General features: G+C 47.0%; 2 protein-coding genes across 2 annotated transcripts; one reads left to right on the top strand and one right to left on the bottom strand.

Annotated features, from left to right (window-relative positions):
* Positions 1-10,106: 10,106 nt before the first annotated feature.
* On the top strand, positions 10,107-12,571 carry DLX5 (distal-less homeobox 5; the record flags this gene model as incomplete). Its single annotated transcript, XM_082278720.1, is given in 5 exon segments — positions 10,107-10,146; positions 10,149-10,196; positions 10,199-10,585; positions 11,822-12,006; positions 12,239-12,571. Coding segments are annotated over 5 exon segments (993 nt in total).
* An 8,723-nt stretch (positions 12,572-21,294) lies between these two features.
* Positions 21,295-24,807, bottom strand: DLX6 (distal-less homeobox 6; the record flags this gene model as incomplete). Its single annotated transcript, XM_082293489.1, has 3 exons — positions 21,295-21,546; positions 23,332-23,525; positions 24,447-24,807. The coding sequence occupies 3 exons, from the start codon at positions 24,805-24,807 to the stop codon at positions 21,295-21,297; spliced, it is 807 nt and encodes a 268-aa protein (XP_082149615.1).
* Positions 24,808-68,574: the final 43,767 nt, after the last annotated feature.

The raw sequence follows: 68,574 nt of genomic DNA, 5'->3' as shown, positions 1-68,574 counted from the left end.
TGTTTTTTAACAAAAGCTGTAAATTTGATTAGTCACAAATATTCCATCACTAGATTTCTGAGGTTTTTATCTTCAGCTGTCCATGCTGAGAGGAAAAAAAAAAAATGGTATGGAAGCCTGAAAACTCCATACTTAGGTTTTACAACACATTTTCATTCTGTGATTACAATATTTCTTGCATTTCCTTTATACAAAACAAAAGAACTGAAAGAAACACTCAAAGTTGAAATAAAATATTTCATTTTAGTCAGGAAAAATGTATGTTTTATGTGACCCAAAAATTTTGTCAGAATGTCTGATTCCTACAGCATTCAATGGAGTGATAATTCAAAGTAAGTTTTTAAAAGATCCATCAAACTTTCCAGTGAAATAAAATCCTACCTAAAAATGTCTGAACTTTTTGAAAATTGGTTACATCACATCAGCACCTAAAATTATCTGAACTTTTTGAAAAGTGGTTACATCATATTAGCAATGGCTGAAAATCAGAAAGCAATATTGATAATTTCAAGGGAAAGATACTTTTCTGCAGTGAGTTTGCAACTTATTTCTTCTACAGAAACGGTGGTAAGAAAAATTTCAATTTCATTTCTCAACAGATTAAAACTCTGTAGGAAATATCTGAAGGTGCTGCTGATTTCAACTAAAAACTGTTTTTCAGATATTTGCAATTTTGACAAAATATTTTCATTTTACTAGGAACAGCTCATTAGTCTTTCATTTAAAATATGCTCCCCAAAGTAGTAAAGAAAGTGGAAAATCATGATTTACATTGTGGTAAAATGGGGATATGTTTTAAAATTTTTCAATTAAAATTTGGATTTCTTCAAAAAAGTTTGAATATTCTTTTCTTTCCCTCCTGTATGAACAGAATTTTCACTCAAAGGAATTCTCCAAGATCTTATGTACATTCATATATTTTAAAAGTATGTCATTGCTATGTCAAATGTATCTCACTGGAAAAAGCTATTGACTTTTCCATTCTATTGCTTTAATTTTCCACTACTCGTGTGTTGGAATACTCCAGGAAGGTGCTGTGTGTGCTTCTGATTATGCTGTGTTACACAGCAGGGAAACCTCTTATCTCAGACTGGTTGCCTGGTTGAGGGAAAAAACCACATTTAAGGCAGTAAACACAGCTGTGGAAGAAGTATTTTCTATTTCCTTGCTGTTTGTTTTAATGTACTAAAAAGACATAATTACAGAAGTTTGCAAAAATGCCAAAGTGTAAAACACAATAGTAGTTTGGTCTCTTTGTTTCTATTACATGTCTATATGTCTTCAGATGTAGCTTTAAACAGTCCAAGAAAATCTTTAGAAATGTCTTCTCTACTTTACACTCTGATTTGCCCTCATAAATAAAGAACAGAATTTTCAGAAAAAAATAATTTAAAAGTAATTTCATAGTTACACTGGTATTAGGAAGTGTTCAAATCTTGTTCTTGCCATTTTTCATGCCATCTTGAAGATTTGTGTTTCTATTGTTTCCTTTTTGACTCTGTGCAAACACTTTAAAGATAGGAAATTTGCAGATCTGTGGAAAAAAAAAAAAAAAAGAATAGAAGTTTTGTAAATCTAACCACCACAACTTCATTTGAAGAAAATGAAATCTGAACTCTGAAAGAGGACAATGCTTTTTTTTTTTCAGCAAAGAAATAGAGTAATGCAATCCCTTTTATTTCCTATTTAAATGAGGCTGAAGCATTTTCATCTGTGGCGTGTAAAGTCTGCTTTGCAAAGAATAAATTCAGAGCACACACATTGTAAGTATTTGCCAAGAGCACTGGGTTTATATTGGTTGAGTAAACAGCACTATAATATTACAATTATAAAAACAAAATGTGCAGAAAAATGTGATTCTCGCTCTTTTGTTAACACTCTATTAGTTTCTGAAGTCCTAGTGAGAAAAGATTAAATGCAAAGCCCTCAGTAAGGAGCTCTGCTCCATTCAAGCTGCAACATCACCAGTTACTTCACCGAAAAAAGAACTAGGTTTGATAGAGATCCTTAGTCCAAATCCTGTGCACCAACACCTGAAGCCATCTCCCCTGAAATCCTGTGTAAAGTTACACTAATGACATCCTGGTCACTTCAGTCTATGGAAGATTTCACCTTTTATGTTACAGTGTGTAAGCAAACAAAGGGCTGCATAAAGTTCTTTTGACTGTGGCTGGAAAGACTCACACTGGCACCAGTGCGGCTTTGGATGACACTGTACCATCCTTTCATTCCACCCACAACTATTATTTCGTTGCCCAGAATTGTTGTAATATGACTGCTTCCCTTCATAATCTCTGCATTTTATCTAGCTTCTTTTCCAAAGCCAGAGAGGATAATTGTCATCTTTTGTATAACACAGCAGAAAGGCTGAGGACAGGCTTAAGGGCAATGGCTTTCTCTACTCACCAGTCTATCCATACCTCCTCTAGACTGCAAGTTCACTGAGGCAAAGAGCAACAGCAAGCATGATGAGGTTTTCTTAGCTGCCTAAGATCTGTAACAAGTGCCAGAGGAGGAAAAGATATTATGTCCAACCCATCACACAGAGTCCTCCAGCAAAGTGGGATGGAGAGAGAACAGCTGAGAGCCAAGCACGAGTACCACAATGAATAGGGTAAGGCAGAAGCTACAGCTCTGTGGCTCCAGGTATTGAACCAGGAGAGGGAACCTGGGCACACAAGACTTCCATCTACTCCCACTGGAGCCAGTGGAGACCCTTTCTATTGGTTTAGCTGGATGTGGATCATGGTGGTGGTTTGTGTCAGGTGGGTTCCCCCTGGACATCGGGGGAAAAGGAAGATGTGGCCATGCACACCTTGTTTTAAAGAGCTGTAGGGTTAACTGCTGTTCTTTCAAGTGAGAAAAAGTCCCAAAGCCAGGCATCATCACACATGCACCATTTCTAATACAGAATAATTCCCAAATCAGGGTGATGTGACATTATTTGGCAGCATGTGAGGAAAAAGTGGAACTTTTTATTAAACTGAGAAAAAAATTTGAAGACCAGAAGGGAACACAGCAATCATTTCCTCTGGTTTCCTGCACAGTATGAGCCATACAACCTCATTTGGTCATGTCTCCATCTTTCTTCCATCTTCTGCTTGATCCAAAGATCTCACTTGGAAAAGAAGGCATTTTCATGAAAAGGTATGATGAGTCATGCAGAAGCCACCCTAACCTTTTGGACCTTTTTTCAAAGATTAATTTATGCTTTTTGAAAGCATAAAAAGAAAATAAAGAAATAAAGAAATAAAAATTGTAAAACATGTCTTATTTTAAATCCAAATGTATTTTCACTTAAATATCCTTAATGAAAATCCTTTTCCTTCTGTAGGTATCCAGCCAGGTGCTACTTTTCCTCAAAATATGTGCCTTCATATTCAAAATCTGTCTCTGAAGAAAACCACCTTATTTCTCATTCCCAAACCAAGGCATTTTCTTAATAATAAAAGAACTTGGCTTGCAGAAACAAAAATAATACAGCCCCAAGTGCTATTTTTCAGTCACTGACTAGAGAACATTGTGATGAAGAAATCTTAGCTGAAGAAGAAAATAACCTCCATTTTTCCAATAAATTAAGATCTTCACAGGAACATAAAATGAATCTTAAAGTAGAGCATCTTGATGTTTCTTGCAGCAGGCCCTCTTTCAAGGACAAAGATGTAATTCAAACATGGATACCAGAAAAAGGAAAGTCTTTTCCTCTATGCTTATAAATATGGTGGTGACCTTACAGAGCCCCTTGAAGAGACAGCACTGACAACGCAGCCAGTGACATCCAACTTCCCTGCAGGGCTGCTCGCAGCTGCAGACTGGATTGTGAAAGATGAAAGAGAAGAAGGTTCCCCTGTACTGCATAGGGAACTTTTAGGAGACAAAGTTTGAATTATGGTAGTGTATGTTTCAGTGAAGGACATAAAACCTAAGGCAGCAGATGAGATGAAATAAATTAATATAGCCCTGGAATTACATGGGCAAAGCCAAGCATGTGTTTACTTCTAAAATATTACTAAAAAGGCTATAACTGAAGAACTGGACATAAAGCGGGTTTTATGACAGATGCAAGTTATTAAGTCATTTTGTAGATATATTCTACTGCTAGCTAGAGTATGTAGCATATATGGTGAGTGCATATTGATAAACTTAATAGATAAGACCAAGCAGACCGTGTAAGGAATAAGTAATAGGGACAGAACCATATGACAAGAGATGTGCATTTGCCACTTTGATCTTTAACCTGCAAGGTGTCCTTGTCCCTTGTTCAGTGTCCCTTCCCATAGTCACTGTTCCCACCATTTAATTTCTTCATGGATTTGTATGGTTTAACACTGCCTGATTTGAGCTGATTACACAGGCATTAGCTAAGCAGGAGTTTTCAAGAGTTTTTCCTAAGGCTGCCATCATCTGCAAATCCTTCAAGGTCTAAATTATAAAAGTTTGGCTGACCTCTATAGGAAAACAACATATTAGATCATTATTAAAAGAGCAAAAGGAAAATTGCAAGCTTAATTCCTGAGATTTGTAAGTTAAAATCCACAAGGGCCCGGAGGTGGGCTTCCCTGAGCCCCTCAGCCAGCAGCCCTGCCCTGCCCTGCCCCACTGAAATCACTCCTAAGTGCCTGAAGAGCTGTGCCTCAAATTCTTTGGCCAGTCATCTTTTAACAGGGATGTCAGAGATCTAGGAAAGCATTCCTGTGGCATTGGGATGCAAAGGGATTTATCTCACATCTGAAGTCCTGCAGAGAGGCAGCAACCCTGCTCCTATCTGAGAGGCCAACAAGTGAGTTACAGCTGAAGGAGATGTGACAGGTGAGAGAGAATAAGCAGGGTGAATGTCTGTGCTGGAGATGAATCAACCCTCTTCCTCGAGGAGCAACTGCCTTTGGCTACCCGGAGCTAAAAGCTGCAGTAATAAATTTTAAGGCCTGAAAAGATCATTACAGTCATCCAGCCCAGCTGCCCACTCATCCAGGATGCTGAATTTCCTGAAGTCATTCATGCCTGCCCCTCCTGCTACCACAGCTGAGGTCCTTTCCTCCTCTGCTCTTGGCTGGAGACCCTTCCCAGTATGTCACTGCCATCACCGTCTGCCGTGCCAGACGTCTGCAGTGCCCTGTGGCACTGCTGCTGGGCAGCAAGGGCAGATAGAGCAAATATTTTCCCTGTAGTGTTTCTGGCAAAGAGAGATTTTACATTCAGCTCTCCAGTGGTGCTGGCTCATGCTCTGCATCAGAGCAAGAGCTCCAGCAGCAGCTTTGCCCATGCGGCTCCAGATCCATGTTCAAACATCTGTTATGGAAACTTGAGGCAACTTCACAAGGAGCCATGCTTCTGCAGCTCTCACTGCTGACCCAAACTGCAGATCTGGAGAGGGCTCCATCTGCTTTGTGTCTTGGCTTTTTTGGAAAACACTGGGCCTCACATCAGTTGAAGAACCCACAGTTATTGGAACAACAACACCCAGCTACCTGAGGAGAAGGCGGGTAGAACAACTCCATTGGGAGAAGTTGGGTTTTCTGATGATGGTTCTCTGCTGGCCTCCATGACCTTAGAAAAAGGCCAGCGTTACACTGCAATGGAAGCACATGGGCTGGAAATGGGAAAAAAAAAGAGTAGGACAGGCTTTTCCTGAGAGATCCTGCCCAGCCCAGAGCAGATCTCCATATTTGTTGAGATGGGTCACAAGAATAATGTGAGTTCCCCGTCTGCCCCATGAGTTCATGTGGACGGAACTCCGAAAGGTAAAGGAATGGTCAAGTTCACTGAATATTTCCCTTTCTGGAGGAGCAGGCCATGACTCAGCTGGGACTGCAAGGCAATGCCTTGCCTTGGGAAGGTTGTGATGCATCAAGAAACAGCTAAGCAACGCTTCAGCAACCCTGGAAGGCATGCCCTGAGAAAGAAGGGAAAGGGGTATGCAGGCAGGAGTCTTGCATCTCCAGGAAATCTTTTAACATCATCTTGTCCCCCACCTTTGGCTCAGCCTGCTACAGCTGACCTTAACAAGGACCCCTAGCTCCTCTCTTCACCCATGTTGGTGCAATTTGGGGGAAATAGGTGCAAGTGTACACTTGTCATGTCAGCTCCTTGGCAAGTGAAAGAGACAGTCACTATTTGCCCTAAAAAGAAAATTCTAATTCCTAACATTGTATGTCACAGTTTTTATGCGCTGTGCAATTTACAGGCTGGACAAGCGAGGCCAGCAGAGCCTAGTCTGTGGCCAAGCCTGGCAGTGAGTCCATCAGCTATGGAAATGCCAAAGTGACAGGTTTGCTTCATTAACTGGAGGCCCAGAGTTTCTTGGGCATGCACAAGAAACTGGAAGAGAAAACAGTGTTCCAGGGGTGCGAAATTACCAGAACCTAGTGGACGCTTTGGGATGGAGGGCTAAATCAGTGCCTGCACCAGTGTTTTAGGGGCCAGACAGGCTTTGATCCCAAGTTCACATGTGCATCCTTCCATCAACACAAATGACCTTCACAGGAACACAAATATCCTTTCCTTTAGGAGTGACAAGTTCCCCAAGGCAGAGCATGTTGTGCCTAGGTGGAGACATGCCCATTTTCCTCTCTCTGAACCAGCTGCACCCAAAGCCAAGGGCTCTTCAGAAAGCTACTGAAATGTGAACAAAAAGTCTTAGATGCCTTCCCTGAGTTTTCTGTCACGTTTATTTCTCCTTTCCTGCTTCCAGTTGCTGCTTCCCAAAATCCTTTCCTGCATTTCTACCTTTACCACTGTCTTGTGAACATCCTTCTGGGCAGTTCACTAGCCCTCTCCACTGGATCCTCAATAGATTTTGCCCATAGTGAAAATTACAATACTTTTTACTTTGAAGCAGAATTTCTTTTTGGCCTTAGGTGAGAACACAAGGGCTTTCAGTCCCTTCGCCTCTTCATTCTGAAAATACTCCCCTAGGTAAACAAGTCCTAAGCCTAAGGTGAGGAAAGTCCTCAGTTGTTGAAGTTGTTGAATGGCAGTCATCATGTTCTGATGCTGTAAAACAAGAGTTAATCCATGTTTCCACTGCGGAGGGCTGTTTGGGGCTTTTTTTTTTTTAAGGAAGGGAAAAAATTTCCTTTCATTCTTTGCCAGCAATTTCCGTGCAAATAAAGTTTCCAGCAAAAAACTCGGTGCCCAAGAGAGAATATTTTATCCAGAAAGTGAAAGATTTTCTGTGAACAATTGCAAGATTTTATCCAAAAGTCTGAAAGGCTCATCCTAAATACTTCGCTCGTTGGCTGGAAACAAAGCGCTGCAGAGCGAGCGGGGACGGAGAGCGCTCTGTGAACCCGGGCGGAGGGTTCAGCCGGTGGGGATGCTCCCGAGCCAGGACCGGGGAAGGGCGGGGCGGCCGGCGGGCACCGGCCGGGACACAGCGCCCGGCCCGCCGTGGGGCTCGGTCGGGGCCCCAGCGCCCGGCCCCCGCGGCAGCTCCCAGGCGCAGGCGGGAACAATCGCCGCGTTGTCCTGCCGCGGCCGCCGGCCCGGCGGCTCCCGCGCCCCGGTCCCCGTGCCCTGCGGGGACAGCGCTGGCGGGGCCGCCCGGCTCCGCGCCCGCCGCCGCCGCTCAGTCTGGCCCCGGCGGGGGCGGCGGCGGCGGCGGGGCGGGAGGGGCGGCGCGCAGGTAGCGGGCGGCGCTGCGGGCCCGCGGCCGCGCCGGGGCGCTCTTGCCACGGGCACGGCCAGCGCGCGCCTCCGGGGCGGCCGCGGCGCCCCCGCGCCCCGAGCCGGCAGCGGCGGCGCTGCCCGGACACACGGACACGGCCGCCCGCCTCCCCCGAGCGGCAGCGGGGCTCGGGCCCGAACCGGCCGCGGGGGCCCCGGGCAGCCGCTCAGGCGACGCGGCGGGCATGTGCCGGTAAACAATGACCATATTGTGAAATGGAAAACAGACTCCGGCTCCCTCCGAACCGCCCGCTCCCACCGGATGTGTTAAATAAAAACCGCTGGGGGGAAACAGCAGAAAGGCAAGAAAATCGGGTTCGGGCTGGGAAGGACGGGGGGCAGGAAACCCGCAAACAGGCGGATTTGTGTGCCCTCAGCCCCGTAATCCTCGCACGGACTGCAACGGCGGCGGATGCCTTCAGAAAAAAATCAGCTTGGGGGGTTTGCGGTTGGATCTGGTGGGCTTCTGCTTTTTTTGTTTTCCTTTTAATATCGAAACTTTTTTTTGTCCCCTGCTCTGCTACTGAATAAAACAAGAACAAACTTTCTCTGCTGCAGGAAACCGATCCAGATTTCCCCGGGGAGCTGTACAAGCAGCCGTGTCGGGACGGCTTGGCCGGGACCCGCCGCGGCCCCAGAGCTGCCGGGGCTGGGTGCGAGGCAGGCGCCCCTCTCCTCTCCCGTTCTCTCCCTTAAAACGGCACCTTCCTGCCCGGACGTGTTGAAGTGCAGTGCCCTGGAATTTATGACACAAATGGGCTTTCCTCCCCCCTCTCCCCCTCTTCATCTGCTTAAAACCTCTACCGACCCTTCCAGCTGGATGCAAACTGGGAGCTTTAATAAATTTACTCTCCCCTTCCCCAGTCGTAAACATATGTATCTCTCTCCGGTTCCTCTCTTTACAAAAAAAAAAAAAAAAAAAAAAAAAAAAAGGTGTGAGGGGGAGATATTTCTAATGGATTTAAGTAAGTGATTCATAGAATGAAATGCTTAGGGATTTGTTTAATGTGATTTTATATGAGCTGTGGACATTTCCAAAGCAAACAATAAGTTCAAGTACAACATGCACGGTTGTGTTACAAGTGTTACTCAGCTGGCTGGGAGATCTTTGGTGAGCAAACAGGCTAAATCTGGAGAGTAAACAACTTCAGAAAAATCTACAACTCCAGGTCACTGAAAACAGCCTTTTATTTGTTTTCCTTAGTGTCTAGTAAAATTTGATCCTTTTTTTTTGCAGCACTGCTGTAAAATCACCAGGGACGGGCATCACCAGCCCGTGGCTCTCCCCGGCCCAGCCATAGAGTGCGTTGCCTGGGACCTGAGTGCGTAGATGGGCGCGAAAGAACGGGTGCAGGTGAAGGAGGGTGCTGCTGGCCAGAGTGCTGTGAGGAGGACACCCCCGCACAGCGCCGGTCACTTCTGGGGGGCTGTCACCCGGAAAGAGGGTTCTTGCGACAACCTCCAAGTGGAGAAACCCCACGACGGCCTCACAGTCGTCCTGCCCACGCGTGAGGGTGATTTGAGCTCCCTTCATGAGGGGCTCCTGACCCTGGGCCGCAGCCGGACCAGACGGTGAGCACCGCCCCGGGGAGGTGAGGAGCGCACACTCGTGGGGCCGAGCGGTCACAAGCGCACCCGGAGGGGCGCCGGAGCTGGCGAGAGTCGGGGGCTCTCCGCCCGCGGCCATCGTGCTACGGGCAGGTCGCCTTCCGCAACATCCGCGGCGCGGGTGCCCCTAGGCCGTATGGTGCCACTGGGAGCTCCCCCATAGCCCCACGGCCGGGCATCATGCCGGGAGTCTCCCGCCTGGCTCCGGGCCGTTCTAGGGTCTTGGAAATGCAGGAAATGATGTAACTAAAATTCAAGATACTTGGGGGTAATAGAGTTCGCTGTATTTAGCGCGGAGGTCCCAGACGGCGTTCCCCCGGGGAAGGAGGACGATGCGAAGGAAACAGCACGGTCAGACTGATGGTTATTGTCACCAGATCAGAAATCGAGTTGGGAACCAGGAGTGCCCGGTGCGGTGCTCCCAAGCCATCAGCGTAGCCAGGGGGGAGCAAACAGCAAATCCGAGCGGCCTGGCTGCAGCCCTCCCCCAGGGCCCTGCGAGAGGAGGTGCGGGGGCACCGGGCTGCAGGGCGGCGGGGCTCGCCGTGCCCCCTCGCCGGCTGCAGTGGTGGGGGGAGGCGGAAACCTCCCAATCGCGACGCTCCCACTCGGAGATTGCTGTTGGTATTCACTTAAAAAAGAGGTTGAATGGGACTTTTTTTCCTCTTTTTTTCCCCCCTCTTTTTTTTTTTTTTTTTTTTTTTTAAGCCGAAGCTTTGTTGTGCTAAACTAGTTGGACGAGTTAGGGTGTCGCTGCTCCCGATTGCTCTGGCCAATGGAACCCGATCCACCCTGCTGTGCGTAAGAGCGCAATTAAGGATTTAACCAAGCCTATGCTGCGCCCCAGCCAGCAGTCTGCCGGAGACAGACACCGCGCCGCAGCCTCCTCCCCCAGACATGTCTGCTTAGACCCGAGCAGCCCCGCCGCCAGCCCCAGCCCGCCGCCGGCTCCGAGCTATGACAGGAGTATTTGACAGAAGGGTCCCCAACATCAGATCCGGCGACTTCCAAGCTCCTTTTCAGACGGCTGCAGCCATGCACCACCCGTCCCAGGAATCTCCCACTTTACCCGAGTCCTCGGCTACGGATTCCGACTACTACAGCCCGGCGGGGGGAGCCCCGCACGGCTACTGCTCGCCTACCTCGGCTTCCTACGGCAAAGCACTCAACCCCTACCAGTATCAGTACCACGGCATGAACGGATCTGCCGGGAACTATCCTGCCAAAGCCTATGCAGACTACAGCTACGCCAGCCCCTACCACCAGTACAGCGGGGCTTACAACCGCGTCCAGAGCTCCGCCAGCCAGCCAGGTGAGGGCCGGGAGTGTGTGGGAAGCTCCCGTGGCTTTGGGGAGGCTGGGGGAGCGCGCCCCGGCAGATCCCTGACCCACGGACCACGGGGATGCGCCTTTCCCTGAACCAGAAGGGAAACTAAAAATAAATAAATAAATGGGGGGGGGGAGAAAATTTTGGGGTGGGAGGAAAAAGTGGAGAGCTGGTCTACTGGTCTATTCTTTTTGACCAGCCCGCATGATCTAAACTACAAATCGTAGGACTAGTGCTTTAGCGCTTCTGTCAGTTGCCCCCGGGCCCCCACGGCTACCTCCCTCCTCCTTCCCCCCGCAGGAAGAGGGAGAAAATAGCCGAGCCTTGTTGCGTGTCTCAAACTCAGGTTCGCGGTGTTGAAGAAAGTTTCCTTCTCCCTGTGCTGGAGGGGCGGGGGAGGAGACTGGGAGGGGGAGCCCAGCCGTGGCGGGGCTGCGAAGCCGGGAGGGTTTTTCACCAGAAAGCGTCGTGGTTGAAGTGCTTTACTTATTTGTAACTTGCTGTAGGGAAAAAAAAAAAAAAGAAAAAGAAAAAGAAAAAGAAAAAGAAAAAGAAAAAAAAAGAAAAAGAAAAAGAAAAAGAAAAAGAAAAAGAAAAAGAAAAAGAAAAAGAAAAAGAAAAAGAAAAAGAAAAAGAAAAAGAAAAAGAAAAAGAAAAAGAAAAAGGGGTCAGGAAGAAAAAAAAAAAAAACCCGTGGTGAAGCCAAGCGGCTGGGGCTTGGCTGGGACGAGTGCGGTCGCGGCGGCGCTTGGGGACACGCCGGCGGCGGCAGGGGGGAGGCGCGGGCGTGCGGAGGATGTGGTCAAAGCCTTGGGTCCGACTCCACTCCGGACCGAGCTCTTCCCAGCAGGCCCCCAACCATCCTCCCAACGCCCGCGGCGGCCGCGCATGCCCTGCGCTCCCGCCCGCGCAGCGCTGCGCGCCCGGCAGGATGCCCGGGACGGGCGTGGGAGGCGGAGGAGGGCCAGGGGTGGCCGACGTCGGTGTGGAGGGAGCGGGTTCCCCCCCGTCTCACTGCGGGGAGCCGGCGGAGGCTGCGCGGGGCCGCCGCCCGGCTGCGGGAGCCCCGGGGGAAGCCGCAGGGGCCCGTCGGGCCGGCGCCGCTGCCCGGCCCGGCCCGCGGGCGGGATGCCGCCCCGGCGGCGCAGGCTGCGCGGCGCGGAGAGGAGCCTGTCGCGAACTTAATGTCTGCGTCTCTCTCCCGCTCTTGCGCCCGTGCAGAGAAGGAGGTGGCGGAGCCCGAGGTGCGGATGGTGAACGGCAAACCAAAGAAAGTGCGCAAACCCCGGACTATTTATTCCAGCTTTCAGCTGGCAGCGTTGCAGAGGAGGTTTCAGAAGACCCAGTACCTCGCCCTGCCCGAGCGGGCCGAGCTGGCAGCCTCCCTGGGACTCACGCAGACACAGGTACCGCGAGTGGCTCTGCTCGGCCCGGCCCGGCCTGGCGGGTCCATAACCCCAGGTTCAGCCCGGTGCCGCGGGAAGGTCTGGATCGGCCCCCGCGGAGGGGCGGGAGGGCGGCGGGATGCGAGGCGCCGCAGCCGCGAAGCACCGGCTTGCCAGGCGGGCATTAATGGTGTCGCTTTCCCTCCCCACTCCCTCTTTCCTCCCTTCTCCTCTCCTCCCGCCCCGCTCCTAGGTGAAAATCTGGTTTCAGAATAAAAGATCCAAGATCAAGAAGATCATGAAAAACGGGGAGATGCCTCCGGAGCACAGCCCCAGCTCCAGCGACCCCATGGCCTGCAACTCTCCACAGTCACCTGCGGTTTGGGAACCTCAGGGCTCGTCCCGCTCCCTCAGCCATCATGCCCACGCACACGCTCACCCTCCAAACTCCAACCCGTCCCCTGCATCCAGCTACCTGGAGAGCTCCACTTCCTGGTACCCCGCTGCCAACTCCATCAACTCCCACCTCCAACCCCACGGCTCCCTACAGCACCCGTTAGCGCTGGCCTCTGGGACGATTTATTAGAGCCTGGCCCTTTTTTCTTTACTTTTTTTTTTTTTTTTTTGGTTGTTCCTTGGACTCCTGTGTTTTACTGTTAAGGAATAATAACGAAAGGAATGCATATGGGGAATTTTTAAAAGGGAAAAGAAACAAAAAGATTAAAATGTGTAAAGCTTGTGCATGTAACTTATTGCATTTCAAAGGAAAAACCCTTTTTTATACAATACGGACAATTTTTGGCTCAGCTGTGGACACTATCATTGGTGCCTTGAAATCTATGACCTCAACTTTTCCAGAGACTTTTTTCGATGTTATTTTAACCCTGTAAATAATTGTAGATAGAGGAATTAAACTGTATATTCTGAATAAAATAAAATTATTTCGACCACGAGAAACGTTTCCAAATTACCCCTTCTTCTGTTAATAAGAGGGAAAAAAATATAATACTAATTTGCTTGCAGAAAGAAAGTGAGGAAAGAGGATGGGAGCTGAGAGTTCACGTTCTGTTCCAGTGCCGTGCAGTGCCACCACAGTCCGGGCATGCTGGCAGGATCTGGCCCTTGCAGGTACCCGCAGGCGAGCCGAAGGGCGGCGGTGCTCTCTCCCCGCTGGGAAAGGGGCTCTGGCAAGACCGCGTACGTCTTACTGCATAGTGCTTTAAGCTGAAGGGAAAGCTGCCCATCCTGATGCGAGAAAGCAAATCTCTCGCCTTAAGCCGCCCCGAATCCCCGAGAGCAATTAGCGTCGAGAGCTGCACACTCCACAGCCCATCAGTCGCCCGTGTGCACTCGGCTAATTATACAAATTACGTTTCCGTCAAAGGGAGCCACTAAATATGAGAAAAGGATAAAATGAGGGTTCCGCTCCCCTCGCTCCTGCTAAAAGCCTGCGGCCGCTCCGACTGAAGGAGGGACGTTGCAGAGGTACTTTTATTGTTTTTGTTTTATCTCTACCTGATTTAGGGGAAAATACCCTTGCGTCAGAGCAGTCGCTAGCTCTGCCCGGTGCTGGAGGCACGGCTTGGGCGAGATGGCCGGAGCGCTGCCCACTGGAGCGGACCACTCGCTCGGAGCGTGGGCTCTCTTCCAGTAGAAATCCAGGCCCGCGGGGCCCCCGCGGCGGAGCACGTTCCCACGGGGACCCCTGTCCTGGGGGGCAGCGGTAATTCACGGCCGTGCGGGGTACGGCGACAGCAGCGAATGTGCCAAAGGCGTCGCTGGAAGGATCCCCGAGATGAAAGATGCCCCTCTGGCAGCCGAGGCTGGCGAGGAGAGTGCTGGAAGGGGGGGAGGCGAGGCCTGAAAAGGCACGCTCCTGCCCTGGAGCGCACTTACCTGTCTCCAGTCCTCCTCCCCGCTGCCCTCCCCCTCCTTTCTTCTCCCTCCTTTCCTGCCTGCCATGTTTTGTGCGTGTGCGTGAGTGTGGTGTGCGTAGTTTTCTCCCCAAAGAAAGAAGCCCGGGTTTGCTGTTTTGTAACAGGTTTGGGGGTTGGTAAATGTCTTGCAGTACAATAGACCAGTTTGTTCGGTTGTGCTCCCTGCACGCCGGGGAGGGTGCGGGGGTGCCGGCGGCAGGGCGGCGGGGGCCGCGGCCGGCTGCCCACCCCTGCCCGCTGCCGGAGAGCGGCCGCCCCGCCGCGGTGCCCCGCCGCTCCCCATCTCTTCTGCGGTTCTGGTGACCGTCTCCTGCTCATTTTACGCCCAAGGTTGCAGGGACTTTCCGCGACTCTGGGGCTGAGGAAAAGGTCGGCTTTGTCTCTTCTGCTCACTTCCATGCGGTGCAAAAAAATTTTTGAAAAACTTGACCTTTTCATTTTCTTCCGTTCTTTTCCTCATTTCCCTCTAGACAAGCATTCAACCTGCAGTAAGAGATTCTCCCCGAGGTCACTTCCCTTTGCAGAAAGGTTTGGACACAAGAGGTGGAAGTCAATTTCCCAGGTGGGTTCACCCACCCCTTTCTTTGAGGAGCTGCCGCGGGGCTGTTTGGTTACGGTAACCTGCCGGGGCCGTGAGGGCCCGGACGGACAGAGCAGGAACAGCTCCGGGAAGGCGGAATGCCGGCAGGCAGCATGCCGGACAGAGATGGGAATTTACACTGCGGCCGCTGGACTAGGCATCGCTCGCCTTTCCAAGCCAGCCGAGTCATCTCGGCTCGGTTTCCATGCCGGTCCCTCTCCCTCCTTAATTTCTCCTCCTCCCAGATCGGGTTGGTGTTGGGCAGGTCGGGAAAAGCCTGGCATCCCTCCCCCAGAGAGGGTAAGAAATGTCCTCGCCGGGGCTCCCCGTCGCGTGGCCCCGGCCTCGATGAACACTCGGAGTCTATGGCCGCCCCTCCTCCGGGGCCGAGGGGGATGCTCCTGTCCTCTCTGTCCCCGCACACACAGGCAGGCACACCCCGGCGCCTCTTCCCGCCTGGGTGCACCCCCTGGGCTCCGGCGGCGGCCGGAGGGAGCCTAGCTTGGCCAGGCCTCCCCCCTTGCCTCCCCGGGAAAAGGATGGCATGAACTGTCCTTTGTCTGATGCTGGGTTTGGGCTCCGCGAATTGCTGGCTCGGGGCTTTCCCCGCCCCTCCCCCTCTTCCCCTCCCTTCTGTTTTCCTGGCGGCCACTTCCATGTGGAGCCGGGGCAGTTCGGGGAGCCGAGGGGAGCCACATTCCTGTGGGTGCCGAGCGGCTCCAGGGCTAAGCCACAGGGCCTGACACACACACACATACACAGACGCGCAGACACACAGACACACATACACAGAGCAGCCTGCAGCCCCCGCTGCCCCAGATCGAGAGGTCCTGACACTGCCTGCACCCCTGGGGCTCTCACACCCACAGCACACCACCCCCGGCTGCGCTAGCCCCCGGTTGGGACGCACACCTACATCACCCACACCCAGACACACACGGTGCCCGCCAACCCCACCTACGGACGCGGGAGGAGCACCTTCCCGCTTCCGCCCGAGCCCCCCTGTCCGTGCCGGGCATCCCCGCACCGCCCGCGGGCACAGCCTGCAGCCGGGAAGCGCTGCCCCCTCGCCAAGCGCCTCCGTTTCCCTCCCGCTCCTTCCCGGGGAAAGAAAAGACACCCCCTCCAACCTGTCACCGCGGCAGGGCAGCCCGCCTGCCAGGCGTTCCTGTCGCCCTCTTACTGCCCTCGGTCTCCCCCGTGCTTTAGCTCCCCGGCGGCCGCGCTGCCTGCGCGGGCCTCCGCGCTCTGCCCGCTCAACCGCCGGCAGCGCTGTGTCCCCAGACTGCATCCCACATGTGGCATCGATTAAAGATTTCTGCCACGCAATTTTGCGACTGACAGCCTTTAGGTGTTTCGGTTGTGGATTACGGAAAGGAGATCTATTGCTTCAGGAAAATCGGGGCGGGGGGGGGGGGGTGTGGGAACCCCCTTTTCTTGCTTTCAGTCATTTAAGCGATTGCTTGCAGTAACTCAACCTGTTTTATAGCTCAGATAAGAACCGTGAAAATAGGAAACGCGAAGTTTACATTAAGCCTCCCTTTCTCTCTTTTTTTAGCGAGAATCCGTGTTGCATCAATTAAATAGTTCTTCTCTTTGTTCGGTGGCGGGTCTATTTACATGCGATTCGGGGAGGATAAACAATCGTTTATCTGCCTGGAATACAGACCTGATAAATCCCACCACACACCCACGCCCCTGCTGTCTGTGAGAACACCTTCCACTGGCACGACCTTCAAGGCCGCGGGTAAAACTCCCATCTCCCTCACCTCCTTAGTCCCCTTCAGGTGAGGGCCCAGTGCGCCGGCCCCGGCCAGAACCTTCAACGGATTGAGCATTTGGCGAAGACGAGCTTGGAGGTGGCTTCTCGCTCCTCTCCCTCTGCCGCCTGCCCCTCGGCATTCCCGGAGAGGCTGTCTAAAGCTCAGCCTGGGTTTTGCAGGGTGGCTCAGCCAGCCTCGCCGGGCCGGATCCTGAGCTGGCTTCGTGCTCTGCAGCGGCATCCTCTGCCTGGTTGTGGAGCTGGCCCTCCATTCCAGGAGATCTTTACGGTTTCCTCGACACGCACCATATAACGCGTTTTATAGGGCTTTCGCCTCTCTCTATCCACTGAGCTTTCTTTTATTCGCCTGGTTTTTACTAAATCGCATGGAGAAAAGGGCGCAGAGTAAAGGCTCCTGCGGGCTGCCAGGAGCGGCTGCGGCCGGGAGAGGCCAGCAAGAGCCGGGGCGGCAGCCCTGCTGCCCATGGGGCCAGCCCCGGGCGCTGCCTCTTCTCATCTGGACCCTGCGGAGACTAACCGGTCGGGCGGCAACCGCGCTTTGATGATTTAGGCCATTAAAAAATGAAGCGGGTTTGTGTATTTCGTGTCCAGGGTTAATAAAAGTTAATCAGGAGTCGAAAGCCAACTAGCCCAGTGAGTTCACTTCGCTAGCTGCAGGTAGTCCTGTTAGCCAGGCTCTTTCGGTTAATTAATTACAATTGAGTCGGTTCTGTGATAATTTCCCTAAGGACCCCTGAGGACCGGTCCAGCGGGTGCGCGGGAGCGCAAAAGGCCGCCAAGCTCCACAGCCCGCCGCGGAGAGTGCCCGGAGCCCCGGTCCCGCACCCCGCACTCTCCTCCTCCCGGTTCCGAAGCTCCCGAGGCTTCTTGCCCGAAAGTGACGTTCAGTCACCTGAGAGAAGGCACAAGACAATGGAGAGCCCTCTTTTGGGGATGGGTGGGGAGCTCGGGGATGCTTCGGGTGCCGGGGAGAGGCTGCCGGGAAGAGCCGAGCCGAGAGGCGGACTGATGCAAGGCGGGAGCCGAACCAGCAGTCCCTGACTTCACATCAGGCTCGCACTCGTTGAGATTTGGACACGTAACGCTGCAGACCACTGATTTGCTATTTTCTTAATTCCCGCTCTTCTCATTCCCTATGAATCAAACAGTCTTTTGTCCTTCAGAGTTTGATTTGATCGCTACTGTTCACATTTCACTTTTGTATTTTTCCCTCCCTATACCATTACTCATTGAGTGCCCCGTGAAATTACAATCGTACATTTTCAACTCAGCAACCCATTTGCAGTGCAAAAATAGGGTCTAAATAATGGCTGAATTAGCCCTACTGGACAGTTTCAGATGTAACACTCTGTAATAATTATATTGCAGGCTGGATTAGGATGCTATTATCATAATCTGGACGTTTACAATTATCTGTAATTTGCAAAGATGCGCCAGGTCTTGATTACAGCAGGTTTTTTTTATCAAGCTAACCATCACTAAACAGTGACAGTAATAACAGCTAATTTTGCTGGCAATATAAGAGGTGCTGGGGTGTGCAAACAATTTCACACCTGGATGTGCTCACTCAACCAAGAATATAGAGAAAGAGCTTCTGCCCTGAGACTCAGAAAAATATTCTCCACTGCTTCTGTTCAGTATAGATTTCTAGACCCCGATCCTTGCTTAGCAGATTTTCAGAGGGGTAAGTTTTGGGGCTCGCTTGGTTTTGGGGTTGGTTTGTGACTGCTCCGCGCCTTGCCCGTCGAGGCACGCTCCGTCTTTGCTCCCCCACATTCGCGGTCATTCTCGCGCCGGTGGTTTCCCTCCCCGGGCCGGACCCCGACAGATACGCGCCCCCTTTCCCCGATGCTGCCGGGGGCGGCGGGCGGCGCGGGCGGGGATGCGGCGGGAGCCCCGACGGGCTGCCGGAGGGGCAGCGCGGGACTCGGCGGCCGGCGGAGAAACCGTGCGAGCCGCGGGCCGGCCCCGTCTGCCCGTGCCCGCAGCCGGGCGGCGGCGGCGCGCCTTTCCGCAGCTCTCCGCGGCCCCGGGGCGGTGGAGCCCGGCGGCGGGCGGGCGGCGGCGGAGCCGGCGCTGGCAGCCCGGCGGCGGCAGGTTTGGCGCTGGTGTGGGGAGCTGCCGCTGCTCCATCCATAGATGACGCTGTTTCACGAGAGTCTCCCGGGGCGGTTGCCGCGCGAGTGGGAGCCGCTGCTGCCATTCGCTCCCACCCCGCTCCCGGGAAGGCCTACCTTTCCCACCTTCTCCCACGCTACTAAGCTAATGGGCCTAATTATTATTATTATTATTATTATTATTATTATTATTATTATTTATTTGTTCGCTTGCTTGCTTGTTGTCTGGGCTTTTTCTGAGCCTATTTGAGGAATCACTCGTAGGGGAGGAGGGCACGACGCATCGAGAGGCTTTCCGCACCGGCACCCACGCGCGGCGTGCAGGGGAGGACGGGCCCCCCGCAAGCCCCCTTGAGGCAGCGAACCCCCGTGTCCCCCGCCCCCCGGGCCCGCCAGCGCAGGGGCGGACCGCCCGCCGCCGTCCCTGCTGGGCGGGTGCAGCGAAAGGGTTAAGGTGCCTGCGGGGGCCGTGGGGGCCGGGACCCGCCGGGCTGGGCTCGGCTGGGCCGGGCTCCCCGGGCTGCGGGACTCGCTCACCAGGGCATCCGCCGCCCTTCTGCGAGGCGAGGGTGAGCCCGCACAGGGGCCGGCGGGGGGGTGTAAAGCGGGGTTTTCTGAAAGATGCACACAATGCTGTTGGTTTAAATGTATGGTAGCTTTCTCTCCAGTGTCATTTGAATAATTCAGTGAGCCCCACTACCAGCTGTACTTCTGAAGCCTCTTCCATTCTTTTCAGCATTATAATTTTGGTTAATTTTCAATTTTAGGCCCTACGTCTCTGCAATTTGTGTATGAATAACAGAATAATTTTCCTCTTTTGTTTCGCCTTTCCTGTTCCTGAATCTAAATAAAGATGGCTTTTTAGTATTAAAAGTGGAAGAAAATTACAGGTAATTATCTTTGACGGTAAAAACGCTGTAATCAGCGGGCTACATGAAAAATTACTCTAATTATGGCTGCATTTAAGAGAATGGAAAAAAACCTTCTTGTGGATAAAAACCTTAAATTGTCCCCAATGTCTGCTTCAAATTGGATGGCACTGCAGCTGGAGGCTTTGTTCAGAATTGATCCTGGGGAGCTCTGAACCCAAAGTTTCACAGTGGGAAGGGGAAAAAAAGAAAAGAAAACATTTTTCCTAATGTAACAATACGAATGGTAGAAAATGACAAGACTGATCGGTTTTAAAGCACTCTGAAGACTGACTGAGCGTGGAAGTTGCTCAAAAAAAAAAAAAAACAAACCAAAAAACACCCCCCAAAACACTGGTATATTGGTAAGTAGTCTTTGCTTTGTGTCTAATTATAGTGACTGTCCTTTTGCACGACTGTATGTAGCTGTCATTATATGGAGCACTCTGAGGATCTCTATTGACTTCTGATAAATGGCTCAGTGGTTTCAAGGTTCATAATTTGAAGGATGCCCAGGTCTCTAGACATTAATTCTCGCAGTATGGGGCATCCAGCTTGGATGAGGAAAAGGCTTTTCATTGTCAGTAGTTGCTGTGCTTTCCACAAGCTGGTGCGCCTGAAGCTGGCTGGACAGCGTGTTGTGTGCCTGGGCACCTCTCAGTGCTTTGCAAAACATTCCTCAGCTTGCATTGTCTGCTCTTTAAAACAAAGGAGGGCGCCTCCTTTCTTAATAATTTGGAGTCTCCAACCTTTGGGAAGGAAGACAGGGCTCTGAGCTTTGCCTCGGCGAGAAGGCTCAGCTCAGCTAAGCAGCGGAGCACTGAAATCGCAGAAATGGCCGGGTGATTAGGAACTTCGTCTAGGCGTATCTTTGTGGACTCGGTATCTCCTGTCTTTAAATCGTAGCCTTAAAACCAACCAAGCCACCAGCTACCCCATCCCACTTCATCTTTTCTTTCTTTGCTCGCAGATATATGCTTTGGTAGGGGTGTCTGTGCACTCAGCCAAGCTGGGCACAAGGATCCCTCTGCCCGGACTGATCTGGGGGGCAAGTCGGGGCAGGTGGGGATCCGCTAAGGTTAAGAGAAATAGGAGCCAGGCGGGCGTTTTGTGGCTTTTACTCTATATACGAAAGAAGACAAAAACATACAAAGTATATGTACAACTAAAATTCAACAATATATACAGAAAGGTTGCTCGGGGAAAGGTCCCTCTCGCTCAGTGGTTGAGGCTGCCGCCGGGCAGCGCTGAACCTTCCTTCCCCAGCCCGCAGCGGCGGGTCTGGCCGCGAATCCCTCGCTCTGTCTTTACTGCTCGTCTCCGGGAGTCTGTCCGGCTGTGTGCGGGTGCGGGTCTGTGCGGATGAGGGGGCTCTTCGCGTGAGAGACGGTGGTTTCTTCTGAGCCGCAGCCCATTACATTTTGAGAAAGCATGCAGATTTTGCTTCGTGGTAATGTTCTAATCTTACAGTATATTTGCAGTTTTCAACCAGTTCTCCTTTTTTTCCCCCCATCTTAATTTTTTTAAAATCACTTCTTCTGTCTTTTAATCCTTTCCCCAGTCCGGATTTGGTGAATAAAAATGAAGGAGCTTTGACTAGTCTCTCTTTCATCATGTAATGTCTTTAGCTCATTAAACAAGTAAAAACGGCTGCCATGGTAGATTCAGGTTCTTGTGGGCAAAGTCTGTAAAAAGTTTGTTTTGACGTATACTCCACAGAGAAAGAGGCTGGTGCCTTGGAGTCCAAAGGAAAATATCCTAAAGAGAAGTGTCTTCTGTGCGCCAGAATGAAAATTGTGTCTTTCTGTTAAAGATCAATCGCTGAGGTTACTTAAAAAAAAAAAAAAAAATAAAGCCACTCTGTCTCTTTGCCGCATCTACAAGTTCACACAGAGCCTGTTAGCTGGCACGGCTTGGCAAAGCAGGGGAACTTCTTGCCATGTCGAGACGAGGCGTTCTTGGGAGATTATTTCTCTTGGACAATTCACATCATTTGTGGTCGCTGCATTGTGTCTTGATGTGGAGAAGAATACCAGTGAGAATAGCCAGGCATGTAGCTGTTTGGAGGCATATTGACTCCCTTGGCAGAGGCTGAAACGTCCCAGACTGGAGGCAGAGCTGGAGAGCGAGGGGAGAGGGCAGCGGAGCCGGGCAGAGGGTCGCTCTCGTGGGGGTTACTGCCCTGTTTCAGCAGCTTCTTGAATTTGGAGCGCTTGTTCTGAAACCAGATCTTCACCTGTAAACCGAAACGCATTAGATATTAGGCTGCCGTCAGTGCCCAGGGCACAGCAGGAAAGACCCCGGGGGCCGGGGGTCTAATCTGGAGAAGGTCTTGAGGGCACACGCCAGTCGGGTGTGGAGCTGGGGATGGGGAGAGGGGAAGGAGGGGTAGCTACGGCTGCTCTCGGGCTTTGGATGCAGCTGGAGAGAACAGGGGAGGCAGAGCAGAGATGGAAATTGAGAGGGATGCAGGTTTTAACCTGGAACGTTGTTTTCCCTCGGCAGGCCAGATTGTTATGGCTGAAACAGACTACATACTCTGAGGTGTCCTGTTTTAGCGCCTCATTCAGAATTTTGGAGGTCATTTGATCATTCGGGCAAACTGTTGTCAAACATGGGCAATCATATGATTTTGTGCCAGGAGACAAGAGCCAATAGACAAAGGGCATCTTACAAAGAAATCGAGCATCCAAAATCCTCACGATCAGATCAAGCAGTCCACGCTGATGTGGCGGGGGAGGAGGCATAATGGGACCAGTTTTGCAGCTTTATATTAAAACGTATTATTAAAGAAAGAATAATTTTATTTTCTCTGTGAGTAATAGTATATCAGCATTGCTTTGGGTCTCATCCTGCACCTTACCCAGCAGAACTCCCAAAGAGGAAGCCTGCACTCGATAAGGTGAGCAAGGATCAGGCCCACTGGTAGATCAGAATTACTATAGAAATTATATATAGGTAAGACATGTATACACAATATATATTTTAAATCAATCAAACAAAGAAAACAAATCCCCCATGTGTATTTGACCTCTCAAACTTTGCAATCATAATGTTAGGGGATAAGCAAGGGTTCTCCTCTAGCTGCAAGCTCAGGATCGGGTCCCTAAAAAAAAAAAAATCTATGCGTGCAAGAGAGAAAGCAAGACAACAGTGAGACAGAGCGTGCATGCTAAGGATACTAAAATCCCATTTGCAAAACCATCAGGCCCATTCCCATCATTAATGTTTGCTGAGTATTTAAAAATCTCTGCCTGGAAGAGACTGTTACCAATGACAATGATAAAATCCTGAAGTTATTTGTTAAGCTCACAGATTCACATGATAACGTTTTACCCGAATTGATCCCATCTATCCATGCACCTCTCCACAAACCCCAGCTGGGTAAGCCTGTAATGCCTCATATGTCTTTCAAGCTTAAATTAGCAGAATGGCACAGCTACTCCAACCACACTTAACTATGGCTTAACCTGCCATAATTTTGTACACGGCTGTCTTTGATCTTCAGATCTATTATCACCTTCCGTACATTTTGCCCAAGGCTAACCACTGCATTTGCGTTAGTCATCCAAGGTGAATTAACTATTGATTTAACAGGTATTTCCTAACGCGTTCCTGCTTCCCCTCTACCTATACGTTGCTACGAGGCAGCTTTGCTTTTAGCTCTACCTCAGGCCCAGCGATTCCTTGCCTTTGCTTTGTTCTCCTTTTCACAGCTGGGAAATTGCATCTCGGTGCTGGAATTATCCGAAAATATAGGCAATTTTAAAACGTTATGTGTGGCATCAAAAAGGGAGCGATCGCTCGCAGACGGCTGAGGGAAGGGCACTTTCAGCTCCTTCTGCGGTCGCCCGATCTCTGTCGCGCATTAGGTAAGTCCTAGCACAGAGAGATGGCAACCGTGTGGCGTTACCTTTTCTACCGTTCCCGACAGAGGCCAAAATATTTGGGGAGCATCATACTTTGCTTGGCCTTTGTTGCTCGAGCAGGCTTTCAGTGATTTGGGATTCCCAGTAATTACCTGTGTCTGGGTAAGTCCTAATGAAGCTGCCAGTTCAGCTCTCTCTGGAAGTGCCAGGTACTGAGTCTGCTGAAAGCGATGATTTAAAGCCTGGAGTTGTAGACTAGAGTAAATGGTTCGAGGCTTCCGAATCTTTTTCCCTTTTCCATTAAATCTGATTTCACCGTTTTCAATCACTGTGGTTTTTTGCTGATCTGCAAGCAAAACAACACAGCTGAAACATCACCCTCCTTAGCTATTAAACGCGGGTATTTTGGCAGCCACGGCTCCTAAAAACGCCAAAACCTGTCCCGACGCCTGTTCAACCCCACGGCGTAGGCACAGGCTGCATCTCCTTACAGGCGTGCGTGGCACAGGCTGCTGCTTGGGAGCTACCGGGAGAAAAAACAGCTGTCCGGGCACAGTGGGCACGCTCTCCTTCTTCCCGGGAAGAAAAAAAACCCAAAAATATTTTTAAAAATTTAAAGTGCAGCTCTGGCTTTGCGAAGGTATGCCTTGTTCCAGGGCCATCCAGGTTTTACTCGGCTAATTGACTTCGCGTCGCCAGTTTGGTGGTCAGTGAATCACCAGTCCGAGACTTTTTAACAATGCTTTTTCCCCCCGCCCCCCTCCCGTGCCCCTCTGGATGGATATGTACGTCTCCCTGCAAAAAAATAAATACATAAATCAGACGGCCCCCGAGCGGAATGCGACCCGCTCGCCTGGAAACTTTCACTCCTCAGGTGTTAGCAGGAATTTTGCCTAAAGCCGGTCCCGCCGTAACAAAGGAGCGCCGAGTGCAGCCCCTTGCCGCCGGCCGCGGGGAGAGCGGGGAAGGCGCCGGTGCTCAGCGCCGCGGTACCGCCAGCAGCCGCCGCTGGCGCGGTGGGAGCGCGGCGGCCCCGCTTGCCGGTACCGCAGCAGTAGGCCCGCGGAGGGGCCGCGGAAACAGGCAACCCCCCGCGTTTTCTCCCCGCCGTCCCGCGCACCCAGGGACGACGCCTGCCTCGGCGGGAGCGGGGGGCACGGCGGGGGTCGTTATGCAGGTGCCCGGAGGGGGGGCCGGGAAGAGGCCCGGGGATGGAGGGAGCGGGGGGAGAAGCTGGCAGCGGGTTCGGGAAGCGGTGCCGGCTCACCTGCATCGTCCGCCCGCGTCTGGCTGGCCGCGCTGCTGTTGTGGTAGGACTGGAGGTAAGGGCTGTGCTGCGAGTGGCTCACGTAGGGGTAGGCGGCCAGCGAGCGGTGGTTGTAGGAGCCGGCGCTGCCGGAGTAGGGCGAGCTGTGGTGGTGATGCTGGTGGTGCGGGTGCGAGCCGGCGGCGGAGTGCAGGCAGTGCAGCGGGTAGTGGGCTCCGGCCATTGCCGGCGAGCTCTGCTGGGAGTGGGGCGGCGGCGGCGGCTGCGGCGGCGGCGGCTGCTGTTGCCCGAACTCCATGAAAGCGGATTTGGAAGAGTCTTGCGCGTCCAGCCCGTCAGCCATCGTAGTCATGGTCATCATCAAAGTTTGGGAGGGAGAGCGCGGTGCTCCCCGGCTCGCCCCCCGCGCTCTGCCTCCTCTCTGCCCAGCCACCGCCGCTCCCCTTACCCGCCGCGGCACCGCTGGAGAGGCGGCGGTGATTTAATTTAATTTCTTTTCTTTTTTTTTTTTTTTTTTCTTTTCCGCCTTTTTTTTTTTTTTCTTCCCCCCCTCCTCTCCAAGGAGCCGTTGTGCGAGGGGCCTCGTTCACTGAGGGAGGGGAGGAAGGGGAGGGCGGTGTGCGGGGTGTGTGAAGGGGGAGGGCGGGCTACTCCCGCCGCTTTTTTGCGCCGCTCTTTTCCTTCATCCCCCCGGCGCGTGGGGTGGGTGTTGTTTTTTTTTTTTTCTCTCTTTTTTTTTTTTCCTGGTGGGGGGGCGTGGAGGGTGGGGGCAGTTTAAGGTGGGAGCCGGGAAAGTTGGGGCTCCGGCGCTCCGACTCGAAGGGCAGGGACGCGCACAAGTCGAATGGTTCGTCTCCGGAGGGCAGCGCCTCCCTCATTGGTCACTCAGCCCCCTGACGTCATAGCCGGCAGCGCGCGCGTTGCCCGCGCCCGCCCCCCTTCCCCCCCTCCTCCACACCCGCGCGCGTTGCGCGCCCCGCGCGCGGGTGGGGAAAAGGGGAGCGTCTGTCCCCATCCCCCCTCGCCCCCTTCCCCCCAAACCACGCATTCCCCCGCCACGCGACCCCCTCCATCCCCCTTCCCTCCCGCCTCCTTGCGCGGTATTTTCGCTGCGGCGAAGCGACGCGCAGCGCATTTTTCCCCGCTGAACGCAGCGGCAGCAGCTCCCGTAATGGCTTTCAAATATATGCAAATGGCTACGTGCGGTTGGCGGTTTTGGCAAAAAGCTTGATTAGGATATAAACGACCCAAGGAAAAAAAAAAGTGCCTGCGCCCTAAATTTGTCTTTAGATTACAATTCTAGTTGATTTTATTTTATTGTCAACATTGTTAATGATAAAAATAGAGTCGTTTTACAGTTATTTTTACTTTCTGGAAGGAGGCAATTAGACTTCTAATCAGGAATACACAAAAATCTCCCATGATTAACTGCAGTACTTTGTTCAAATTGCTGCTATAAAATTCAGAACAATTTGCCTGTAATGATTATGGACTGGGTTTATTTTGGGAGGTGGAATAAAAGTGGATATAGCATAAATTATCCTCTAATTATACACCAGTGTCGCCTCAATTATCCTCTTATCAAAATGGTTGTCTAACTGCCGCATTTAGTTTCAATTCTCTCCTTTTTTCTATAAAAAGAACTTCATACCTTGTTATTATTAATCCATTTATTATTTGCAAGGGGATTTATATCCGAACATCCAGGTGGTATTACCACTTCTCTTTCAAAGATGGACTAGGGAAAGACATTAAGTTTGATCCAGTACGGCGGAGGATCTCTCTCTCCTCTCTCCTCTCTCCTTCCTCTCTCCTCTCTCCTCTGTCCTCTCTCTTCTGTTCTCTTCTCTCTCCTCTCTCCTCTCTTCTCTCTTCTCTCTCCTCTCTCCTCTCTCCTCTCTCTCCCCCCTCTCTCTCATCCCCTCTCTCTCTCTTTTTTCCCCCCTTTCCCTCTGTTAAATCTCCTCGCGTCCAGCTAAGCATGAACTCCAGAGACAGACCCCACCGGAGAGGACTGAGGTAGGAAGGACCCTGCGGAACTCGCTAAGCCTAGAGAAATCCGAAAGTTGCTCTAGATGGGGAAAGGGGCTGGAGGCTTCGGGCTTTGAAAACCAACACCGGCACCAGCAGCCGCTGCTTCCAAAACCTCGCGCAGCCCAGAGACGACCCCAGACCCATCCCAGGTCTTGACACTGCCTCTCACTGCGATATTCCCTGAGGATTGGTTTTCAGATTCTGCAGATATATATACTAATTTTTTTTAACGCGTCGCTTGTGGAAATACTTATAGGGGTTTAATTTTTCTTTCCGGGATTTTTTTCTCTTTTTCATGTCTTCCTTTATTTTGGAGTTGTACTTCCCCACAGCCCGATCATTAGCTCTGGGAAGCCAAAGGATGCGAGCCCCGTCTTCGCATACCGTTGGGGGGGGGGGGAGGGAGGAGGGGAAGGAGGATGCGAAGCGATGCTCTATCGGTGGAAGGGCATAACCCGTAGTCTCTCGGCGCTTGTAGTTCATATTGCTTGCTTCAGGGGGGCATGGGGGAGGGATGTCTTTTTTCCTGTGTGGCTGGGATGTTCGGAGCCCCCTTAGACACCCTCTCATCGTTGTTTCACTCCTTGAGCCCTTGGAGTCGGTTCAGTAACTCTGAATGCAGTTGTAAGTGTCTTGCCTTGTTCTCCGGCTTTTAACAAGGCTTCCACTTTAACACGCGAAAGGGTAACCCGATCCAGGCGTTTACAAATCTACAATGAATAAAAATATAGAGAAAAGGGGAAGAGAAAGGAAAGAATTCCTACTGAGGCTCTTTATTCATAGGTGTAGGTAATGTACTCAACAGGAACAGGTACATTTGGCAGTTTTATTGCTTTATACCCTCCAGCTTGCTGTTAACATCATGAAGGCGTTTTTTCCGCAGGTGCACATACTAGCATTTTCTCCAGCAGCAAGAGTATGCATAACAAAAGATGTCAGAAAATAGGCTGGGGAGTGTTTGCAACACGTTGCTTTCTTGTTTCGAAATAATTCCTGCCGCATAATGGATGCTAACCCCGGAATGGGGGAAAGTTGGTCAGAAGAGGAGACCACTTTGAAATAATACCTATATGCCGCCTTGGCGAAGGGAATAAGGCGTCTGAGTCAGACAAAAAGGAGAAGAAGAAAAGACAGGAGAATCTGCAGGAACTGCTTCCTGCGATAGGCAGCAAACCGAGTTGCATTTGCATCTCTTCGTTCAGCCTAGCTGACGGACGAGATGCGGTGGGGCGAGCGGGACAAGCAGCGGCTCCGGATGTGGGCCGGGGGGACCGGCGGCGCCGCGGGGATGCGGAGCCCCTGCCGAGCCGTCAGTGGGCGCCGGCCGGAGGGAAGAGCTGGAAACCCGGCGTTGCTCTTCCCTCGCGGTGCTCAGACATCCTCGTCTGTCGTCAAGACAGTTGACTCCGTCCAACCTCACACCGATAATTTCCCCCAATTTAATTAGGCCCACGGGGGGTCGCGGGGGGAGGGGGGGGTCGCAATAGGGACCCGAGTCGTGGCCTGGTAGACGCGGCAGCTCCAGGGATATTTCTTCTCCGAGGGTCAGGCAGGCCCCGGACCCGCGCTCTGGCTGGGGATGCCGGGGCGCCCGGAAGTCCCTGCCCGCTGGGAAACAGTCCTGCCGGGCACCGGTCCTCCATGGCTCCCATTTGCGTGAAGCCGAGCACCGTCACCGGCCTCTTTCTGGAGAAATTAGACCCGAATCAGTAGCTCTGGACGCATCAGGACAGTGGAGTGCTCATTTCCCAGGATGGGTGACTCGTGAAAAAGGGGTGGGGACGGGCACCCCACACCTCCTAGTCCCCTCACCCTAAGTGTCTCCGAAAGCGAGCAGGCAGAAGTCACGAGTGAGGGGCGGGAGCCCACGAGGGAAGCTGCCTTGCCTCAACTGGGCTTCCTGGGAGCTGCGCGGGGCCGAATGGGCCAGAAACCCGTCCGGACGGGGCAACGTGTGAGTTAGGGGGAAGCTGGGGACTGTCCTGAGGTGGGAGCCCCTGCACGGCCTCCTGTGAGCACACGCCCCTCCCTGGGAAAAGGCAGCAGGAATTCACCGCATGTGACCCCCCTTTCCTGGCTTCCCCGCTCTTTCCGCGGCCAAGCCCGAGCTCCCGGAGGTCTGGGTTGCAGCCCTAGTCGAGGGCGATGGGGATATGCCCTGTGCGCTGCTCTGTGCTCTATTCCGGACCGTGGGTACCACCGAGCCCTGCCCTCGCATCCCTGGCCGGCCTTCTCCTCTCCTCACCCCCGGTGTAATATTCCCAGGGAATGCACTCCGCAAGTCACCCTCGCTCGTCTGCAGAGCAAGGAGGCCTTTGCATCCCGAGTGGGATTAGGGCCAGTCTTTCTCCACGCCCGGGCTGGCTGAGAGCCACAGGGGCAACGCTATGCTCCCTTCCCTCCTCCCCCGCCGTCCTCCCCTGCTCCGCTGACGGGCGGAGAGCGTGGCACCACGCACCGGGCTCCCTGTGCCCCAGGACTGGGTGACTTCGTGCGACCGGTCTTCGGTGTCACCTTAAACCGCGTTGCTTTAATGTTGTTTGTGGGTAACACTTTCAGAGGGCCAAAGCGTGTATGCGTGGTTTAAAGTCACATTTGTGAGTCGAAAGATGTCACACAACAGACACAACAGTTAGAAGGAGCTGACGAACAACAGGAAACGGGGTTCTATTTTTAGGGTGTAATAGGAAGTTAATGTAAGCGGTCAGAAGCTTCCTATATGCCTCCGAGCACTTTCTGTTCCATTCATTCATTCTTTCATTCATTCATGCGTTCAACAATAACAACAGGGGAAAACAAACATTCCCGTTCCGTTTCTCATCCCATCCTTCCCGGGAAGTCCTGCTGAGGTGTTTGCAAGGGTGGGCTCTGCAAGCGGAGTTCCTCTTTCGGTGGTTTATCTTGTTTTTTGATTCGTGGGGAGGGGTGCGATAGCTGATGGCGTTCCTCAGGCGAGAGTCCTCCAGAAGGAGTGTGCAGGGGCTGAGGGACGCTCTCTGGGATTATGTACCCCCTCTCCCCAATTCACACCAGAGTCCGAGAGAGTGCTTTCTGTCTCACACCGGTCAGAATAGGGAAGGTCCGAGAGAAACTTATTTCAGGAATTAGGTTGGTTCGTGTGTTTTTGCGCGAGAAGCCCATGTACGCACGTGAAGTAGATCTGGCAACAGGATTTTTTTTAAGTGGCAGAGAAATGCTGGGGGGCGGGGGGAGGAGAGAAAAGGTAAATATTAGTGAGGGATCTCCTGGTTTTTTAGCAACAATAAGGAATCCATAAAGCATTTGAAGGGTGCTCGGGACAGAGTGGAGGTCTCCGGCAGAGTGGCGTGCGGAAAATCTCGAGAGAAGCGGAAAGCCAGAAAATATTCCGGCTGGCGGCGATCCACTCCAGATGCGTTTTTGCGGAGAGGCTCCCTCCGCGGATGCACGGGGCTTTCCCCGCTGAAGCGTGGCTGCGGCGGCCGCCAAACGTGTGCCCCCGCCCCGCGCGGCTGGCGCTCCGCGGGTGTCCGCGGCCGCACGACGCTGGTGTGCGAAGCAGCTGCCCAGGATGGCTCGTCAGCCGCTGTCCTGCCCTGGCAGCGCGGCTTTGCCCACTTTATTTACAGCTCCCGGAAGCTCAGCAAAATATTTCTCCTTGCGTCTGCCGATGATATTTTTTTCCCCGGTCTCTCAAGCCTGTTAACCCCAAAACACACGTCCTCCTCTCCTTCTGCTAGTATGTCCTATTGCCATCGTCTTAATAGCAGCTGAGTGGTGAGGAAAGGCACCCGCAAAAGGCGGTCACCTCCTCAAGCTGGAAGCGAGCCATTTTAAGGAGAGACTGCGGAATTTGAGCGCTGCCAGCACGAGAGCAAGAGCGGAGCGGAGGCTCCTCTGGATTTCAACCCACTAACATTATAACAGACAGGCAGGCGTCAATGGCTTTCCATACCGCGAGTGTGAAGGAAGTGGCAGGGAAGCGGAGGCGGGGGGGTAAACCCCAGCCCAGCCTTGCAGATGGATCACACACGCCGCTTTCTATGTTGTAGCCTGGGTCAAAATAATAGGAGTCAGAAGGGGAAAGATCCAGAGGGAACCAGCCACTGTCTCTTGTACAGATTTGTAGCGAAGCCTTGGCTGTGGTTAAAACCTTATAGATAGATTCATTCAATGTGTGGCTCTGTAGAGAGTCGCAGATTGGGGCTTTTTGTTTGGTTAATGTTTTGTTGTGTTGTTGTCGTTGGTTGTTGTCCCTGATGGGGGGTAAGTGTATGTGGGGAGGTGTATACCTGCTTTAAAATGCAATTAGGTTTCAAGCGAGTGGCTGCTCAGCTGGAGGACGGATCCCCCGCGGAGGCCCTGGCCGCCCGCCTCTCCCCGCACCTGGCCAGGTGTGCACCCACACCGCCTTAAGCGAAATCCTGCGGACAGGTCTCTCCCCCTCTGCCCATACGGCGAGCCTGGCCTCGGCATACGTGATCCCCGCAAAGAGACTGAGCGGGTGGCTGCGCCTCCTTCGCCCCTTCGCTGGGAGACTTACGTGGCAGCGGCGTGGGGGGATCTTCCCCTCCGAGGGTCAGGGGACCTCCCCGAATGCAGCCGCAGGTTTGCAGACCGCCGCCTGTGAGGCTTTCACTTGGCAGGCGTCCCCGCCTGCCCGGGTGCTGCAGAAGCAGACAGTTGTTTTAGCGGGGACGTATGTTGTTTTGTTTTCTTTTCCAATGAAAGAAAAAAACCCAACAACAATTAAATAAAAAACCTTTATCTGGCAGAAGATGATGAAATTCAATTAAAGAATAAAAACAAAACAAAACACCCAACCCACCACCGCTCTTAAGTGCCCATCTTGGAAGAGCTCAGAGGAGAATGAAAACTCGAGGCTCTTTCAAGTCATCAGAAAGGCTGCAATTTCTCCTGCGGAATCGTCCAGTCTCACCCCCGAGCCAGGCGCCGCGCCGAGCCCTCCCGAGCCCAGACACGCCGGGCTCAGCCTCGGCTCCCCACGGCCACTCGTGTGCTGAGCCGGTGACACCAGCGGGGAAGTTGTCGCCCCAGCTGCGCTCTGAAAGTCTCGGATTCCGGCGAGAGAAAGCAGAGGCTTTAATTACGGCAAACGAGCGCGGTGTCCTCTCTCTTCAGTCTCTTTGCCTTCGTTTATTTTTAGTACACTTCAAATGTCTACACATTTCCCTTGTTGAGATCAGTGCAATTATTTACTCTGCCTTTAGGGATGCATTTACCCAAGCAATGAATGGAAATGTAGTAAACACTGCGCAAAGTCAATGCAGTTATTGAGGTTTATTTATTAGGAAAAGAAGTAAATATCTCGGCTTTACTTGTTTCTTCGGGCAGACTCGTTATCTAGAGTAGATTGCAAGGAGAGTTCTTCACTTACTCCTGTGTAATGAGATTGCTTTATACGTTTATCTCGCATCTGTATCTAGCTACAGCCTCTTTTGTCAGGGTCTCAACGGACTATAAAAGCAAATCTAAAAGTTAATTTAGAAGGATAATCCGGAGAGATGCATTATCTGATCTCTCTGTAGAAATTTAGCTAGGTGAGGTCCCGTATCTGAAGGCGTAAAGAGATACATGCAAACAGAGCATCGCCTCCAGCAACCTGAATTCCGCCCTCATGCACCGTCCGGAGCGGGAAAGCTCTTGACAACTGAGCGCGGTTTCACTGGCAGAGTGAAACTGCTTTGCCGGACCGACTGGTCCTACTGTGACCACGACGTTATCCTCCATCCCGCAAGAATTATTATTATATTCCGCGAGATGAGATCGTCACATTTCTCCACCTGTTTGCCCTGACCCCTCTCCCCCCGACCATCATTCTCACGGAATAAACGCAGGAGGAAGGGACGCTGGGGGACGTGGGCGGTAAGAGCGCATTAGGTATCTGCGGCGTGAGGCGCGGGAGGTATTCCGGGGTTCTGACAGCTGGATCTAAAACAAATCAGATCTGGATTAACTTGCCTGTTTTGTGAATTGTCTGCATTTGAGCGAGCAGCCCTCACCCACTCCGCTTCTGGCAGGTTTTGTTACACGTGCCTCTATAAATATATTATCCCAACCCTCTCTCCTCGTTGGAGATCTCTGTTGAACAAAACAGAAAACAGAACGAGGAGAAGCGATTTTCTTTTTTAAATGAAGACATTTATAAGTAACCTAATTTCGTATCGTGGAAGTAAATTTCATGCTAGGATATATTTTGCACAACATGTAATCTTTTACAGCCGGAAGACATTTAATTAAAGCCATATTCGGAGAAGTACGGCTTCAAAGCAGTCATACGACCACATACCTCATTCATATTCAGGATCTGTTCTCGAATTCATATTGTTTTAACGTGGGACATCGCCTCTACGGCATAACTCTGCAAGGCCTGGGCAGCATGAGAGATAACACAAAAGAGAGCAGGCACGGAACAGCACGGGGCGCTTTACGAGGAGGAGAGGTGTCTGTTTAACCCAAACACCACCGCTTTCTGCTTTTCAGCTCTCTACATTCTGTCGGAGGAACTCCCAGCAATTCACATGCACTAGCTGGGGGCTGGGAAGAGAGGGAAAAGCCCACCGAGGATGGGCCAGGGTTAAGCATCCCGAGCTGGGTGCGCCAACTTCGTTTCCACACGCTGCTGCCCACTTCATGTCGCCTTGGGAAATACGTGTGTAGGGACAAGGTTTGATCACACACTTTGCCATCTCTCCAGAATAAGGCCAGGGATCTCGTGGTAGCCTCATTTCCTAGCATTTTGTGCTGGTCGGGAAGCGGTCATGCAGACTCACACACCCTACGGCTAAAGGGGGAACTCTGGAGAGAGAAGGGATGCCGCCCTGCCGGCACTGTTCACGGGCATCTGTGAACTTTTTATCGCACTCATACCGCTTGAACGACAAACACACTTTTTGTTCAAGTTTTTGCCCCATCTCCTGCTCGACTGTTGGGTTATTCAGATGAAGATCGGGGACCCCCGAAGAAATCGGGGTGCAGGAAGGAAATAGCCCAGGCCCGAGATGAGAGCGGGTTCAGTTCGATATCCCACGGTCTGTGGGGCTCAGGTGCCCACTGTCCCTGTCCTTCCCGGTTCCGTCGATGGGGCACTACCTCTTTCCTTGAAATCACTGGTAAAATTGCCCTGAATTCGGCGAGAGCCGAATTGGCCTCCCCTTGCTGTTTCTCTATGGTAACTTTTGTCTAAAAGGGTGCTTGATGCCTCCCGCCTTTCCCTTTCCGTCCCCGGGGCCGCTGGTGCAAAAGGTTGGCTCTCGGGGAGCCAAGGGACTTGTGTGCTCCGGCGTCCTGTCAGCAAGCACTTTTGTTTTCTTCTCGAAAGGGATGGCAAAATACTTCCAATGAAGCGGGGAAAGAGATGTGAAATAAACCCAAAACAAAATTTCCCCCTAAATAAATCATGTCCCTATCCAGCCCGAAGCAAAATAAACCCGCAGCAAAACGAGTCGCCCCCCGCGGCCGCCCAGCCTCGAGTTGTGGCTGCTTCGTTTCAGAGGGAATAAAATTCAGCGGCGAAATCAAATCAGAAAGGTTCTGGTTAGTTTCCTCGTAGTGGTAATTAAAAGTATTAATTGGTTGTGTCGACAGCTTAAAAAGACAGGTGTTGCTAAAAAAGCATCATTAATCTTCCAGTCATTACCAAGCGGCGATGGGAACCGGACTGGGAGAAGGAGCCGATTGTTTACGAGGGTCTTTCAAGGTTTAAGAATGGAGATTATAATAATACCACTGCTAATCGGACGACTTTCTCCATTCCTTTGAAAAATGAAAAGAAATCAAATGGCCTGCCTGCAACCCTCAGTTAGAGCAGGGCAAAAAGTCTCTCATGGACTTCCACCCGTTTAAGATATTTTAACGTTCATTTTCTGTGCATATATATACGGTTAAATTCTTTCTGTCTTCGGATGCTTTATTTTTTTTTCGTCAGGTGACCTGTGGTCGTGAATAAAATAAGTTTTACACAAGTTTTTGGTACAGCAATCTAAACTTCAAAGGCTCTGACTAGCTGCTTTGTCCATCGGGCAAAGCAAGAGTCACTGGCGTTGCAGCCTAGGTGTGGAAGAGTGAGGAAAGGAGTAATTCCAGGCCCCCGGCATGAGACCCGACCCCAGCTTTTCAAGCGGGTGGTTTGGGGGTTTGTTTGTTGGTTCGTTTGTGGGTTTGGGTTGCTTGGCCGCGCCCGGCGAGCAGGCAGCCGTGGGTGGCCGGACCGAGCAAACTTCCCCGAGGGGAGAAGAGCTGCGGGTGCGGCAGGGGAGCGGCGCGCCCTTATCCCTGTGCGCACGTCGAGGGCGAGCCCAGAGCCGCCCTTCGAAGGCGATGCCCGGGGCTTCGGCCGGGTCCTCCCCAGAGAGAAATCCGCCCCCTGCTGCCTCCAGGAGCCTCGGGGCAGCGTGGCCGAGTCGAGAGCCGGGGCTCTGGTCCTAGAGCCGGGCCTCAGGGCCGAGCTCCCCAGGCGCTCGGCGGGGCCCGGCGGCCTCCCCACACCGCCGGTCCCGCCGCACGTGACGCGGCGCGGAGCATGCGCGCGGCGCCGGCCCCCGACGGCCCCGACGGCCGCGCCCGAGGGCGGCCCCGAGCTCCGCGTTCCGCTGGGCCCGGGCCCGCAGCCTGCCCGCCGAGGCCTCACGTCCCCACGCTGAGGAAAGCTCCGAGGCGGCGAAGGAGTCTTTGAAGCCATCCCGCCCGACGGGTTGTTCTAAGTCCTCCCGATGGGGCCGTCCCCACCCGCTAGCCGGCGCGGCCTCGCCCCTGCCCTCCTCTCCCAGCCCGATGCTGCCTCCGGCGCCCGGGCCGTGACGGTTCCGTTCCGCCGTCCGCTTCCTCTCCCCGGCCTGTGGCACCTTAAGGTGCATCCGTCTGTTACTGCCCACGCCGCCCCTGCCCTGCTCCCCGGGCAGCGCCGGCGGGGGTTTCTGACCACAGCTCCGTACATGGTAAGCGCCCTCCACGCTGCTGCCCAAAATAATCTCTGAACGCCTCAGATCCACTCGCAGGGGCTGTTCCTGCAGCTGTGTTTGTTATCGAGGGTCCTTTCGCAGCCGGGCAGCGGCGGCTCCCGGCGCTGGCACCCCGCGGGAACGCGCCAGCGTTTGCGGGGAGCTGCGGGGGGCGAGGGCCGGTGGTTGCGCGGCGGCTCCGGCACGGGTGCACCGAGGGAGCCCCTTTGCCCCACAGAAGCACCCCGATCCCAGAGCAGCCTTCCTGACAGGCTTCGCACGGGTCCTGGGGCTGAACCCCCGTGGAAACGCAAAGACAGGACGCACAGAGCCTCTGCCTACTTCGTATCGGTAATGACTCCCCCCCCCCCCCCCCCCCCCGCCTTGTTCTAAAACAACAAAACACAGACTTACCTGAAGTGGTTTTTATTTTCACAACAAGGGATATTCCCTGCATTGCACACATACACACAACGCATGCACACGCGCGCACACACACACACACACTCACACACACACATTAACCAATAGAAAAGCCAGATATGAGGGTTTGATGCTCTGCTGTGACATGAATAATTGTTGCATCGTGTAACTTCCTACATCTTGGTTTTAATTTGCAGTGAACCAAACAAAGATATTTGCAATTTTTAAATAAGCACTCTATGTAATAAATGGGAACATTGTGCATGAATGCTGTTTCTTCCCCTTTTCTTTAGAAGACATTATTAGCTCTGACAGCATGCAGCTCAGGTTTGGAGGAGAGGATTTTGTAAAGGGATGATAGACAGGAAGGGCAGCAATCATGGGCTTCTTGGGCTAAAGCTTTTTTTCTTTTTTATCAGAATGTTCTGTTCGATGCCATTTATCCTTGATGATAGAAAATTGCTCTGTTGCCAGGACGCTGCTGCTGAAATAGAGGGCAGGAGCCACATTTCCATTTTGCAGCTTGAAAGCTATTCAAATGAATTTGCAGAAAGGGGGGAAAATCTAGAGATAAACAAATGAGAATAAATCGAGTTCCCCTTTCCTCTCTTTTCTTTCTCTTTTTCTTCCTCTTTTTTTCTTCTTTTTTTTTTTCCTGAGGTGTGTATGTGCGTACGTGTGAGGGACCTATTCATTTTCTGCATAAGGATTTTAGTTCATCAGTGTTTGCAGCACCTGGGAAGTGCTCCAAATCAGGGAACACTTATTTTGCTGCTGTTCCAGCCACTGAACATATAAACATATTAGAGAAATTTACGTGTGTGTGCAGATACGCAGGCACCCACGATTTCCTTACACATGTGTATATACAGCCAGACCCAGAAACTCGGTGCTGTGTATTCCTCTGTGTGGATACCAAGGACATGTACCACGACCTTACAGAAAATGCGATTTCTCCCAACATTTATTTGTTGATTCTGGTGAAATACCTCGTCATTTTAAAACAATTAAAATTTACGCTTAAGTTATAGTATTGTCCTTCCATGATAACTAATTGTGTGGGAAATCTTCATTTTCCCTCCTAGTCCATTTAGATATTTCCGGAGTCCCAAGGAGAAGTAATAACGCATCTGGCTATAATCCAGCACGCAGCCCAAGGGCTAATATTTAATCATTATTTTTAAATTAAGCATTGAATAAAATAAAGCCAGAAACATTATTTATAAATTGGAATGAATATAATGACAAGTAATTATGCTCTTCCTTTGCTGGTGATTCAAGGCTCAGCTCAGCTCCTCAGTTTAAATCCAAATAAATGAAACGTGTGAAGCCTGTTAAACACTTGCATTTCATTTACTTGTTCCATCTGTAGGCTGCTGCTGTGTCAGGATGGAAATATTGGACATACCTTGACTGGGGCTGTAAAAACTCTCAGAGGTCTGAGAGCCCGGTTACCACGAAATAACTTTAAGTGAATTCTAATTTCGCTTCTCTGAGTAAAAGCCGGTGCCAGTGAGTCATGGGGTTGAGATGATTAAGCAGCCTTCTCTTAAACATAGGATTTTAAGCGACCATAATATGTTTGATGACATACTATATTTGATCACCTTGGATTTTTTTCACTATGTCACTTCATCAGAGTTTCACCTCCTATTAATCTATAATTAGCATGTTGGCTTCAAGCATGATGTATTTCAAAGTGTCATCTTGTTAGATGTGGGTTCCCTTCTGCAAGGAAGAAAATTCTGAAAGTGGAAGAGAAACAAACAGGATTGAAAAAGGAGGATTGATTTATTGGCCTTGGCCAACAGCTTTTCCATAAGCGTCCACGCAGTCAGGCGTGTGACGTTCCTATTGATTTTTAAATCTCCCTTCAGCTGAAAAGTTCGGCGCGCAAATAATAATAAACTCTAATCATTGCTGCTATTAGATTAGGCTAAACACGGGGATTCGGGGGTCCAGCCGTGCCCAGCTCTTCCCCCCGCCCGGGGCAGTGCCCCGCCAGCCGCCTGGGCAGCGCCGTGCCCTCAGTGCCGCGGGGGCGATGCGAGGGAGCCCCGGCGGTGGTGGGACCCCTTGGGCTGCATTCCCCGGTCCGCTCCCTGCCGAAGCCCGTTCCGGGCGGCGAGGGCAGCGCGGGGCCCCGGGGTGCGGTACCTCAGGGAGGGAGCGGCGAGCGGAGCAGGCAGCCTTCGGGGGATCCACGGCCTCCCTTCCCCGCGTCCCTCGCCGGGACCCGGGGGCGGCCAAGTTGCTGGGTCCGGGCGGGAGCGGCCGCGGGGCCTCCGGGAGCGGCGCACCTGGGGGGACTTCCCGGGCCCCGCAGGCCTGGCGCCGGGCAGGCGGCGGGAGCCCGCCACGCCGGGAAGGTGCCGCGGCCCCACCCGCGGCGGCGGCCGCGCTGCGCCGGCCCGTCTGAGCGCGGCCCCGGCCCAGCCCGGCCCGGCCCGGCCCGGCGCCTGTGGCTGCAGCTGCTCCGCCCGGTTACCGCGGCCCCCCGAGTTCTGCCGTGCGGGTGCAGGCAGCGGGCAACGGCACGAGTCCCGCCCTGATGCCTGACGGGCCATCCCAGCAGATCCCGAGTCGCCCCGCCAGCGAAACGGGCGCTTTGCAGGGGAGATCCATCGGAGGGGGCCGGGCTCCCCCCTGCCAGGTGCCTCACTGTCAGTAGAAAGGGATAAATTATAATTCGAGGGACGAGATTAAAGCCAGCCTGGCCTAGTCTCCTGCTATTATCTGGGAGATGAGAGCCTCTGTCTGGGCTTCCTCCTGCCATCCTTAATGTGGGGACTTGACTTGGGCTCAAGGAAGTCGATGCCTGCACATTGAAGTGATTGTGGGTGTCAACCCAAATATCTGTAATACCCACTGCAGTTCAGAGGGTGCCAGTGCATTTTCAGGCAGCAGATGATTAGTTGTAGCAATTATTTGTAGGTCTTTTATTTAGGAAAACTTCAGGCCTACATGAATCCATGCTTGCTTACAAGATAGTGACTACTTTTGAGTGCTAAAAAAGCAAAGAGATCTAGATCTGGGTGTAAAGTTTCAAAGGCACAAGGCTGAACAAAGAAATATGTGGATAAAAGATGACAAAAGTCATGGAACTGCCAGAAAATGCTAGAACCACCAAAAACACCCCCCCAAAAACCAAAACAAACTACCAAAACCCACCACAACTTTGCCAGTAGTGTACTTGTAATGTGAACCAGATTGTTGCAGAAAACAGAATGGGTCATAGACTAGCCAACAACCTTGGCTGCAGTCTGCCCCTTTCCACAGTAATTTCCTTGGTGGTGTGCAGCAGGCCGTGCTGCTGTAGGCCCAGCCTGCTACCTCTCTTGCTCCACTGCTCCTCACATGTCTGTGCAGGGGCTTACTGGCACAGGGGAGGGACATGCTGACATGGCAGCAGGGCACTTCACAGCCTTCCACCTCCAGTGCCCTGGGCAGAGCTGGGTGTCTCAACCCATTTCTTGCCATACAGACCCAGTAATTCTCTTCTGTCACAATGATCCAACACAGTGCATAATATTGTGCTTTGCTCCTCTAAGTCGTCAGGCTTACACTGTCTTTGTCTTGTGGAAAAAATGTATGTGGCCATGTGATTAAAGCATGTCTAATCATGAGTTCACTTAAGGAACTGAATTTGGGTTGCATATGTAACCTCATGTCTGGCACTTTCTACTTTTTGAGTGACTAACTTCACAACCTTACTGTTCTTTTAGCTTTGAGGTATAGGTGTGTGAGAAAGATCTTTGTGTAAACCAAAGCAAAACCAGCAAGCCTGACATTTTTATAAAGTTGGCTTTTTGTTGTTTTGGGTTTTTTTTTCTTTTCTTTTTTGGATGAAGGTTGTCCATAATTTGGTTTTGTGCTGCGAAAGCAGAAGTTTGTCTTCTCTTTGAATTCTGGCAGATACAGTACCTAAAAAAACCTCTCCAATTTGGGTTCAAACATGGCCAAAGTTTCATAAGAATGGCTTTAACTCACAGCCCAGTTATCACTTGATCTCTGGCGCCTCCTCTTCCCCAAAAGAGAATTAGAATGCCTCTCTTCTGATTACACTCATTGAAGAGATTAGGTTTTGGAACATTAAAGAGATAAACATTTGAATATGCATCTCTCTCCTTATTACCACTTTCAAATGGCTAGGTCTTAATGGTACATTCCACCAGTAAAGCATTAACTTCAGTTTAAAACCATAAAGTTTTTGCTATATAAGAATATTTTTAACAGACTTACATTTTAATTAAGGGCTTAGGAGTCCATGAAATCTTCAGTTTACAGATCCACAAACTGTGTGAGAATTCTGTCACTGAGAAAACCACAGACCTGGTTTGGTTCTCCAAAGTAACACTGGCTTGGGCAAACTAGATTTTAATTTCTCAACAAGTGCTTTTGCATTTTCAAATGCCGAATAATTCTAGATTCAGGCTGGTTAGATTCAATACTAGTATACTAGTTTATTCCAGTTCATTCTGGGCATTTTTGCACCTTTCCTGGGGAATCTTCCAAGCGGCAGAAGTGCTTAGGGGATCAACTCTTAGCCAGGTATGGGATCAGAGTGAGGACAGAGCATATACATTCAGACTTCTGAGCATGAAGAACATTCCAGATCCATCAAATGTACATGTTTTTTACCTTTTTAGAGGTTGAAGCAGATTCAGAAGGTTACCTTGGCAGAGGCCTCTTGTATGATTTTACTACTGTTACACAAATGGTAAAGCTTCTGGGCTGTAAGTGTATCTGCTCTATAGCAAGTGATTCCAGAGAATTCTCTAAGGTGCTTTAATGCCCCCCCCCCCCCCCCCCATCATGTAACTTTCTAAACACAGCTCTGTGGTAATCAGCTACATGTGAAGACTGATGTTTTACCATCAAGTCATGCATGCCTCATGTGAACCTTAAGCAAGGCCAGAAAACAAAGAAAAAATCATAGCAGTTTTATTTGAAAGCATCCATGGCAGAAAGTAGTCAGATTGGCCACTTCCAGACAGTCCAAGTTCACACACATGTTTCTAAAGCATCTAAAAACCTTGGAGTTCAGGAAAATTAACCTAGAGTTTGTAATGAAACCTTTTTTTTTCTCTCTGAGTTACTTAGTAAACTATGTAATTTTTCCTAGGCTGCTAGTGAAGAACTTCCCCTAACCACCACATGAAAAAAAACTTTACCAATTTTAATAATATTTAATATAAAAAAAAAGCATGCCTATGGTTATGTTTTGCAATGGTTGGTTGTGACACTGAACAATTACTGTACCAGCTATGCAAAAGTGAGAGCTCCTCATGAGGTTAAAAACCTGAAGATTTTTATCATCTGCTGAAGACAACAGGGAAACCTTATGTTGTGTGTAGGGGTATTTTCACAGGCTTTCAGATGACTGAGCAGTTCCTACCCCACTGCTGAATATTCCCACCCCTTGGGGAAGACACATTTGTTCACCATCCACAGTGTCCTTTTTGTGTTGCAAATGTGAAGGGAAGTGTGAGCTGGCTTTGCTTAAGCCAAGCACTGTTGACTGCTGGAGGATGAATTACATCTGTTCATTCTACCGATATTATAAATTAGATACAAATTGTAATAATTATGCTTAATTGCTACTTAATTACTGATTAAAAGAAACGTTTTTATGATTCTTTATTACAATCCCATGCATTTTTTTCCAAGGATGTTTAATCAGGCAGACGTTCTGAAGAACAGCCACAAATCATATTTTAGTGGTAGGATTAGAAAGGCAGTGTTGCCTACACCATTTTGAATACGAGCATTTGCATATGACCTAAACTTCAATACAGTTGGAACCTTTTTGTCCAAGCGTTGCCAAAAAAATGAGCAGCTTTTCAGAACAAAAATATTTCAGATATCCAGAGCATGCTAGGACACTAAATTAGCAATGGATTCCCTCCCCTCCCCCCTGCCCAGTATCATAGCCCTTTGTTAAGCTGACAACTTGCAGGCAGCAATGAGGAAAAGAAAATAACTTTTTAAATATACCTGGGATTATTGCTCTTACCAGTAAAGTCCTCAGTTCAGTGAATCAAGAGGAAGAGGGGGAGGATATTTTTTGTGTTTGGCTGTAGAGTAGAGAAAACAGATGGAGATTGGTCTTCTTGAATCCAAAGAAGAGCCAGGTGAGTTATTAATCAAGATCATGTCTAGGTAATTGGCCAAAGAGCAACAGCAGGGTTGACCCTACATTTACAGCTTTGAGAGAACAGCTCATGGATATCAAAATGATTTTGACTGTTCAGCAAATGCTGGTTTGGGCCCCATTCTTCTGTATGTACGAACTGATTATACTTTTTAAAGTCAGCACAGACATGCTGCTAAAAGCTGCTGATATTGGACTCTAGGTATTTACAATCTAAAAAAATCCTATTCTGTAGGTATGAAGTCTATTTAAAATAATTTTCCAAGCATTAGAGACACCAACTGCTACTAGTGGTTTACAGGGTAGGATTAGTTATGCCCATTGCACTGCACAATATAAGGCACTTATGATTACTATATGGATTGTTTTACTGGGGGGAAGGGTCTCGTCATTTGGAAAGGAAAAAAGAATCACCTATTTTCTTATGTCTTTGCTTGTTACAAACCCCACTGAAGTCAAATGTTGCCATTTGTTTGTGTGGGCTTTCATCAGGTCCTGTGTATGCTACTGTGAACTGGAGGGGGAAAAGGAGTGCAGTTAAAGGGAAGAGAAGCAAGAGGGGAGGAGTTAAACACAGGCGAAGAATAGAGCTCTTTGTCTATTAATTAGGGTTTACATGCCTTGTGGAAAGCAGCATTCCTCCAACACTGGATCCCTCTGCCCCACTATTTCATTTTTACATCTCCTGTGCTAGTTGCTCTTCAGATCAATACAGTGCTCATGCATTATGCACTGAGTAGCACTAACCACAACATTCTGCTGCTCTGGTGCATAGGAAAGGAAGGCATTGAATTGAACAAGTTTCTCTAGGGTCAAAAATGCTTTTTATTTCTGCAGCCGATGCCCACTCTCCCTGAAACATATTGTCCAGCACAACACCTACACCAATCATAAGAACTTTTCTCTGAGTTACTCAACAATATCTAATCGCTTGTTGCCTATGAAGAAACAAGACCAGGTGAAACCATGGGGTTCTCCTGATGAAGTCTTGTCAGCATGCTTCAGCTGAAACTGGAAGGGCTCACTGGACAATCCTAGTTCATTCCCATGTCCGTTTTCTCCTGGTTACACCCACCAGAAGACAGTGACAATTGGTTGCAATTAGAGAGGAAAAGTGCCATTGTATCTGACACTAGGCTGGACTCTGGGGATGTTCTGTTGCTGGGTGTGTCTCAAACTGCTGGGTGACCTCGGGTAAGACATTTGGGACTCAGACTTATGATCAGTTTATAACAATTTAACAAGCTATTGTGTCTCAGTTGAACAGCAGTGACTGTCCTTGTGTGCACTTTCACCCAGAGCAAATAGGCTGATGTGACCCAAAGTGTAGTTATATAAGCAAATTAAATTAGTGCAACCAGCTCTGCTGCCATGAGATTGTATCCCTGAGAAGGCAACTAATCTGGTTTAAAATTTGTGAGGTTTTTGTTTTGGTTTGCTTTACTTTTTTTTTGTAGATGGTTTTTACTTCTTCTGGATAGTTTTCAAACTTCACCAGTTCCCCAGTGCATGTCAGTGGAAGAATAGTTTTTTTGGTAGCTGTGTTGGGCATACAGTGGCAGTGCTGATTTAACCTGTAGTGAAACAGGTCTGGTTACTTTGCCATTACTGTGAAGAAAGAGGACATGCATGGAGAGAGCAGATCAACTGGTGCTTGAAGATAATTCAGTGTTGTTGTGGGTCTGACCTATTAGATCCCAATCAGCAAAGCACCTAAATGTCTCTATGAATCAAGAGTATTTGTTCCTCATGAAAAAGGGAAGAGCTTTTACCTCCCTCTTCTTTCTCTGTCCAGATTGTAAATTGTACGGTGGAAATGTTCTCACTTCATGTTAGTGCAGAGTCCAACATAGCGATGGACTGTTCTTATTAGAGGTCTGCATACAAGTACAAATAAATCCCAAGAGTAACAGAGAAAGAGGTGTGCTCACCTGTCAGTGGAGAAAAGCAGAGGGCAACAGTCAAGCTCTGAATTCGTAAGCTTTTTTGTCTGCCATTTAGCACTAACCTCAGAGTAGCGATAAAGGTATGTCCTGAGTCTCCTTTCACTAGGTAATTTCCCTCAGTAAGATTTTTAATTATTATCTGAAGTGCTTTATTTATAAAGTAATTATTTTGTTAGAGAAACGTTATCTTAATAGTACAGTAATGTGAATTACCATTTTACACCACACACACACATACACTTCCTATTCTTGGGGCAATATTTTACAGCAGTTTTGTCTTTTGGTGGTCAGGTAAAATAATGTGCATTTGTGTGAGTTAAGGATGACATAGGACCTACTTGAGAGCACTGAAGAAGGATGAAGTCAAAAAAGAGCTCACGGAGCAGGACAGGTATCTGCTACTGCAAAGAGGAACCTGCTCCTCAGGAGCTGCAAGGTTATATCTCAGAGAATAAGAAAGATGAAGTCAGTGGGTTGTGAAAATAAACCACTTTTTGCAGAAAAGGCTGTACATAAATTTTATTGTATCAAGTTGATTTCATGTTTGTAATCTGCTGAATTGATATGTACTAGTTCCAAAGAAATTGTTCTTTGCTTAGCTGGTTTGCACTCAAAAGCAGAGTATTTACAATTTGTTCTTAGGTGCTGAGTAATGATGATGGTGTGTTGGTTCTTGTAATTATGATCACATTTTACCATGACAGTAAATAAGTTAAAAAGAATGTGCAAAGAGGGGGATCTGGATGGGTCACAGTCAAGCTGCCTCCCAACTCCTCTAACAAGGGTTCACACCAACATGTTCCAGGTCTCTGAGATGATTTCTCTTCTGATGTAGTAGCTGCTGGCTAGCAATTAAATTTTTGTCTATAGATGAGTCCAGCTGGCTTTGCTTCCTCTCCCTTGAGAAATTCTTCAAAGTTCTAGGTTCCCACAGCAAGGCTTCCATGGCTTCAAAGGCATAATTTGGCACATACCCACTGGGCATGCGTTTGTCAAAGTACACACACAAAATTTCACTGTTGAAGATCTGTGCCTCAGGGAAGCTTCCACTCTGAGGTGAAATTACTTCTTTCCAAATGCCATACTTGAACTATGAAAGGATACACCCTTTAACATAATAATAGTGACTTCCAAATGCAAAGACATAGCCTCTGATTTACAGCAAGCATACCCACTGCAGATTAGCTCTTGAGATATCTGAAGGCAAAGTATTATAGCAAGAGCTGTTTATCCTAGATTCTGCCTCATTACAAATCATCCTTGTACATTACATTGAAGGAATAATAAAACAACTGCCTATTATCCCTTACAGAGTGGCAGACAGATCAAAATGCTCTCATCTCTTACTAGTCCTCATTCAGACAACTGTGGCTCTGAAGTCTAACCTGAACAAGCCACTCCTTTTTGACTGCTCGTTTTCCCACCACACACAACTTTTTATGAGAGAGGAATACTGAATGACAAGTAGTACTCCTTCATGGAAAGAAGCCATGTGTGGTGTGTTCCTCACACCCACCGAAGCAGCCTGTCTAATGGCTCTTGTCTCTGAGAACTCTTGTTGGATCTCCTATTTTCATGAGCTTGCTCCATTTGACAGTGTCTTTTTTGACACACCCAAGAAAGGTTACATCAGTAACCACAGATGCTCTTGAGAAAGGTTTTGAAGTATATCATGGCCCAGTACACAAAAACTTGTGTAGGCCTTGTCTGCTACTGTCCCACAGCACTGTGTCCAGACTGACTAGCTGTCTAGGCTCCCACTTCAGTAAAAGGAAAAATACATCCTGTACCATTTTTCAGAGATAGCGAACTTTAAATTCTCTGTTAGGGTATGGTGACATGTTTCTGGAAGTGAACATCTACCTCCATAACTAAAAAGGAGGCATAGACAACTGCTTTATTCTAGACCCCAAATTCTTAGACGGCTAAATCTAAGGAGATAGATATCATCCAAGTGGATGAAACAATGCCCAGAGGGAAAGTAAAGATGTGTATAAAAATTCGACTGTGACTGGATGTTTGCCATCCTACAAATTTTGTTCTGTGCCTAGTTTGTGAAGAATCAGAATAGCTTCCAATCAGACCAATTTCATTTTTCGGTTACAGCTGTGGAAGTGCAGTATGGTTTTAGTGCTAGAGATCCAAATTAACTGCTCCTTAGGAGGGTGATGTGTACTGCTTGGTGCCATGGGAAGAACAGGGCAGGTACACTTCAGGTTACTGCAGAGGTAATTTCTGTGCTCATCTCTCCAGCTGGTTTTTATCTCCTCTGATGGCTTCAGCAGGAAGGCTGGCACAAGCAGAATTGAAAAACAGCAAAATGGTAGACTCCTCTCTGCCATTTTATGTGCCATTTGGTACATAACAGCTGGTCTCATTGATTATTTCAGAGGAAGGAGTGCATGGGACCTTAAGCACCTAATTAGGGCTCAGCTGTCTAAGCCAGCTTTGAGTATGAGGCTTAAGCACCTATATAGTGAGCCTGGAGGGACTTTGCTCTGAGAGAGAACACTGACCTGGAACTTGCCTCCCACTTTTGTCTCACTGAACCTGAACCTCTCATCCTGCAGAGCAATAGCATCTTCTCAGTCTTGTTTTTGAGGGCTCATTTAAGCTTCAGGGGAGTTTCTCTTAGTTAAAAATTGAGAATGTTAGTGTTTCTAACTGTTAAAGCATTTTGTATTTGCAATAATTTCTGTACATGTGACTTTTGATTCATTACAAGAAGATTTAATTCATTATAACATCCTTAGCTTTCTCAGGACAGCATGGTTTGTCTGTAGTCTTTCTTTTAGTCTGCTTTGTTATCTATAATATTTCTTCCTTTGACACAGATGGTCATGCATCAGAGCTTGTTCTGGTTAGGAAGCTAAACCATTGATGGAGTCAGGCCCTTTCTTGGCTTCAGTTCCACCTATTTACAAAGAACATGCCAACTTCCCTTTCTCTGCCTGCAGATGCAATCAAACCACCAAAGACAGTATCTTTGCTTACAGCATCGCATTTTTTTGTGTTCAGTATCAGTATCCAGTAAGTTCTCCCTTTAGGCTTTATGCCCAGAGAGTTTCCTTTTAGCTGCTGTATTTAGAGCTTATTTCTCTTTCTGTTTCAACTACCTTGTTTTCTTGTACATGCATACACACAAATACACCCTTACCCAAAGCAATAACCATCAGTACCATCTGCCTACATTATTCAAGATTTAGGGTGTACTTTTGCCTTGTCTCAGAAACCTGTATTACCTCATCAAAGAACTACTTGGCTCTGTTATCTCAGATGAAGGGTGGTGGTTACTTCCATTAGCTTCAATGCCTCTTCTCCCAGTCTTGAACAATAGTACATCATGTTCACCCTGTCTTTGCCCTTACAGGATTTTCTACTTGCTTATTTTTCATTTATCTCTGTGTTGCTTTATTTGGCACTGAAATACAGAATGGACGTGCTGGGACTAAATTCCCCTCTCACTGGCAGTTCTACTATCTTCTATCTCCATAGATAATAGATACTGGAAATACTTTTGATGTACATCCATAAATGAAAGAAGAGATAGAGCTTTGGTTTTTTCATTACTTTTGTCAAGTCCTGCTAGGGTTTTTCTTTGTTTGTTTGTTTGTTCTCTTTTTTGTTTCTCTGATACCTCAGCTTTTTTTTTTTTTTTTATCTGGCTTTTAAAGAGAGCTTGTAACTTTAAGCAACACTAAGGGATAAGACTATCTGTGTACGGTGAGGAAATTTCATCTAAATTAAGAGAATAGAGGTTAAAGTCAGTTTTTTGTCCATCAAACAACCATCTCTGGAATTAGGCAAATAATGCTCTTACAGTTAGGAAGCTATAAGCTGTTAAGGCTTTTAGATGTTTCCCTTGTCAAACAACATCTGATGGCCGAAAGCCACGCTGACAGGGATTCACTTATGTCATAGGCTTTCTTTGGAGAGAAATACAAAGAAACATATGGGTCATTATGACCCACCCCTTCATTACAACTGTGGAAATGCAGGTTTTTTACACCAGAATAACATCTCTGCCATACCTTGGTTGTCAAAAACCACTATTATAGTCATTGTTTATGCATTAGGGAAACCTCATCCTAAATCTGGCACCATATGGGGGTGAAAAGAGCAGCTGCTGACATTTCAGGATGATCATTATGATCTAGCTGCAGATATGACTCAGCATGATGAGCCTGACAACAAGAACAGGAAAAAAAGCAAAGCAGCATAGGCAGGTTTCAGATGTCCCTTCAAGGCACCAGCCCAAGCACATTTCTAAGGCGAGAGGCTTTCAACATGTATCAAGTGGGACAGCTCCTTAGGAACTCCACATGGAAAGCCTGAGCGGGGCTCCAGGCCAACATAGCCAAAAGGGTTGTTGATATTTATGTGTGTTGTAATCCAAGGGAGAAAAATAATTATTAACTGCCCAGAAAGAGTTTTGGAATACTGTTTTTTCGCCTTATTTTTGTGAACAATGAAACCATGCCAAGCAAAACTATGCAAACAGCCCCACCTCCCTGTTTTCAACCCTTCTCCGAAGAACTAGCTCATCACTTTTCAGTCACTTTGGAGTTCAACTGATTCCTTTTTAGCAGAAAATAACAGAGATACTTGGCTTCTGCTCTGCAGCCCCACTGGTATTATTCAGTATCCCTGAATTCTTTCACCAGGCCACTACCTTCTCCACATTCAATCTACCTATTCTCTTGCTATGATGTCTGCAGAAAATGTCACTGTTGGTGACCATCTGAATGTTTTACTCCCTGGGCCTTTTTTAGCCCTTCTGTTCTTGGAATGTTATTTCCCAAGGCAGGGAAGCTCTTTCTCTGCATGCGTCTGAAATATGGATGTCATGGATGAAACACTGAGACAGAAAGACACCACACACAGCTTCAGGAAAATGCTAGACTGTTGATACGTATGTCTGAAATGATGTTCTGGCACATTAGATCTGGCAACAAATAATAGTTGTGTTTGCTCCATAAATATGTACTCCACATTCCTTGTGTCAGTCTCAGCCTTTTGGTTTGGAAGATTGTGTCATTTTTAAGGAAGAAATATATGCTCTAACCTCTAACTCAATGAGAGGCATATCCATTAGAAATCTAGAATGCAAGTCCTTTCTTCTGAAAATGCTTATTTCAGTAATGGACAAGGAGTTCAAGTAGTGCCTGTATCAAGGCTGAGGTTCACTCATACTTTTATCACAGGGCTTGTCACATCACCTGTTTGTCATGTGGTGGGGATGTGCCCGAGTTAGGACAGATGTAATTCCTGGTTTGTAATGGTGTAGAGGCCAGAGGGCCTCGGGCAAAAGCAATGCTAAGACCAAGCTTCTGGCCACCTTTTTGTCAAATTAACAGCTTGCAATTCATCTTTTCCCTCTGACTGAAGGCCTCAGTAAAGGACAGGATAGTAAAATGCAGCTATTGGTTGGATAAATTATTCTGGCCTTTGGAAGCTGGCCTGGAGGCCATAGGTTGGTCACTTATCCTTTATTCTAAAAAATCTACAAGAAAACAAAAACCAACCAAACAAACCAAACCCCCAAATATGAAAAAACCCAAACAAATAAAAAACCTCATACAAAACCAGAAAGTCATATATAGAATCAATAGAATAATAATCTGAGCCCTTCAGCTGATTTGTAGGTAGATGCTAACTTTTTCAAAACATTGCAGGGAATTTAGATTTTTCACAACCTGTCCTGTACAACTTTAAAAGAAAGTCTCTGCTGTTTTGGTTATTTCTGGAGATTCTTCTACGGCTCAAATATTCTGTTTGCTTCTGATATTATATAAATTCTCAGATACACATTAGCAGCCTGATTCTCCAAATTTCTGTCATGCCAACTTGAAAAGATACTGTTTACCAACTCAATATTTCAATATTTTTTCCGCCTACTTTTGGATGTGTAGGAGGAAAATGAAGCTAAAGAATCTATGACCTGTGCTCTTACAGTAGACAACTGAATATTTATATGTTTATAATGGATACATGTTTAAAGTTCAGCATTGCTATCTGTACCTATTATTACTGTTGTGTTAACATCATCATTAGTTTGCGCTGTGGTAGAGATCCCCCTAAAGATCAAAGTCCCTTTGTATTATGCTCTGCATGAAGAACATGAGAGGCCCTGCTCCCATGCTAATCAGCTCTGCTCATGCTTCAGCTGCACAAATGTTGCACTTGTAAAGTAGCTTCTGAGTCCTGGACATCAGGGGTGGAAAACACATACCAGATGAATTACCTCAGTCATACTGTTCTCCCAGTTCTTCAGAGAATATGACTATGGCTACATCTTTACAGATGCACTGCTACATCTGGTTTTGTAGAATTTGACTTGTTTACATACTCTAATCATTGGTCCATCAATGGCTCTCCAATGATTTGGTCGTTTTGTCTGATGTACTCTTGCACAACATTGAGATCTTGCCTCTGTAAAGTCTAAGTACCACGTGACTTGGTTTTTTGGAGCATTCTCTGCAGTTCAGGACAAGGAATGTGTTGAAAGTTTAGAAGTGTGTGAATATGGAGAGTTTTCATACGTTTGGTGTACTTCAATCAGTGGGTGCTTCACTGTTCTTCTGGGAACCTGCTCTCCCATGGTGCTAACAGTTTTGGTGCATAACTACAGCAAATGTAATTTTTCCTGCAGAGAAGCAATATGTGATTCTAATTTAATGTGGACCATATAGATAATTCTTCTCTTTTTATTATTGGAAACCAAATATATTTCCTTCACAGTAAAATGTCATCTGTCGTGCAGTCAAATGACTGTTGCTTACTGGGAAGGCCATTTAGAGAAAGCTGTGGCATATCCTGTAGAACTGTTACTCAGGACAGAAACACATTTGTGCCTGAGGTGTCAGGTATGACTGCTGAGTTGCATTGTCTGCTTGTGAGTTTTGTTGCTTCATATTTTTCTTTCTCATTAGGATGATCTGGTATAAAGAAAGGGGAAAATTACAACACATTCATTAAAACTCCAATATATTTATATCGCAGGCATGATCTCGCATTGTGGCTGGATAACATGCTTTGTCAGACCAGTGAAACTTATGTGAATAGCTCATAAGGTTTTTGCTCACCTTCAGCAGCACCTTCTAAACAGCTGCAGTATCTCAGCTAAAGCTTCATTCTCAACAAGCTGTTGACTCTACATCCTACAGTGGGAGAGCTGTGTTAGTGGCAGCCCTGGTTAGAAAAGACAGCTGCTTTTCCAGCTGTGATGTTGAAATCCTGATTTAGATGCCAAAGTAGAAAAAGTTGTTTTTTAAAAACAACAATAGTAGCAAAAACTGTCCTTCTAACAAATGCATGGTATTATTCCTCAATTAATTTTCAAGACATTTTGTTTCACTTCCCACTTAACAGTATACAGAAGGAAACAATAAAACTTGCATCACAGATCTGAAGAGTAGCTCTTGGGCTGGTCTAGAGGAAAATAGAGAGCATAAGCCAAGAACATGTGTGGAGACTGGCACCATGAAAACACTCCAAATTCCTGCTCCAATCCCCTCTGCTTTTTGTATGGCTGTTCTAGGCAATGTGACAATGTGTTTTCTTACTGGGTGCATCACTGCTGGAGACAGGATGTCCTCTGGGGCTCCTCCAATAGGAGGATGATTTGTTGGTTTAGCAATCATTAACTCATCCTTATTTTTTAAAGCACAAATTAAAGTCGGCAGCAAAGTAACCTCATGCTGCTCGGTGGCAGCTCCTTGGCAGCTCTGTATTCTCTCTGGTTAGGTCCCCTATGGCAACCAAGCCATGGACTTCAGAAAATGTTTGGAGTGCTTCAGCTGGCTTGCAATCAGACTTGCGTTCCCAGATCTGTGCTGGCAGGTAACTGAAAGGCCTCTCAAAAGACATCTAGGGTTTTCAGTAAAACCACAAATGCATATATTAGCGAAGTTATTTACAACTGGAAGTAAGGAGATGGACACCATGTACAAGTATCCAATTATCTAGTAAAAGAAGAATTATAGGTTACCAAGCAGTTAGAACTAGGGTATTTAGGTACATGCAAATAATTTCGGGTTAGGATGAGGTCAGCAGTCTCCACTGATTTCTAAGGCATTGATGGGAAGGTATCTGTAACGTTCAAAATGCTGCTGACAACATCAATCAAAACCTATTATGTGACATGTTATTTACTTGGAGATCTGCTGTATTAAGATGCCATGTGGTTGGAATCAGATAATTTTAATTGTTATCACATGTAATTGTCAGCCACATAATCGTGTCTTACTGATCTTTAACAGTGTTTGTTTTTCAGACTTCTTTCCTGAGGCCCAAGCTCTTTGCGGATTATTTCAGTGGTCTTTTTAATATCAAAAGGAAAACTAAAGTTTTCAGAGACCGGACATCGCAGTGATCCTACATCTAAACAATGGACTGTCTGATGTTAAACCAACATTGTAATCCAACTTTCCCAAAAATTTCAGAGCTCATTATAAAATGTTCTTTAGCAGTAAAAGCAGCAATAGAGCTTTTTGTTCTAACCATGCAAAAGCAAACAGACAGATTCTGCTTTTACTCACATTGTTTTGAATGGATTTACTCTCTGTTTTCACTAATGTCACCGGCCTAGCAAGTTTCTGGAAGAGATAACGTGTTACAAAATGGAAGAAGGAAGGATGCTAACAGCTACTAATTGTTATTTGATAGAAGCAGAAAGTATCTGAAGATATATTATGATCCTAGTTATTTTAAAAAAAGCACTGGGGCACACATGTAGTTCGAAGCATATATGGTGGCAGTATTTTCCTGATTAAGCTGTTAAGATTTGTGAAATTAATTCCATTTCTTCACTGTATTTTACCTCAGGTTTGTATCTAAAAAATAAGGGCTGCTCCCTCCAGCAACTTGCGATGTTGCAAGACAAGTTGTATTTTAGACTGTACTAAACTTTCTAAACTATACTAAAATGCTTGATAAACTTTTTATTTCATAATATCTCTTAAGATTAAACAATGATAATCCATCTCTTTAGAAGGCAGTTCTTAATAAGAAATTTTCTTAATGAGACATACCACAGGCAGATGAGAAAAAGTTGACTCTGGCAAATTTGCATATATTTATACTCATAAAATATGATCAATTTTCTTATATATTTTTACATCATCTCCACTATCTCTTCTTATGTTAAATAAAAAAAAATATAGTTTTGGCTAAAGCATATATTCCCCTTGGCCTTAAGAGCTCATAAAATGTATCTGGTAAATTTTTTTCCAACTCATAATCACCTTTATTTTTAGAAAGACACCTTACTTTTGGTCTGTCTGGCTTAAGTTTCCTGCCCTTGGTGCTCCTCCTAGATGGAAGAGTGCTTTTTAACCTGGTATTTCCCTGCCGTGAATCTCTCCTGTGAACAACTAACATCTTCCCATCTTCCTCCTGGTAAAATCAACATGGAATTCTTTGTTTTTTTAGTTTGACTTTTGTTTACTGCAAGGAATTCTTCTTTGAATAACTTCGTGGTTCTTTCCTTTATCATTCCTGGTTTCTGTTTGACTGCCCAGTTTTCGTCATTGTGTACCATCCTGCCAAACTGATGTCATTCACAGATTGTGTTTAGGGATATGTTTACAAGACCATTGGTGAAGTTATTAAAGAATGTGAAGCCTTGTACAGAACTCAAAGAAATATTTGGAACGTCCATTCAACTTCAAATTCCAGCTGATGCCTATTTTTTTTGAGATCTGTCAGTTTTTAATCCATTTGATATGTGTTTTATTGTTATTATAAAATACTAGAATCATAATAGTATGTCAATTCCTGTGGACATGAATTTAACCCTTCCTTTCTCCTTGTTCCTTCTGTACTACTGTGCTAGCAGAGTGCCTTCCACATAGAATAACTACCACTAAGTAAGTCTCATTCAAGAGACTTGATAGTATACCTGGCACTTCCTCTACATCAGGATTTAAGAGCAAATACTTCATTTGGCTATTGTGCATTTTTTTTACTGGTTGAATAACTACTTGACTAAGCCAACATCAATAAAAAATTTGATGGTGTAAACGCTTAACTGCAAATATCCATTGTGAGTTGCCTGCCAGTCTTCACTTTGATTTGTGCTGAATATTATAGTATATATCCAGAAAGCAGAAAAAGAAAAGCCATTAATGACGCACACACAAAGACAGTATTACATTTGAAATTGTGACTCCGAAATTCAAAGCATGGTGATTTTAGTGTCTCATGCTAAAAGCTGATCCATTGTAAGTGCTAAAACAAGCATATGCACTATTGAAATCAGGATTCTGTGTTGTTGGTATTCTTCAAGTTGCATAATTGAATGAGATGCGTGCAACCAATTTAGCTATAATGCAATGACAGAGAAATTAGCTTCTACAAGCTCTGACTATTCAGTATGTTTAATGTACCTAGGGCCCCAAAATATATGTATTTATTACCAAACCCTGTGGATAAACAGAAGTAAATCACCCTGAGAAAACCTGCTGCTAACAGTATTTTGTGGTTGGCATTCAAGTTAAATTGTTTTCAATGCAACTACTGTGGAGCATTTGTACCTAAAGTCTGAAAGACGTAAAATACGACACTAAGTAATGTCCTATAGCTAATAAACATTAATACTCACAGCATGTATAACATAAACATGCCAAAGCAATAAGTATAACAGTGCAAAAGGACCTGAGAAGAGTTAATGTTCACAAGGTAAAGGTCTGTGTTTCCCCAGGACATTGCCATGGCCATTACAGTTTTCTGACCTCCAGATTATGCAGAGGTAAGGAATCACTATGGTATCTCTGAGTGCAAGACTTCTTCATTTGCATCAGATTTGATTGTTGTGGCTTGAGTTTTTTTCAACATGTGTGTCTCTGGCACCTCCTTGCTAGTTACTCATCTGAAGAAGACACATGACTTCACTAAAAGTGCCAGGGTAAATTAGGACAAAGTCTACAAAAAATTGTGGTTTAGCTTAGAAGGAATTTCAGTTATGGACAAAAATTTTCATTCTGTCCAAAAATAAATTATTTTTTGACTGCAGCAACCTTAAAAGTGAACATCAGACAGATAAATGACTCCTGAATTCTAGAGGGAATTAATGGTCTTCAGCTTTAAAAATACACAGAGATATTGTTGCAATAACCAGGAGTATTGTCTGCACATCAGAGGATGGCTCTTGTTAATTTTCTTCTAGATCACTGTTATGAAAGGGGATTCCTAAAACAGAAATGTCTCCGCCTCCCTCAAGCAGTAATTAAAAAACCCCAGCAAATCAAACAAGCTGTTGGCTAAATTCAGTGTTCACATACACGGGCCATTTCCCGTTTGCAATCAATGAGTAACTTCTGCATACGCCCCAGGGCAAAGTTTGGCTCATCACAGAAACACTTTAACATTAATTTAGGATGATTAATGATCAAGTCAGTAGCTGTGTAGTATTTGTGATTTCTATCCTAACACTGCTTAACTTTGTATTAATTTTTAATTTACAGCTGCCATGGAAAATGACCAGAAAACTACTATCTGAGAAAACCCATCCATCATCTTCAGGCAATCTTCCAATCTGTTAACTTTAGCTCCTACTAATAAGTGTCTCAGTCCAGGAAAAGCAATTATTACGATGTTTCACAGAACAGCTTCCAGATAACATATGATATAAACTGCTCTTGGGCAACATTTCCTCTAAGGAAACCAGTTTTGTTTTTTTTTTCTCTTCAGTAAGCAACTTTACCAATCAAGTGTGATGAAAACAGAGGTAAAGGGGAAGAGCTGTTGGAAATGGGGTTTGACTATAGCTACTGTGCCCATTTACACCTCCCAAAGACTTGAATCACAATGCTTTATAAAGCCCTTGTTATGGCTTTGATCAGTGTGCAGACTCTGTCAGTAAGGTTGAGAGATCTTACCTGTGACTGACATATGGTCACTAATGTGTTACATCACATAGAGCCAAACCAGGCAACCTGGTTTGACTGCTGGTTCACATCCAGAGAGTGGTATCTCATCTGCTATCCAACGTATGTAACCAGCAATGCAAAATGAGCCAAGCTCAGTGTGTTGGCATCTCTATTTTGATTCTTGCTGTTTTGAGGCCCTTAATGAAAATGCAGCACCATAGCCAGCTGCTGCCTGCAGTCAGTACCCTGCTCAGTGTGCTTGCACGTGGCAGGTACTTGCATTTCACTCAGTCCTCGGTCTGCACAGCGCATGAGAAGGCTGCTGTGGCAGGGGGAGGTGCCAGGCACTGGGAGGCATCGACATGGGGGTGGTTTTCATTGGCTTGGAGAGATGGAGGCCTCTCCAAGGTAATCATCGACCATTATTAGGTTGCTTAGATGGATATTCCGCCGGAGGATGAACCCACCTGAGCTCCCAGTACAGAGAGCTTCCTATTAGAAAAGGGGAAACCAAAGCAGGAGAGTGTCAGAAGAGCAGTATATGGTTTATCTATGACTACCTTCACTGTAGCCTGATTTCTGTGATGAGGCACCTCTGTCAAGGGATTGAGGAGGAAAATTTGATGACCCCCCTATGACAAAAAACATACATTGGCAAAGCTCTACTTTCAGATCCTAGAGCCAATACATTTAGGAACAGTCAGATAATAATATGGTAGCATCTCACCAAGCCTCTCTGGTTAGTTTTTGGGGCTGGTTAATATCATGCATCTTTTTAGAAAGTTCCTCATGGCTAATATCTGGTAGCTCTTTACATGTCCTTGTAAGCAGATGTTACCTTGTGACTAACTTTCAGTCTGCCCTTGCTAGACTCCTTGATCTTGAAGGCTGTTGATAGCAGACAATATTTAGCATGGTTCCAGACACCCATCTACCTCATCAGGCTGAATGACTTGTCTTTTCAATTCCACTTCTCTAGCATATTATAGATTCTCTTGGTGTGTTTAGATTTCTGGTTGCAGACTTGCTTTCTGAGCCTTGAAGAATTAGATACTAAAAGGAAAGCATGATCTGGATTCCTTCCAAAAATCTCAGATTAATGTGCTAGATCTTTCTGTGTAATATGTAATCCAAACCTAGATACCCACTTACTTTCTGAGCAAAAGTTTGGTCTTGAGTACCATCATTAAGCTGTTTGCCTTTGCTTGTTGGAGACTGATAGATGCCAGGAAACAATTTGGTTTTGATGTCTAACAAGAGGGTAAGATACATTGCTGAAAGGTCAACAGTCTGCGTTTGGGAGTTCTTGGCCCCCTTGACACCCTGCCAGTAAGTGCCTGAGAAGGCTGATTTTGCCATAAGGCATGCAAGTTGATCAGAGTTTGGTTATAGGAAGGTCTACATTCTTCGTGCAATTCACAGGTAGTTTAAAATATTCACCAATTCAGTTAAGTGTCCTTTGTTCTCCTAGGCAGTGGTTCTACTGCAGTGAGATGGAAAGTGTTAAAATTACTTTTCCTTGGATAGGGCATATGGAGACCTTCTGCCTTGTCAAATTTTTTTTTTTTTTTTTTTTGCTTCATATGAACAGTTTTTGGGCATCAGTGATGTAATGTATTAAAATGTGGTCATGAAATTGTGAGCAAGAAACATTTAATGGTACCTGCTTGATTCCTGACAGCATTATGCTGTCTGTAATGATGAGAAAGGTAAAAATAAAAATGACATTTCCAATTTGGCAGATGCTCTGTAGCATTAACAGGGAGTCCAACAATTTCAAGTATAGAAATTCTTATAGGCCTAGTGAACTGAAAAAGTGCTATTTCTTTCTGCATATTACAGGAGAAGATTCTTTAAAATAAATATGTAAATTAAGATATCAAATTTAAAGTCATTCTTTGCCATCAGTTTGAAACCAGAAATTGTCACTTCTTTCCTAGAGACATCTATTTTCACTGAGAGTGACTCTGGCCTTTCTGGTATTTCTCTGTTATATTATTTCTCAGCAATGTGCTCAGCCTCTACAGTACAAACCATTAATGAATATATTTTTTTCATCCAGATATTCATTTTCTTGTATAAGACAGTCATGTTCCCAAAATCTTTTCAGACCTACCACTCAGTTTATATGCACAACAGGTCTTTGACAGTTCTGTATTTCTTTCTAAAGCTAAAAGTCAAGAGGAAATAAAAATGAATTCTTATGCCTAAGTATTTGAAAATTACTCTGATCTAGATGCCACTAAAGCACAAATGTCACAGTACATATTTTAAAAGAAATCACCAGATGCAGAATACAACATTCCAGACAAACCAGATTGTATTCCAATTCATATGAGCCTTTTGTCTGAGTAATTTACTCTCCTGAGAGTCATGAGAAATTGGGTGTCAATTTTTCAGTTTTGTACTTTGTAACTTACTGAGGTCCCCAAATTCATATTTCCTTACATTCTTCCTTTGTACTCACTGTATTTGTCAGAAGAATGATGAAAATGTGAATGAAAATAGATCTGAAATCTGCATTGCTTTTGGGGCTTGGCTCAAACAGGATTAGCAGCCATAGAAGGATCTCACCAAAGGTTTCCATGGCTTTCAGTTACACCATTAGTGAAGACCTTTTGAACATTTTGGTCTTCCACCTTCCATATGAAGGGAAATAATGACCTGCATTTGAAAAACATTTTGAAATTGCCAGGGATGTAGACATTAATCACCGTTATACCTCTTTACAAAGAATGAGAAATAAAATACCATTTCACAGAAAGACCATGCTTTATTATAGTTACAACAATGGAACTAGAATATAACATTTTTATTTAAAAATCAAGCCACAGATTAAGTTTTGATTGCAGTATTTTGTACTGAAAATAAGAATAAGAAAGCAATTAAGTATTCATAGTTGTGCTCTCACACAAACACCTTCCATGGTGAGCCTGTTTATGCAACTGAGTATGCCATACAATTGCTTTTATTACCTTCTTATAAAACAGCCTGTATAAAACACTTTTTTTTGATTGTTTCTTTGTGTATTGTTCAGTGTGTTTGCCTTCTAAAGGGTTTGCCTCATTAAAGCAATTTCCATAAACTTGCTGTAGTTTGGTTTTTTCCCCCTTCTCCCTCTGAGCACTAGAAATACCCATAAAGGGCTCTTGCCCAGCCGGGATGTTCTGTGTCTCCCAAGGCTAGCAGTGAGAAGCTTCATTCTGAGGACAAAAAAATCTGCAGAGATTTTCTTTAGCTGGAGCATCAGAACAGCAGTGATCCTGGGCAGGAAGGGGGTGAATGTAGTTAAGCTCTGCCAGCTCTAGCAGGGCTCCTGACCTCTCCCTTTTTGACAAAAGCGAAAGAAGAGTGGAGACTTCCAAATACGGGTTTTGCCATGTGAGGGGAGGAAATAAAGGAAAGGTGGATGGGTCTGTTATAGAGTAACAGACATAGTAACAATAGATTGATTCTCTTATGGGTTTTGTGGTTTTCAAGGGGGCAGGGCCATTGTTCACCGGCCCATGATAGTCCCTACCCTCTGCATGCAGTTAATCAGATGGGAAGGGACCTCCAGTTTCTCCCTTAATACCCCAGGTACAACTGCTCAGCTGGTGAGATGTAACATATGTATAACTCCTGTCAAGGATTTTAGCAATTTGTTTCCTACCAGTGGTGGGGGATGAAGAGAGAGAACTCTCTAGGGCTGCACCTGGGTGAGCATAAATACAAGTTGACCGAAAGCATGGTGAAAACAAAGGCAGAGCTTATGCTATGGAAAGGCTGATGAAGTAGTCTTCAATAATTTTCCTTGAATCAGCTTCACAAAAACTTCTTAGAAAAATGAAGACTCTCAGGTAGAGGAACCTGCTGAAAATGTACAGGTAAAGGTGACAGGGAACACAGATAGCTGGAAGCTCTTTGAAATAAAATCCTCAAATCAGAAAATGCTGATTTGTCAAACTCAGAACTTTCAAAGGGAAGACGGTTATAAGTTCAATGAGGTTCTGGTCCAAGTAAAAGACTTTCATTTACTGTCTCAGGACAGCCAGAACTCTCTGGATAGGATATTCAGATTCAGAACAGCAGACCATGTAGGACTGTGGTCTCCTTAAGACGACCCAGGGACATGGAAGTCAGCACCCCATAGTCTGGGTGGGTTCTGGGCTGCTGTCTGCTTCGAAATGAGAGCTTCTCCTGTTGGAGATGCTCCAACTTGCATAGATGCCAAGGCACTCATTAGGCAAGAGAGTGAAAGAGCCTGAGTTGGCAGTCCAGGAATTACATCACCATGCTGAGAGGAGCAGATGGAAGTCCAGGTCTCTTCCCAGGTTGACTTGTCATTACTTGTGTATAGTGAAACTGCTTCAGCCAGGGAAATGAGCAAAAGCATCCCACCCTCTTCCAGCACACTGAACTGATCCTGGACTACAGCAGATTTTTATTCTGTTTTTTCTTTATAGAAATATGTTTTACCCAGTTCTTCAATAGGTCCAGTGAGAGTCTTAATCTCTGGCTGTTGACTGCTTAGAGCAGGCACTATTTGGAAGGACTTAGTAGCATCCTGAAGTAGAACAGTAGCGAGACCATCTCGAAACTGTGAGATCTTTCACTCTGCAGGGAAACCATTTTCCCTACCCACCTCTAATAAGGAACAGGTCAATGAAAAATAAAAAAGATTTTAAGGTCAGGAAAGTATACAGCACTATAGCACTCAATAAAGGACCCCTTTATTTTCAGGAGTACACAGAAGTAACTAGCATGAGACTCTTGATATCTATAGCAATGGAGAAGAATTAGGCAGGCCTGCAGTGTGTTCAGGGACAGCCCTAGCTGAGGAAAGCCATGATAATTACTGCTGTCAAACAACATACAGTGCCATACCCACAGAATTTCTTCCTTTCAGATTGCAAACTGAGGCAGTTGGAGATGCTAGGACTTATTTCTCACCATTCCATAGTCTCTTCAGTCCTTCACTTCTGCATAAAGGAGTTTTAAAGGCTCAGTAGTGCAAGCAGTTGCCTGACCACACTGGCTGTTCTGTCCACTGTGGTGCTATGATGAATTACATGAGAGACAGGATCACATAAAAACCTGATGGGCCTTGCTAGGAAGCCAGTGGAGAACAATCTGTGTCTGAATGTAAGAAAATTAATTTAGTCCTGTTTTCCTGTTTCACACAAACTGCCATTTAACAGGAATATTACCATATGACATCATCTTGGATCTCCAGAAACAGTAGGCTAACTCTGCTTGCAAACCAGATATTCCAGTGGTAACTGCAAAGGGTTAGTCCAGAAATCTATAATCTCTCTCCTTTCCTGGTGAATAGTTGCTGGTGCTGTTTGCTGTAATCCCTGTGAGGTGCTGAACAACTACCTTTCAGCATCTGACTCCAAATCTCTATTCTTTGAATAAACCCAAACCATAAACCCGTGAATAGTTCTTTTCTTTATCATATAACTTATACAACAGAATTCCCTCCATGTACCGCTACCAGTTCTCACACTTCATTAGCATTTTTCTTCATTGCAGTTACTTTACTCCAATGCAAATTATTCAAAACATCTGCATTGTTATCAGAGCTGCTATGATTTACATGTCAGCAACAATAAGTGTGTCCTACATCTTTAAAAGTACTCGAGTCTGCCTTGCCTGTTCTTGACACCGTCACACTGTTTCACTACATCTAACTCTAAAGAAGTGGCTTGTATTTATTTGTTAGTTGTCTCAATGATTTTGGAAGCTGCCAGTGACTTTCCTAATTCAATAATGCTGCTACTACAGCATTAATCATTCATCATATCCTGAAAGCAAAAGTGGAGTGATTTAAGAACAAAAGGATTTAAAGAAAAATAAACACATGACCCACTGTGGCTGCTTTGGGGAAAGTAGCAATATATGCATGGCAAAGGCAGTAATGAATAGCACCTGCTTTATCTGTGGAAGAGCAAACAATGTAGACACTGATCATTTCTCAAAAAGAGTGGCTTAGACCAAAAACATGGAGGAAAGCCATCCAGAAGCTATTTTGTGCAAATGAAGTGCAGATTTGTGTATATGAGTCGATACACCATTTGCTGTTTCCTTTCATTAAAACCACAACATTAGCACTGGAAAATTATTATAATGGTTACAGTCAAAGCCACTGTAATGCTGAATTCTCAGAGAACTCAGTGAGTGAAGGGGAGGAAAAAAAATCCTTCCAATCCCAAAGAAGTGTGCTTTCATGTAATGAAGCTCTAGTGGAAGTGGCTCAGGTATCCTACCTTTTCATGCTCCTACCAGCTTATTGTGTAACTCATTCATTGCATTCTCAGGGCCACGCAATGGCACGATGGGATTTCTCAAAGCACCCTATTACCACCTCGGTTTCCTCACTGTATTGAAGCCAAATCCTGCTCCTTTCAGGGCGAGCTACAGTGGGCCAAAGTAATTAATGATGTGTCTTGGCTGGCTTTCTCTTGAGGGTTATTTTAGCCCCCTGGCCCCTAGAGGCAGAGTTCTGCAACCCTCCCAGCAGCTACAGTGGCCTGGAGTCTGTCCAGAGCTTCACACCAACCTCGTTCCATGCCCCTTTCTGTGCGCAAGCAGAAGAAGGCATGTGAGCTGTGCAGACTAATACTAAAGGGAATGTCTTTGCTTTACATCCTGATGTATTTGTATATGAAGGGCTTCTGCTCAGGCATAAGCATTTAAAATGGCTGTGCATTATTCAGTGCCTGTGAGGGGTTCGCTCCGGAGAGGTGCTCACAGGAGGAGGGATGCAGGGTTGTACCCCATGTACCCCATGACAGTGATAATTAGCCTTAGAGCAGCTGACTAAGGATCTCTTGTTTTTTCCCTATTCAGTATTGCCTTGTTGTTCACTTTCCTTGCTGTGAGGCAGCTCCTCCCAAGATTACACAAGCTTTCTGTGTTGGGCTGGAACTTTTCTCTCAACAAAGCCAGGAGCAAAACCTCCACTTGCCTCCATGGCAATGGACAGGGTGCCCAGGCTCCACTGTGCCTATAGCTGTCCACTGAAATCCTCCTCAAATTGCCTTTCCTTTCCCTGGAAGTGCCCATGACCAGATCCTGCTTTCCTCTTAAAACCAAGTAAACCCCCTCCCCAAGCAAACATAACCCTTGTTAACTGGAGCAGCAACTGCAGTACAGTATCCCCTCATAACAGGGGACTGTTCACACACACGAACCTTGATGATACTTTCAAAGCTGCAGTGTGAGAAGACTATTGGCCAGTTCGTTACTCAATTTGTCCACCTCTTCCTTCATAAGATGACTATAAAGGCAAAAGGGCAAGTGAAATCTCTTGGCATCACTTTTAGACCTTAAGCTGGGTGAATGGCTGGTCCCATGAGCTGACTCCCTTCTTGCCTCCTGTAAATGTGCAGCCCTGTGCCTGAGCATAGCTGGGGTTTGGCACACTAATGCTCCACCTCTGCATTGCTGGGAGAGGCCACTGAAAATATACAATCCCCAGACGGGAGCGATTTAGTGAAATTAAAAACAGACAGGGGGCATTGAAACAAGGAGGTGTCAAATGTTCCCCCTGCCCCACCAAGATTTTGATGTGGCTGCTATGTATACCTGTCTGTCTCCTCTTCACCGCGGTCTAAGTTTGAAAGTTAAAATGCACAGAAGGAGTGGAATTAGAGCAAAGTAACACACCCCCTCACAGACATACACATGCGCTTTTAATTGTGTGTTATTACCAGTTAATTTCAACTTGTCCAGAGACAGGAAGAAAACAGCCTATAGTGGGGCTTGGGCCTCCAGAGGTATTGTAAAACATAACATCCAAAGGCCTTCCTTGACTCCATTGCTTCCTCCAGCCCACAAAGAATGTATTAATTCACATTGTTTGATTTTTCCAGATGCTGCTGCTTTCCCACTGTAGTCCTTCTACTATTTTTTTTGTTAAAAAATGTATTTTAATGCATGAGTGAGTGATAATGGTGCTGCCTTTTGGCAGGGAACAAGCAAGAGGAAAATTAAGAAGATGGCTTTTTACAGTCCTAAGTAGCTGCAAGTCTCAAAAAGAGTAAGAATGCTTTATTTGAATATATCAAAAACTTGAAGGCTTCAAGGGAATCACAGCATTGCTTGGGCTCACAGGAATTAAAGGGGGTGCTAAGCAAGATTTTTATTACATAAGGTTTTCAAAAGTTATCTATTCTTCATGTCCTCTGTTCTAGTAGTAATAATGGTACAGAATGTGAAACAAAGGTGTCACTGAAGCAAAGCAGTAAATTAAAAGCAAAAGACTAGCATACAGTATAAATCTACCACTGCCAAGTAGATTTGCATTTCCTTATTACTGGTGGGAATAGGAAAAACTCCAAGAGATAGAAGACATAATATTTAAAGCATTAGGATTGTGCTTAGACTATCAGTATTTAAAAATACAGGGATAATTTGGGATTTGTGAACCAGTGGGAATCTTATCCGCACCCATTAAATTCATCAAATAGCAAGTAAAAATAAAATAGGAACAGGAGTAAGTGAGCAGGGGTATGTGAGAAGATAAAATTTGGTGCAGATTTTGCCAAATCTCACTTTGCCTCCCCAATCTCTGTTGAATATTTCTATCAATCAAAACTGTGTGGAACATAGGAAGCAAAGTACTCTTTATCGTTAGTGAATAAAAATTACTCACATAGAGATTAAATGGCCAGCTTTTGCCAAAGTAAGAGGTTTACCACTGAGATGCTCCATTTATTAGGATCAATATCATTACTTGCTATTCTGTTACTACCATGTTGCTATTACTATTGTGTTTGCTATACAGTTGGCCAGTGTGATGAAAAATATTAGGACATAGCCTAATATTTTTTGCGGTGTGAAATGAGCATTTTGAAGAGGATCATGTGGTTGCAAATGGATCAATAATTTAATAAATCAAATAAGCAGTGGCAGCTAAATAAATGGCAGCTAAAAGTCAGTGTTGATAAAATATTTATATAGCCAAAAAAAAGGAAAAAAAAATCTACCTTTTTTCAAAGACTTCTCAAGCACTGGTTTAGAGGGGAATCCTATTTGGCAGTTCATTGAGATGCTCTATTAACATGAAGTTGTGGGTTAAAACCCTTGATGGGATTTAATGGGATGGATAAGGAGCAGAACAGCACAGTGCTCTTACATAAATCACTACCACCACTTCACCCAGCACTGCATAGGTGGGACTGGATGTTCTGTCTGCAGAAAGAGAGTGCATTTGGAAATTAACTCAGAAATTACTCTGACTCATTGGTGGAGAAATTGGAAAGCTGGGATTTGTTTCTCTTTGAAATGGAGAGAAAAAGAAAGGGGTAAGATAAAAGTAGAGAAAATAATCAGTGTTCCCTGTAACACACAGCAAAAAGTGGACACTTGATGAAAATGAAAGGCAGCTAAGTCCGGACCACTAGCAGGCAAGTTTCCTGCTTCCTGAGGGCTCACACTGACTCTGACTTTGCCAGAGGATACCAGAATTCAACAACAGGAACTCAACAAAGTCTGAAGAAACACTGAGCTTTTTTTGGGGCAATGATGCTATCTGCAATTACAATAATTAATGCCAAGAAAAATAACATTAGAGAAAAATATAGGAGCTCATAGTTCAAGCCAGCACTCATTGTTTTAGGGATTATTTTGCAATCTTCATTGGACTGTTGTCAGGCCAGGTAACACATCATGTTATTCTGAGCTCTATCAGATATGGAATAGTGAGCAGATGTATCAGGCTGGTCTAGAAAAGCAATTTTCTTATTATTTTCCTCTCTAAACTATGAATATGCATTTTTGTTAGGCCATCTGATAGCTCTTGTCAGTTTCAACAGCAATGGCTTTCCTCCTGTACTTTGTAGTTCATTTTTATAAAGAAGTTAATAAATAGGATTTTCTAGATGGAATTTTGAGCATGATTTCTATCTGATGAGCTGCTGACAAATACATATGCATATTTTTAATTACCGTCCTCATTTTAAATTCCGGCTGGTTCATTAAATGATGGAAAATGGCTCAGGAAAGACAGGCAGTGCTTTAAGCTCGTTGGTTCTGGAAAATGTTTCAGGAAAGTCAGGCAGTTCTTGAAGCCTTCTGCTTCTGTTTCCTAACTTTTTACAACACACCGGATCTGGGATCCAGACAGATAGGACACTTGGTATCTTTTCTTTTCTTCAAATACTCTGTATTTAAAAGACTACTCCAGTGGTTTCTGACAACTGCTTAGGGCAATTTTGCTTAGCCTAGCGGAATGTCCTGGAAACTACTGGCAATGATTTAGCTCCCAAAATTGGAACACTTTTAGCAGAGACAGAAAGCCTATGAACAAATAATGGACAAATGCCAGAGTAAATAAATGTGGTTCATGAGCTGTGGTCAGAAATGTCTCTCTTTCAGTATGCAGTGCAAATCTTTTGCCAACATTCACCATAAAGTTATTACACAAAGCAGTTTTTCCTCTCAGTAAGACAAACTCAATGAAAGACTGCTTCTAGTCTAGCAGCCTACCATCAAGGCTGTGATAGCCTGTCATGCCATGAAGAAACCTGTGTGCAGTTGGTTTTCTTCAAGATGCACTTTTGATTTTGTTACTCAGGCTTCTGAGAGAAGAGAGAGGCACTCTTCTGCAAAAAGAGAGAGGCAGCAGGCAAGAGTCTCCCCACAGTTCAACACTCCTTTAGGAGACTGTGAAGAACCAGAGGGCAAATTTTAGGCATCTTGTCTCCCAAGCCCACCTCTTGGCCTGCTGCACAAGTCCTCTGAAAGCACTTTCTGACACTGTCATTATGGACAGGCATTGCAGGGATCACCACCACCCAGCAGCATCACCTTCCTTTTCAAATGTCCCATCAATGGCTCCAAGAGAGGAAAGGGCAGGCATAAATCAATGGCAAGCAATTGCTGATGCTTCTTACTGAAGTTCCTTCACCCTGTGTTGTAGAATGATTTCAGATATTTGCATTATCAATAAGTGATGGTTGCTGGATGCAGGTCTAAGTGGACAGAACTTCTGCTCTCCTCTATGTCTTTGGAGGAACTGACTGATGTCATCTTCACAATTCTGCAGAAGAAACCAAAAAATTTGCAGAGCCTCTCTGTATCCATAGGAATCCTGACTCCAAAGCTGAACAGCCAGGGATGGCTGGGTTTGGCTATTCTCCCACCAAAAAGGCCCTTCCCAGCTACCAACCTCCCACGCAAGAACAGAGGGAAAAGAAGTTTGGTGGAAGCGCTTGGTCGCACTCAGGCAGTTTGGGGTTGACCCAACACCAGGGTAAAATAGATGAGGGAACCAAAATGACACTGTTCTGCTCTGCATAGTTTTCTTTGTGCTAATAACTGAAAATGCAGAAACAGAGACTAAATTAATCTCTGTGTGTTGCCTATGGATGTTAAGCCTCAGTTGAGTGTATCAGCCCAGGCACAGTGCCATAAGGAATGATTGTCAGCTCCATCCCTTGGCATGTGAATGAGAAAGCATCCGCTTGAAGAAGTGTAATTTGAATTTTTGTTTCAAATCTTGCCCCACCTCTCCTTTCACACATGAAGATTTATAACCATGCACTGTGCCCCAATATTTAGAGAAGCATATGAGTCAGACCAGAACAGGAATCCTAACTGAAATAGTTAAACAGGAATCCTAACTGAAATAGTTAAACAGGAACCCTAACTGAAATAGTTAATGGGAATCCTGTCATTTACAACTTTATCAAATCCCTAATAAATGCCGTTCTAGCAGTTTTCTGGATTTTCACCACTGACAGGATCCAGGCAAACAAAGCAAAATTATTTTGATAATGCCAGATAGAAGCCGAACTGAAGTTACAGGGAAAAAACTGTCCTGCTTTTAAAATTTGGAATATTTCTGTATACGAAAACATCTAAACCCACCCAAGCATTCTCTAACAGGGACTGAACGAATTTGCTCTACTCTAACCCCATTCCTTTAATGAACATGCATCATTCTGTGCTGTGCCCGGCAGATGTAATAATAACAATGTCTGGTGAGCTTCTGCAAGGAGCCCCGCAATGAAAGCACCTTCCCCTCCCGCCAAGTTAAAAGAGAACAGGCTGACATGTATTGGAAATGCACGGGCAATATAATGATAGCAAATTGCTTTGAAAAGAAAAAGGTTCCGCAGCGCACATGTCATTTCAATCCTCAGCTCCGAGGCAGTGCTTCAGCTCCATCCTTTGTGTCTCCCTCCAGATCTACCCCCTCCCTCACCCCTGCCTTTGGGGAGAGCACTCCCCGCACTGTAGATCAAAAGCAGCATCTTCACTACAAAGGAGGAGAGAGCTCACAAGTCCGTACTGCCCCCCTCAACTCAGAAAGTGGCAGCTTTGTTACCCTCTTCATCGCTCTTTTAAGAGCACATTGGAAAAATTCATTCCTTTTGGTTCCTCCTGATGAATTCCTCTGACTGGGACATTCCTGCTAGTGCCTGTTTCCCTGTTCAGCCCGGTCTGGGCTGTGCCATGAGGCTTTTGTCACAACAATGGTTCTTCTGAGATGGTGACAGAACATCATCTAACACCCAGGAAAATGGGGCTTAGCCATTATTTCTAGAATATATTTAAGCCCTTTGGGAGGTTGCTATTGAAAAGGCCAGGGATGCTGACTATAATTTTTTTTATTCTGATGTCTAACAAAATATAAAAGTTGTCTGCTACTCTGAGGAGGAGCTTAATTTTTAATACACCGAGTGAGCTGCCACTGTGGGTCCGGAGCTGTCAGGAATGAAGGGGAGATCATGTTATCCCCTCATTTATCCCTCTGGACGCATTTCTCAT

This window comes from Coloeus monedula (genome assembly GCF_965178545.1).
Source record: "Coloeus monedula genome assembly, chromosome: 1".
Classification (NCBI taxonomy): Eukaryota; Metazoa; Chordata; class Aves; order Passeriformes; family Corvidae; genus Coloeus; species Coloeus monedula.
The sequence above is the reverse complement of the archived record's forward strand: the minus strand, read 5'-3'. Positions and strand labels throughout refer to the sequence as shown.